The sequence below is a fragment of the Oryzias latipes genome, chromosome 3, assembly GCF_053564925.1.
Source record: "Oryzias latipes strain Hd-rR chromosome 3, Olatipes_Hd-rR_3.1".
Lineage (NCBI taxonomy): Eukaryota > Metazoa > Chordata > Actinopteri > Beloniformes > Adrianichthyidae > Oryzias > Oryzias latipes.
The window spans coordinates 11,507,635-11,579,723 of NC_136239.1; the positions used below are offsets into that span (position 1 = coordinate 11,507,635).

At 40.2% G+C, this 72,089-nt stretch overlaps 1 protein-coding gene and 1 non-coding gene across 3 annotated transcripts; one reads left to right on the forward strand and one right to left on the reverse strand.

The window, feature by feature from the left end:
• The first annotated feature begins 5,187 nt into the window (after nucleotides 1–5,187).
• On the forward strand, nucleotides 5,188–33,654 carry LOC101160301 (excitatory amino acid transporter 2-like). 2 transcript variants are annotated; one of them, XM_023952414.2, is made up of 11 exons: nucleotides 5,188–5,317; nucleotides 22,410–22,549; nucleotides 23,660–23,812; nucleotides 25,269–25,519; nucleotides 25,607–25,715; nucleotides 26,335–26,461; nucleotides 26,551–26,784; nucleotides 27,154–27,348; nucleotides 27,925–28,059; nucleotides 28,856–29,066; nucleotides 30,002–33,654. In XM_023952414.2, exons 2-11 carry the CDS (start codon nucleotides 22,420–22,422, stop codon nucleotides 30,071–30,073), a joined length of 1,617 nt encoding a protein of 538 aa, XP_023808182.1. In that variant the 5' UTR covers nucleotides 5,188–5,317; nucleotides 22,410–22,419; the 3' UTR covers nucleotides 30,074–33,654. The 2 variants fall into 2 exon arrangements, with proteins under 2 accessions (XP_023808182.1, XP_023808172.1); XM_023952404.2 differs by lacking the exon at nucleotides 5,188–5,317 and adding an exon at nucleotides 20,745–21,029.
• Nucleotides 33,642–35,334, reverse strand: LOC101160541 (uncharacterized). Its single transcript, XR_013655108.1, has 3 exons — nucleotides 34,757–35,334; nucleotides 34,591–34,669; nucleotides 33,642–34,472 (listed from the first exon to the last, which is right to left on the reverse strand). It is a non-coding gene; the product is annotated as an uncharacterized LOC101160541 (transcript).
• Nucleotides 35,335–72,089: the final 36,755 nt, after the last annotated feature.

The following is a 72,089-nucleotide window of genomic DNA, read 5'->3' on the forward strand; positions in this document are numbered from 1 at the left end:
GCATGATGGTTAGTTCAAATTAGTCTCACTTAAATAAATAAAAAAAACAACAACAACAAGCACACACATGCACACACGCACACACACATACACAGTAACCCTATCAAGACTGGATTATATCCAAAGATTATATCCACAGCATCTTTGTTTTCAAACCAAATCACTCATCTGTCTGGATGCTGCTGCCGCAGCTTCATTTGCAAGATTTTAAATCATGAAATTGTCGTGGTTTTGTCATCCTGCTCTGCAGCGCCTTTTGTTTGTTGGTCATTAAACCCTTTAGTCCTGAACCCGTTGGCCTCCCGTCTCTGCATCTGGGTCCTACCGGCTCTCTAGCCATCCCAGACCGTGACAGAATGTACCAGCCCTTTTTTCTGGACCCAGCAGAGCGGGACATGATCCTCCTAGAGGCCTACTGCCAGGAAGCCGAGCGTACGAGGTCTTACTGGGTTTTTGACCAGGCCCAGTTTGCCTCGTATGCCTGGAGTGGGAGCCACCTGGACTTCACAGGGAGCCGTCTTGCCCTGAGGGGGGGTCATCGTCGCCGTCGTCCCCGCCGTCCCCTACAGCCACGCCCAGTGGTGGTCCTGGACGCACCACAGCCACGTTCAGTGGTGGTCCGGGATGCTCCACAGCCACGCCCAGTGGTGGTCCCGGATGCTCCACAGCCACGCCCAGTGGTGGTCCTGGATGCTCCACAGCCACGCCCAGTGGTGGTCCCGGATGCACCACAGCCACGTCCAGTGGTGGTCCACCCCCGACCCGTCCCGGCTCCCAGGGGGGTGCCGCCTGCACTCCGACAGGTCCCCGTTTCCAACGGCTCCATGCCTGACCCGCCAGAGCTCGGCTCCACGCCTGACCCGCCAGAGCTCGGCTCCACGCCTGACCCGCCAGAGCTCGGCTCCACGCCTGACCCGACCCGCCGGCCGACTGCTGGCCCGACCCGCCGGCCGACTGCTGGCCCGACCCGCCGGCCGACTGCTGGCCCGACTCCTCCAAGTCTGACCCCACGCCTGATCTGCCTCGCCGGACCGCTCGGCCCCCCGGCCGTCCTCCGGACCTGCCTCGCCGGACCGCTCGGAACCCCGGCCGTCCTCCGGACCTGCCTCGCCGGACCGCTCAGAACCCCGGCCGTCCTCCGGACCTGCCTCGCCGGATGGCACGGCCCCCCGGCCGTCCTCCGGACTCTTTGGACAATTATGCCCGTCGAGGTTTGTCTTCCGGGGCCCCCCCCTCAGTTGACTTTTGGAACCTCAGAGCGGTTCCTTGAGGGGGGGGGTACTGTCATGGTTTGAGTTTCTTGTGTCTTGTTTTTCGTTTTAGTTCTTGTTCTGTCTTGTTTGGTTCTGTTTCCTGTTTTATTTTGAAAGGTTTCCTGTCTTGTTTTGTTTCTTGAGTTTTACTTCCTTTGGTCCCCATCTGCCCTGATTGTGTTCACCTGGGTCTTGTCTGCCCTGTCTGTATTTAAGTCTTGTCTCTGCCTTCCTCCTGTGCTGGTCCATTAGCCTTTGTCTCGGTGTTCACGTCTTCATGCCATGTTCCTTGTTTCGTGCCACGCCACAGTGAGTTTTTGGTTTTGGTTTTGTCATCCTGCTCTGCAGCGCCTTTTGTTTGTTGGTCATTAAACCCTTTAGTCCTGAACCTGTTGGCCTCCCGTCTCTGCATCTGGGTCCTACCAGCTCTCTAGCCACCCCAGACCGTGACAGAAATGAAAATAAGAAATAATGCAGCAAGTATTAACATATGAAGTAGGTGTTCTGTTTTCAAAACAAAAACAAATAGGAAAATTCTTTTTTTTCTTTCTTTATTTTTGTTTTACAGTTCGTCATGTTATTTACTGTATTTTCCGCACTGGACCATTCATTGATTTACCATCAATGAATTGTTTATTTTCAAAGTTATGTAAAGTAATCATGGGGTCATTAAATCAGAATGACCAGAGGTGGTCAGGTGTGCCGTGGGTGATTGTCTTCATTAACTGATCTACAAACTTTTCCCATCTCCAGGATATCAACTCTGTGTTCATCCAAATAGGCTTTAATAAAACACTGAGTAGTTAAGAATATGAAAGATCATAAAATACTTTTTTCTTTGTGTTTATTTGATTATATTAAAGACATTTTGATAAGAACGACGGCACCGCGATTTAGCCGTAGCGTCAGCTGTTTTCGGAAAAGTCCCGCCCCTTTAACTGTCTCCACCAATCATTCTTGGAGGCTTCATCACACGTCATCAGTCTGACCAATCAGAAGTGGTTAAAGTCTTCACTTCCTTGTTCTGATTTATCTCGTAAAGTCTCTCAGTTCCAACGTAAATACCAGCTAAAGCTCGTCTTTAGTGGTGTAGCTTTCCACAGAATCCGGAATCAGACAGTGGAACAAGTGAACAAAACAATGAAGCTCAGAGACGCGAGTCTGTCTGCGTTTGGTGGCTGTTTGCACTACATCTCCCATGATGAATTGGGTTAAAGTGACAGCGTCTCAGCGCACAATGAGTCTTCCTTTGACATCTTGAAACCAGAACGAACACACATCAAACAGTTTTTAAATCTTTTAACTTAACTTTTATTTCCTCTTTTAGAAAAAACAGCTGCAACTTCCAGCTTTTTCTGCCACAATCATCTCAAAAATGCATGTGAGATTGTGGAGGGACTGTAGATCAATACAGACTATGAGTTTCTCCGTTTTTTGTTTTTTTTTGGATGCTGGTGTGCCGTGGGTTTTTTGACAAGGTTACAGTGGGCCATGGTTAAAAAAGGTTGAAAAACACTGCTTTAAATTATTCTCGGGAGGTGATTTTTTTCAATTTGACTCTCAGGAAAGAATCCGCTCTTTCGACTCTCGACTCTTTAAAAAAGATTTTTTTGCAGACTTTTATTTTACCATAACTTTAACAAAAGTATTGGCTTGTATTTTAAGAGATACTTTAATGTTATATTCATAAGAAGTCTTAGAATTGCCTAATGTTTTGCATTTATTCCATTACAAACCATTCTTTTTTTTAATATTTCAATCAAATATTGGCATGTGAGTTCTTTTGTTATGATTACTTTTTAATACTTAAGCTTTTCATTTATTGTTTGAAAGAATTAAACAACAGGGACAGATAACGTACATTTTTCTTTTTTGTGCTCCTCTTTATTCATAAAAATGTCATATTTTTTGTATTGTTATGATGAAATGAAGGTCTAACAAATAAATAACAAAACTTTTTAATTAGAAAATGAACCAATTTGAAGATTTGCTGTCCTGCATTTACCCCAGAAGGAAAATAATAATAATAAATATACAATTAGAGGATCTTTTTTATTAGTGTCTCGATAAAAATAAGAAAAATATCATAAAGATCAGGAGGCCTGCGCAGGCTGCTTCCCCACGCTCCGCCTTCTCCCTACAGTGGCCAGGACGGGATTCAGCAACGGGTTAAACATTGGATGGAAGCTTAGAATGAGAACACTTGGTTGCTGCTGCAGGACTGACACACCGCTCCTGGCGCTGAAATTGCACCGCAGGACCTCAGATCGAATCTGTACCATTCACTTAACATTTAAGCTTGACACCCCTGACACGTGAATCGGGTCTGGTGTGGAAAAGCAGGCAGAGAGCATGCAGCAAAATAAAGTAAAGAATTGGCTACTCTCATTTGAGAGTCAATTCTTTTGACTCCCCAGACATTGTTACATGTTAGCCGCATTAGCGTATTTACAATAACACCCAGTTTTGTTTGCAACATGTAGAAAAATTTATTGGGACTATGCTAACTCCCCACATTGTTAGTAACACTTAAAAAAACAACACAGTCAGACCCCGCTGCATGCTAGCGCACACCAGAATTAGTCCGTATATAAAGTGATCTGAATTTTAAAACGCACTGTGGTTTTTGTTTTTTAAGCTTTGAAGTGTGTCCGGAAAATACGGTACAACAACATTATGCAAATTATCAAAGTTTTTTTTTAAATTCCCCATTTTTTATTCTATTAATACCAAAACAATAAATCAAACATCACTTTTTTTCCTTCTGGAACTTTGTACTATTTCAAGTTTTAGAGCACACATAAATAAAAATGATTATGCAGTAGCGCTAAACCATATTCCAAACATAAAGAATGTTTCCACATGTTATAAATAGATGTGCTTTTAATTCATTCGAGACGGAAATTACAATGCAATAATTTACATTGGAATATAATTACTGTGATAAATAGGCAGAAAAATAACTGTCCTATTTTGCAAGAGATCTAATTTTTGCACAATACTAGCTAGTTAATTAGTTGACTTCTAACTCCTACTTTCTTAGACATAAGCATTTTTTAAGAAGGATAAATTATTAGTTGCAAAGTCCACAGTGCATTATGCAAATTGTAGGAATCTATACTTAATTTAAATTTTTATGCTTTTTGTTTTCAAGTTTACTTCAAGGGATAAAACCTTGACTATGAGTTAAGAAACCATTTTTCTTCTGTGCTCAAAATTCCTTGCATGTGTGCACGGCAGAACACCTTGTCCCCCCTAAAGGCTCCCCTGTCGGGGTAAAAATGCACATGCAGAGCGCGTGAGTCTGTGCTCGCATGTGAGCCTGTGCATCCCTCTGCAGACACTCCAACATGTGCTGTCATTGAGAAACGCGCTGAGAGGATTTGCTAAACTTAGCTCTTACTCCTGCGATGCAGACACCCGCTGCGCTCACTGAGCCTTTGTGCAGGACACCTGTAAAGCCCAGCCAATTAAACAGCAGCTCAGCGCTCCGTCTCTGCCTCTCACAAAGTGATTTGCAAGGGTAAAAGCAGATAATGTTCAGCAATTTAAGATCATGCTATCCCTTATGTACACTTCCATTAAAAGGTTTTCCAAAGAGCAAATGGTCAAGATTTCAATAGCTTAAAATGCAAAGTTCTGTAATGAATGTCTAATAAATCATTAAAACATTGCATAAAATTTGATTTTTTGTCTTTTTACAACAGATATGTTCTAATAGTAACTTGCCAAGGCCTTCATTTCAATTTGATTCTATGATGTTAAGAAGTTTTCTGTCAAGGTTACTTCAGCTGCTTTAACTGGAAGAACATCCTACTCCAACTTGAGAGGAGTCACTGACCTCTCCGTTCAAATCCCTACCTCTGCGTGAGCGTCAGTGAGCCCGCTCGCAGTGTTTGTTTAGCTTGCTAAGATGTCCTTTCCTTAGATTAGGCTAGAACTGCTGCTACACCAACTTTTTGCCCCAAAATATTTTGCCAACCCGACTGCTTCTTTGACTTTGAACGCAACAAGGCTTACAAACTGATCAAGCAGGACCAGCTTTTTGAACAGGACATCTACAGGTGAGCAGAATCTATAGATCAGATGGTGAATATTGAGGATTGCTTCTTTTTTCAGGAACATTTGTTGAGGGAGTCAGACAGACTTATTTGTGCTAAAGTGTAGTAACTTTAAGTGCAAAAACGCCACTCCTTATTCTGTAAATAATTTGCTGGTTTCTGGATTAATGTAAAATAAGAAATAGAAACAGAAAAGTGAGGTGACCTCATTTTGTTGGAGTTTAAAGTTGGTTGCATTTCCACTCATACTCCTGGGTGGATGGCTCAATGTAGGTCACATCAGAATCTTGTGTTTCAACTGGAAATGATCACTCCACAAAGTCTTGCAAAAGCTAAAATATATAAACCTGTCAAGTGAACGGACTGACTTGAAATCTCCTAACAGGAGTTAATGTCAAGCGATGCATTGTATGGATGTGACAGTTTCTTAAAGTGATGCAGAACTGCTTGCCTTCGGCCACATGTGCATCGGTAAAGATATGACGCTGTGTGCTATCAACTCCCACCACAACTCGAGACAAAGCTGCGAGAGGAGGGAGTTCAAAAGAATAGCCCGAGGGGTTAGACTGTACATCTCCAGTAAATTAACGTGATGGATTTCACATCAGCGCGGTTTGTTTTTCTGTGTTTTGTCAGGGAATGTAGCGATGGGAGGGGGTGAGTGGCCAGCAGAGAGAAATGATATGCCTCCCTACCTGATCAACATCATTCTAAACAATTTGTTAAATAATTTACATATTTATTATATTAAAGACTGTGCTAGCTTTGGCTTTTTTCCTGTAAGTTGACACTTTTTTGGTGTTTTTTAGTAGCAATGCGAATTTAGACAAATTCCTTTTCATCTAACCACGAACATCACTCTGAACCCTGGAAATGAAAAACTAAACTTGCTTCAGTTCAAGTAAAAAATTGTCCACTTTTAACATTGAAGTCTGCATAAAAGAGGTGTTCAGTCAGACTATTGAGACTAAATCTCTGTGTCTGCTCAGAAGATGCAAACAAATCCCAAATCTCCCTCCCTTTACCTGTCATCACATCTTCACATCTGCACCTGACAGAAGATGGTGCAACTCCAAATCTGTGGCCCCAACAAAAGCTTGGAAACATCCATTTATAATGATTTTATTGTCCAGGGGGTTGAAGCAGCAAACGTGTTGCCTCCTTCCTTCCTTCCCTCATGTCCGATCAGTCATGAATATCAAATATTCTCTGAACCTCAAAGTGACAGGCAGCAAAGTGGATTCCGTGGGAAAGGATCATGAAGACCCAATATGGCCTTCTGTCTCCCATATTTACTTTTTTAAAATTACTCTGGTGGAGTGTCGGCAGTCTTTAGGAAAGTGTATGTTCAAATCAAATATGATATTTTATTTGCTCTGTTGCCTCAGTCTTTTGAGGAACACTTTTAATATTTCTTTAATCCCTTTTTTAAATACCCACTCTGATGAAAATTGTGTTTTTGGTGTTTTTAACATGTTCTTGTAGCATTTTGCTGATGATGGAGGGCATTTCAATACAAATTAAGCCTACAATTTCATTTCTGGGCATATTTTTATTCAAATTGTTTTGAATCAGGAGCAGATGAAAAAAGAACTCATTTGGGTGAGCCACAAGCTTCCTGCCTGTTCCAGTCTTAAGTCTAATGTTTTGAACCACGGCAAAAATTTGATTTATTAAGCTAAAAACATGTCATCATTCAATGTGTCAAGTTTTTAGAAATGAAATAAGAAAAAGCATTTCCAGTTACCATGAAGAAAAATTAACTTTAAAGTCTCACTCCAATCATGTTTTTATTTATTGTAAGACCAAGTGGTCTTTAAATTATGATGCCATTTTTTAGCTAATAAAAAAAAAACTGCATTGTTTTTTAGTTCATGGTTCTTCAGAACGGCAGGAGTTCATCAGAAATTTACCTTTGAGTTGTGGGTGGGACTGTGGGCACAAAGTAAGCCCACCCCTACTTCCCATCACCCAACAAGCTCTCCCGCTAGCTTACAGCACCTCACACCCCTAAGCTTTAACACATTTTAACATACAAAAATCGCAAGCAGTATTGGAGCTGTACATGGCAACCCTTATTTTAATCATCTATACATTCCAATATTGCACGTGGAAACTTTTAAAATGCGAAGAAGGGGTTAAAAAGAGGGCAATTGCTTTGATGAAAAAGAATCACATACAGTGGGCGGAGGGCAACGCGTTTAACCCCGTCCACATTGAGCCACGCCTCCCCCATTTTTCTTTATCAGCGGTTGGGATCTAGCGTGATGATGGTGCATATTGCGCTTTACTTACATCATTTTGGTAAAAAAATAAAACTTTAGACCAGAAAAATCATACAGAAATTTTTTAACGGCACTATATATATTTAAAACCAAGATATCAAAATTTACGACTTTTAAAATGCTTTGCAATGCCTTGTTTCCAAGTTTTCAAATTCAAGGCTTTTAAGATTTTTTAAAGACCCCGCAGGAACTCTGCTTTATACTACGGAGGTGTAAAACTTGGATTCTTCAGAGTTGAGTTATTATTTTTATGAAAAACAGTACATTGATTTTTCTCTGTACATGCACTTCTTGTAATTTAAATCATTTTGCACCCCACCTGTGTAAGGGGAAATTATGACAAAGCACAAACACTAACAAGTGTTTAAACATAAAACCTAACACAGGAGCAACAAATCTGTTTATATTTGCAACTGCAGCTCTATTTTATACACTGTCCTTCATGACTGCAGATGACTGTGTGTCATGGAATGGCTTGTATTGTATGTCTCTGAAAGAACACCAATGACAATCAGTGAAAACAGAATTAGACCTAAAATATTGGACGGAACTGGAGAATTTCTGTTTGCTTTCTGTTTAACCAGACCCATATCTTTTGGATTCTGGTTCTCTTTAGTCTGAACCATTGACTCTAAGAGGCTATAATACCTCATTTCCACTGAGTTGTACAGTATGGTATAGTCCAGTCCAGTTTGGCATTTTGAGCATTTCCATTATAAAATGGACCAATTAAGCTGGAATAACCCATAATTTTTGGGGCCCCCATTGGTTGTAGGTTAATAAAAAAAAGGAATGGATCGGTCAGGGCAGAGCTACTGTTGAAACTTTTGATTGGCTCAATGTCATTAAAACAGAAGAAAGCACCAAGTGGCTGTATTCCTCCGCAATCTTCTCTCAAACACTAAATGCTTTGTATACAAAGTACCAAAAGCCGAGTGGAAAAAAAAAAAGAGCTTCTTGATGACCTCCATTGTTGTTGTTGTTAGCTTCGCCCATGACGTTCCAACTTTTGGTGGAAATGCTCACCTGGACCATTCTAAACTGGACCACAACAGATCGGACCATGCAGTGGAAACTAGACTGACGAGAACTGGACTAAGTGACCACTCCCCCTCGAGTTTCAAGTAGGACGTAACCGCTGGCTCCAAGAAGCCAAATCCCATAGATTTCTATAGAGAAATAATCAACTGTTACTCTGTTTTCTATTGTTCAGAATAACCATTTTGGCCTTGCAAGTTTTTCAACTTATAAACTGACCAAACAGGTGCCTCAATAAAAGTATATTGTCTTGCATCAAAATGTTTGACCCGGCTTTCAAGTGGTAGGGGTGTGGACTTCCAATAAGCTTACTGCCGATTGTCGACAGAGAAATGTTGACTCAGACCAACGGTGACCAATGACTGCTTACTGAGGCTGTCTGGTTCCAAATTGGGGCGTCCATATCGCACAAAAATGAAAGATCTCTCCTTCGTGGAGGGATCCTCTCCCAGGAGGAAAGGCGATGTACCAGGTTTTAAAAAAAGAATACGCTTATCTAACTCCGCAACTACTCACAGGTCCAGATCTCATATACAGTCAATGGTGTGAGTGCAGAAAATCAGGAAAGCACATTACTTTTAGAGGAATTTTTCACAGAGAACCTGTTGTATTGTTACATATTTTCAATATTTTAGAGCAATGCAATTAATACAAAAACCTAAAATGTATATGCATATATTTTTCTATTTTTTATATTCTTTGGAACAGGACAAAAATTCTGCTCCCTTAAAAACAGGCCATCAAAAAATCTTTTTTTTTTTATTTATATTTGGTTACAGATTTCAAAGAGGACTCAAACATGAGCACTTGATGGCAGGAAAACAAGGCATTAATTAAACAACCAAATAGAATCTCGAGGTGCCACATTGTCCATAAATAAATAACACAAACATAAACAGAGGAATAAATAAATGATCTGAGATGAAGTGTAAAAATGTTGTGGCAAATAACTAGAAATGACCATGCTGGCAAAGGAACAGCTGAACACTGAAGACAAGAGAACGACTCCTTCAGAAGCAACATCTCTAAGTAGCAGGGATGTTACATAATATCTGCGCTCAAAAACAGTTACCCAGCATGCATCTTTACCACCTGCAGCTTTGTGAGCAGAAGACTTACAAAAACACATCAGGATTCTGCAATTTTGTGTTGATCTACTTTATGTAGACTTTATGGTGACACCAGAACACAGGAAAAAAAGTGCCTTTTTTTTCCTTTTTCCTTTCAAATAAAATAGGATGATGAGACAAAACAAAATAAGATAACGTCTTTATTGTCCTACAAAGAGGGGATTTTCAGGAAAGTGATGCGTCCAAATCGTGTCGGTTTGAGAAAAAATTATGATATTTACTGTTTGTTTGTTTTGCATTAATTTACATATTTTCCACACCACAGGGTGTTGCAGATGATATGGCACACCATTAAGGAATGATCTATTTTCAAATTTATGTCATATGTAGGGCGCGCCGAAGTATAAGGCTCATTAAGAGACACAAAAGAGTCAGAGAAAAATTTGGCAGTCAGATTTTACTACGTTCACAGTAACTTGTTTGTAACATGCAGCGTGTTAGCATATTCACAATACGTGCAACTCCCAACCTTGTTAACCACACGTGAAAAAAACAAACTAAAACCGCTAAAACAAACGTAACTGTGAGTATGCTAACTCCCAACCTTGTTAGTACCATGTAAAAAAAAACACAGTCTAAAACTGCTACATGTTAGCTGCATTAGCATATTTACAATAGCTGTAACTCTCAACCGTGTTTGCAACACATATGAAAATGGACTGATACAGCTTAAACCAATTTTACTGTGACTACGCTAACTTCCTACCCTGTGTTGTAACACCTGTAAACATGTCAATCAGAATGTTGCATGATTTAGAACCTGGCCTTATATGGAAAAAGAATGCACATAATGTGGATGTTTTGCCTTCAGCAGGAACAAATGTTTGGTGATGGAAACTGCTATTGATTTTTTAAACACATAACTCTGCAAAGCATGATGCAAGACTATCCTATAATTTTGTTGTATTTTGTCATCTCCTGCATGCTGGGAAAGAGAAGAAAAGAAAAGAGTCTGAGTAGAAAATAACATTACCTCCTCTGCTTTACTCTCAAGTGATGGCAGTGCAAGTTAAGAGCTGTTTGTTGAAGTTTTTTTTTTTTTACTTTCTCTTTTATTTCTTTCCACTCATATGTCCTGAATAAGTAAGAGCAGTTAAATCCCATAATCAGGAGCTGAAGCAGAGCTCTGGCTTTGTGATTGCGCTCTTAGCAGACAGATGTCATTAAAATCATCACTGTGTTCATCAGTGCTGCACTACGATTTCAGCCATGATTTCAGATTATGCAAAACTGAAGAAAACACTCAGTGAGCGTGGATTACACAGACTCTCAGCATGCGTTTTTGCATTTTCCTTTAATTACTTTTTCTAGAAAAAAGAACAACTTACTTCTACAATTAGTAAGGAATCATTTTTTGCTTCCCTTCTGTTTGATTATTAGTTATAGGTCACTTTAAATTAGCACTTTTTTTGATTTTGAGAATGAAACCATGTAGACCAGAAATGTCCTCAGTGTAGCTGTAAGTATGATTCACTACAAAGAGAATCTGTGTGCCCCACCATATTTTCCGCTCTATAGGGGGCATTGCATTATAAGGTGCACCATCAATGAATGGTCTATTTTTTAAATTATGTTTTATAGGGCATACCAAGCAATTAGGCATATTAACTGAGGTCAAAAGAGTCAAGGGTCAAATCCAAATTCTTCCCCTACCCCTCTGACTTCTCCCTATCCCTCCAATTGTAGGGCCATTGGGGGGGGGGGGGGGGGGGGGGGGGTAGGGTTGTGCGAAATCATTTTTTGAAGGGGAAACCCTGGGGTGGAGGGCTCTCTATGCCTCTGCTACGGTAATCCACACCACAGAGGAGAAATGCATTTTTTCATGTGGGTGCGTTCTAAAGCACAGAAGTTTACATGTAAATTTAAGTAAGGACTATTTGTTTTAGCATGACTTTTTAAAGTCATAAAACTGATGTTATGTATTTGCGAGCGCTGGCAACTAATATACAGTACAGACCAAAGTTTGGACACACCTTCCCATTCTGGGAAGGTGTGTCCAAACCTTTAGTCTGTACTGTATATGACTGTCAACTATTTATGACGTCATCGACTTTTCTATATGTTGTCTAGATGTTGTTTGTAACATGCTGAATGTTAGCCACGTTAGAAACGTTAGCCTTGTTGGTGTCCTAATCACCTGTAACTCCCAATCATTTTTGCAAAAACACCAAGAGGGCCTGGCTGCATACAAGATGGTGCCCAGACATAATTGGCCAGAAAAGGAGATCCGGAACCAGAAGTTCACAACCCCCGGGCCCCTTCCCATCGAAAAATACTCTTTCTTTGGTCAAAAAACGTCTACATTCCATGTTAAAGCATTCTCACTCCACGCATCAGCTCCTGGTCCGGCCCATCTATCAAATTTTAGAACCCAATCTGGCCCGCAAGTTAAAATAATTGCCCACCCCTGGTCTAGGGCCTATACGGGTTGAAAAGTTGCAATAGCTGAAGGAATGTTATCGCTGGACCTAAGGCTCCAGTGTAAAAGTGTTGACAGTTTTACAAATCTGAACACTTTAGTTAATATCCTTTTAAAAAGGAACAGTTTTTTTCTCCCCATTTTAACTTCATCTTGCTAATTAATCTGTTAATTTCATGTTAAAATATTGTAATAAACAAACAAACAATTCTGAAATTTCACCTGCCGGCTACTGATGTCTGGGGGCCACCCTGCCTGCAACCAGGTCCTCCTCAAAAACAAAAAAAACCAACAGACTGAAATCACTAAAACAAAGGTTTCTGTGACTACGCCAACTCTTAACATTTTTAGTTTATTGAAAAACACAATCAGACACAGCTACACGCATTCACAAGAAAACCCAAACTTGTTTGCAACACGTGAAAATAAAAAACATAGACTGAGACCGCTACAACAAATATCACTGTGAACAAATGTTAAAAACACTATTTTCATCAGAGTGGGTCTTTAAACTTATTCTCACAACCCCTTTGAAATAAAGAGAGGAATCACACTAGACCAGATTTAGCGGAAAAGCACTGGAGTGTGGAGTTTTTACCACAAAGGCTGACTCTCTGCTGGGCACTTTGATGAAAGCCATCTTGGCTCCTAAAAAGGGCAAGGTGACCAGCAGCAAAGACAGCAGGGAGCTTGTGCAATCAAAGTCCTCAGAGATGTCTTTTTTTTTTTCAGTTTAAATTGAGGATTATGCAGGGGCTACAACAGTATCTTGCTGTAGCTTTATTCTGAAGTACAGCAAATGTTAAAAAAACATGTAACATAAAGATAAATACAAATGTACTACTTCTTCCCCAATTTAGAAACTGAAGGTCCAATTTTATGCTTTTACCAGAGTGGAGTAGGAGGTAGGTGGGTGTATAAATGCATGCAGTGGGAGTGAGTGTTTTCTGTTTGTTCCCTTCTGATTTTTATTTTATTGTATTTTTTTTTGCACATGATGGATGGATGGATGGATGGATGGATGGATGGTCGGAAGGAAGGAAGGAAAATAGTTTTTAAATTACAAGGCTCTTTATGCTGCTTGTGCATGCAAGTGTGATATTATTAAAGTTGGAAATGTCTAAAGCAGGGGTGCCCAAATCCAGGTTTAGAGGGCTGATGTCCTGCATGTTTTCCAACTGTCCTGCCATTAAAGTTCCTTCCTTAATATGCTCCTGAACACCTGACCCAGGTAATAAACAGCAGAAAAGGCAGGATTTCTGGAGAACTAGCAGGAGGCTGGCCCTCGAGACCTGGATTTGGACACCCCAGCTCTAAAGCATTGAAACTCCCCCAAAAAAAAGAAAAAAATCTTTTACGTAAAGGTCCTCAAGAGGCTGCTATTTTGTTGATTTTTAATTGAAATGTTTCATAGTTACACAATGAGCCTTTAATTGGTTTTTAATCCGTTGGGAATGGTTTTCTAAATTCCTTCACACACACACGTATACACCAAAAATACATGTCGTACGTTTAATTACCAAAAACAAGACATTTCCCTTTGTCCTCGCAGCTCCTCCACATAGACGTTCTGTAGTTGCCACTTTTTAAGACACTTTCAGACACAAGTCATTTATCAGCAGAATTTGTGTGTTTCCTTTGAAAAGTGTAACAATCGTTTTTCTGAAACTAATGTCTAGGTCATTTGCAAGTGAACCCTTGTGCGTTTCATTTACAGCAGAGGTGTCAAACTCCAAGCCCCGTGGGCCAATGTCTTCCATTTCATTCCAACTAAGCCTTAGCTTCTCATTAATAAACCCAGTAAAGGTGATCAGCAGTAGGTTGAGCAGGGATATGTGAAAAACCAGCAGGATGCCAGCCCCCCCGATCTGGAGTCTGACACCCCTTGATCTACAGTGTTAATGCAAGAAGACTTCCCAGAAGGCAAAGAGCAGAGGTGAATCAAAAAGAATGATTGATGTTAGCAACACGCATTAAAAGTGTAAAAAAATACACTGTCTATATAGTGAATTCAAAAAGCATGAGCATTTATAAACATGTGATGTTCAGTAGACTAGCTGGGCAGCCCTTTATTTATTCATTTGTTTTTCTTTTCTGTTTCATTTTTTACTTCATAATGCCGAACTTACAGCCATTAGAGCTGCATTTCCAGAGGTTTGGTCTGCCAGTTAAACTAAACGAAGGTGTAAAATTGTTCTGCATTTACTATTATTTTGAACAAACTTTTAAGTTCAACGAATATCTTTGGTTGAAACAGCACAAATTAGGAGAAGCATTAATGAGAAAAGAAAAAAAATGGTCACAGGTTCATCATTTTCTTCAGAAATACTTTACTTTATTTTCTGTAGAGGTCTACAAAAGATGTATACTTTATTTTATGGTTACTTTTATTTTTTAGGCACTGTTTTAATTGTGCTTAGAATGCTATTCTTGTTTCCCGGCTTCTCGTTTCAACTTGATGAACTAAGAAATGTATGATTGCTGTGAAACTGCAAAATAAGCCCATATAATCATTTCTTTACCACTATGCAAGGGATACTGCTTATTTTTTAGCATTATAAGGCTCACCTAAAAGCCTCAACTTTGTTCTGAAAATAACATTGTGCCTTATAATCCGGAGTGCTTCATAGCCTGTATGACTTAATTCTGGTTGTTTTTATTGATGTTGAAGCAATTTTGGGAGGTACACAGCGCTCTGTCAAGCTATGCTGGCTGGCTGGCGGCCTGAGTAGGCCGCCTACCCTTCCTGTGGCTCACTTTCTCCCTTCCAGCCAGTCGCCATGGGGCTCCCCGACGTAGCTCCAGACTCATGGGCCCTGCGACAAGCTGGTGACCTGTCCAGGTTGTATACCGTTGACTTCCCAGCAGTCAACAGTAAAAAAATTAGATGCAAACTTGCTACCTGTAGAGAGTTGTTGGTCAAGTTATTAATTGAATTTAGAAAAAAAACGTTTCCATTTCAATTTAGCAAAATATGTCCATTTTTATATGCCTCAAAAACACCCCCTCCAAGCACGAAAACTTATTTTCCAATAAATGCGAGTTTTTTCAAAAAAGACGTGTTTCCAGCAAGTCAATTTGTTATTGCAAACCCAATTTGCTCAATTTCATAGTCAATGGAAACATGTTTTCTGTTTCTTTATGTCTCTAAGCTACGTTCAAATCAAACACGGTTCCCGTGTCAAATTTGCATCAGACGCTTTTCTTTCTTGGCGAATTCGCTGCTCAACGCATGTCCAGAATTGTGCTTATAAGATTGACGTCCCAGACGTCTGTGGGAGGAGCTACTGCCAGATGTTTTTAGCCTGATCACTACATGGAGTGGTGTCTGCGTTTATCTCAATTACAATGCATGGAAGACATGGATGATGTTGAGGGATCAGATTTATTTATTCTGAAAATGGTAATCATGTCTCCATATCTGCATTTGTGAAATCATTCAGACTCTCTCCCGGTAAAATGAGCTTGACTCCTGCTGCGGTAGCTGCTTCTAAATGACAGCCGCTGCTGTGTTTCTGTCTCTCCGTGACCCAGTGTGACGACTTGCTGTCTAACATTAGTCCAAAAGGGGGAAAAAATAAAAAATGCAAATATTTTTTTTATTTATTATTGTCTAATGCAAATAAGAAAATTAGCATGAAGTTCGCCCAACAGTAACCGAGACAGGCTCCAGCAACCCAGTAGCCCCAAGGGATATAGCAGGTTAGGAAAATGGATGGATGAAAAGAAGTTCAGGAAAAGGACGCTCGGATCGATCCTCCAAACTGAATTTGGACTCCACCCGCTGATAGAGTCACTGAACACGTCCCTGATTGGTTGATGCAACACAGCAACCTCACCAAAGTTCAGAATCTTTAACTCTGGACACAGCGTCACCCAAATCAGGCAGCTCAAATCGCGCTGCTGCCAGACTGCTGCGCCTCAACCGAGACTCCAATCGCGCCGTGTTCACAGTGACTTAACACTGAAACTCGACGCCCTGACATGCAAATCATATTTGGATGTTAACTTCGCTTTATAGTTCAGTGCAGTTTATTTATAGACCATTCATTGACGCAGCACCTTATAATCTATAACTCAGATGTCATAGATTGTCATAATGTATGACTTGATCAGAAGTCATACATTATGACTTAGAACAGTTTTTTGTGTCCTAACAGTGGCTTATTATTACCGCACCCAGCCAGCAAGGTCAAGTGGGCCCCATATGGTTTAAAAGTGGGCAGAAAATGTGGGCCCTGAATGGGTTTGTCCGTAGTTTCTGTGGGTGGCGCCACCTGTGTTTTCCCATATTGGCTTAAGTGGGCACTCAGTGGGCTGACTGACGTAGAAATTAATAATTGCAGGTTGTGCCTGGCAGGAATTCATACATGAAAGCAAAAGCCTGAAGCAAAATTCACAATTTTTGCACCACTTCAGCGTTTTGCACCAAGCCTCTTCCAACTGTAGATGGCAGATGTGCCAGTAAACAGTACAAAAAAAACAATAAATCCTTTCCTGCTTATCCATCGTGAACAGCATGGGCTAAACACATATTCAAGAACCCGCATTTAGCGGATTCTTGAATGATTTAAATGCCCAGTGTGTCTGTAACTTAAAAGTTTTTTTGATCATGTACATGTAGTAAACATACTGTAATATCCAAAGCCTAAAAGGTTGCTAACTTTCTACGTGAATATTCTATAGTTTTCAACCGTCTCTACTAACGCAATTTAAAATGCATATTCTCATTTAGAGAGTACCAGACTGGCTTGCAGCTAAAAATTTTCCATTAAGATCATTGTAGATATAATTTCTTCTTGGCATGGTGCTAACATTCTCCAGACAAGCAAACTGCCCAAAGAGAATCAAGAGGTTAAGCAGCAGCAAATAGCTTTTATTCACACTTCCTATTTATTTGCAGATGGTGAAGTTTTACTTAGGTTCGGTTTATAAAACTCATAGTTTGGGATTCTCCTCCTGAACCTACAAAAATGCCTTTTTGTTTCAACAAATTTATCATTTGCACATATGCATACATGGACAGACAATAGCTCCTCAACATAGTATTTAAAAAAAAAAATGTAATTTTAGGTATTATTATGAAAACCTGGAGTTTGAGAACGATGAGACCTTTGTTGGACGATTCCAAGAAAGCCTTTACAGCTGCAGACTTGTTCTCAGAGTTTGTCTGATCCATCTTGGTGAATGTGTGTTCTCGAATTAGGATGGCTCAGGGCAGATTAGGTAATTATAGACACCTGCTGTCTAAGCGTGGCCAAGTGTTGTCAGGTGTTGCAGCATGAGGTGCACTTGTTGAAGTGTGTGTGTGGGTGTGTGTGTGTGTGTGTGTGTGTATGTGTGGGGATGGGGGTGAGGTTGGGCAACCTGAGGATGGACAAATGTTTGGCCATGTGCTCTTAGCTTGGCTCTCCCTCACTTGCTCGTGCTTTTTGAGCTGGAATCTGAAACTACAGCTTTGTTTGGCAAGTCCTTTGGACTTACAGCATTTGAATCCAGTTTAATATTCATGCTTTTTTTTTTGCATTTCAATAAATAAGTGTTTTATCAGATAGGAGTTATGTTTTACATCAGATCAACATGAAAACCATCATATTTAATTGAAGACAAAACAGCAATTCACAATTACTCTCCTTGAAGACTTTATTGTACTTTTTTTCCTTAAACACAACCTAAAATATCTCAGACATTTGCTGCAAAAATAAAAAATGTGATCTGCACAAATATCCACATGTGATGATTAAATGACAGCCATATATTGGATTGGAATTGGTTTGTTTCAAGCAATCCAAACAAAAAATATTTTAAAAAAGACAAATAAAAAATTTATATCTAGATTTTCAAATTTAGAATTATTTATTTTGACTTGATTGAAATGTTTTTTAAAAAGAAACAAAAAAAATTGTCCCATTAGAATTAGTTACTCTTAATCATAAGTAGACATTTTTGTACTTAAAAGTACATTAAATGATACACTGAAGCCATGAAAGGGGATGTTTGACAAAAAAAGAGTTGAATTATTTGCTTGAAAAGGAGTGGGAGGAAGCAATTTAATGCCACCCTTAGGATTAATATGTAGCTTAATACTGTTTATTGGCTTGTAAGGCAACGTTTGTCAGGATTTGAAAATGTCTTTAATTTGTCATAAGCATTAATGCCGGGAGCTATCAAACTGATTTCACTCACTTCAAAATATTGATATTAGGTTCCCACATATCAAAGTGGGTATTGCACAAACAGGGATGACTATACTATTCCACATTAATATTTATATTCACCTCTAGTTCACAGGTGGACTCAACAGATATGTTGATGCCAAAACTCCACACATCAAAGGCCTGATTTCTGCCTCTCCTGCCACAAAATGCTATGCTGCTCTTCAATGATTTAGAGTGAGAGAGAACAAAAGGAGCAACAAGCATCGAGGCTTTTTTTAGTCAGAGTGAAGAAGCATGCAGTCATGTTTACATCCAGCCAAATTATCTCTACAATGTACTTAGTGGTTTCTTCACAGGATATATGAGTGCCGTGTCTCATATTAAGGGGCTGAAACCTCAGAATAAAGCTTTCATTACTCTCCAATTGATGGATAAAAACGGCAAAACTAAAAAAGTAATCATGCCTTTTTTTCAGCACATTCCAGAAAATGAGTTTCTATGAGGACTATTGCTATAAAAATCTAAACCTAGTGCGTACAGCAAACATTGTTCTAAACCAATGAACTGTGAAATTGACGTGTTTTATAATTTTAAACACTTCTGTCTAAAATTACATTAATAAGACATTTTACCTGAAGACCCTCATCAAGGGAAATGAATAATTGTGTTTTTTGTCCGGCTGGAATTCTATAAAAGCAAGTCTTTCATGTAGAAAAAAAAGTCTGGAGGAAGATTTACAGCATTTACACTTCTTTGATATTTCAAACCACGCCTCCTCATATATCAGGTACATGCGCTAGTATCAGGTAGTGACAGTCCAGTGTGAACACATATGTCCGTTTGGAGCGTTCGTTAACGCACATTACATGCCTGGTTGTGAACGTAGCATCACAGATTTTTCTTGATTTGTTAACATTTTGGATGCAAGAGTTACCAGAGGACTTTGAATAAAGAAATCCGTGCAATGTTTTGCATCCAATCCCCTTTCAACCCTTGTGCTATCCTAGGCACTTTAACGTTGGGAATGGGGTCATCTAGACCCACTAGACAGTGCTCTGAACCTTTTTTCTTCAATGATTTGTGATCTTCACTGGTGTCCATGGATTACATGAAATCTTTCCACCTTTATCCACCTTTTCATGGTAGGGAGAACACGTTAATGTAAGGGTGGGGTCATCTAAGATAGCAGAAGGGTTAAAGTAAGCAATAGGGGGTAGAATAACCAAGGTTCAAACAGACGACCTTCTGGTCGCATATCCTGTGCAGAAACCACTTAGTACAGATGGTGGGGTGGAAGAAACACAAGGTTCTTGATTTGGTTTTACTGGCATTCTCCTCATGCAGGACAACGTGGGTAAAACTGCTGAATTTAAATCTCCTGTTTAACTCTCATTCAAGAAGATACTACAAAAAAAATTAATTATATAACTTACTTTTGTTTGATTACCTTCAAACATATTATCTATTCATGAATATTATAAATAGCTGTGAGGATAATAACAGAATTAAAGGGTTAGCATGCTGTTGGGATTGCCCCGCTGCTTTTGTTTTATTTACAGTACATTGCTCTTAGGACATTGAATGAAAATCAAATGTAAATGTTGTTCCACTTTTGGCATACCCAACAGCGAACAGCTCCCACTGAATCACACAGGTGGTTTGGCAGAGATTTTTACGCCCAATGGCCTTCCTGACACAGCTCTATATTTTATTTGGGCTGAGACCAGCACAGGGGGACCCAGACTTGGACCCCCCCTTCGTGGATGCATTGTTAGGCAGTAGGATGAAGGGTCTTTCCCAAGGACCCACACTTGATGAAGCTCATGGCCCCCCTCCCCCGGAAAACGAACCCTAGTTTCCCTTGCTCCAGCCCAACAGGCAGCCAACTAAGTCATCCAGTCGACAATGAAATCTAAATGTCCACAATTTTTTCATGCTTAGCAACTTCTCTGAAATGAATTCTAGAACTGGCGGTTGCATATGCATTAGAGTGGTCTACAGTAATAACCCAGGGTATTTAGTTGCTGCAAGAAAAGAAAAAAAAGAAAGGGGAAAAGAAAACGCTCACCAGACTGATGTAAAATATTCTTGATGAAAATGCTAAAAAGACGACAACTTCTGCAAGAAATGTCCTTTTTTTATATCTAAGTTGTTGGTTCAAATTGTTTTTGGTGTTTTCTTTAAGTCACTGTTTTTATCACAAAATGTTGAGCTTGTTTCAGTAAAAATGTGAAGGGGTGTTGCTTGCATTTTGTTGCTGTTATTATTTATTATTAAAAGTAGTAGCTGTAGATTCAGCATTTTAAGACTTTATTGTCATCAAAGGGGAGAAAAAAGCACTGAAACAAAGAGGCAAAATGATGCCAACAAGGATTTTCACTTTGCTGCTAATCTCGGCAGATTGACTCCACCCTTCTTCGTTCTTGGCTGTGTGCTGTCAGACCTGCACGAAAGTCAGTTTACCTCAACACACCTTGGTGCAGCTGAATCGACGTTCATCCGTTCTTGTGGATATACATCTAATGGTCAGGAGTGAGTGATGCTCACATCTTTACTTTCTTAAAAAAAGAAGAGCATCTTACTGAATGGATTTATTGCTGCATGCACCATGATCTGGTTAATTTCCTTCGTTGCACCTTTGGCTGTGTAGGATCGTCCACAATTGTAGTCTTCAATACGCAGAAGGTAAGCATGTTTTGCAGTGTGGATGTGAGAAGGGAAGGAACTTTTGGAGCTTCTTGCATTGCTGATGCAAGATGAGCTGATGTTTGTCCTTCCATATGTCAGAGATGCACTTCTGTCAAGTGGTTGTATGTCTACGGAAGTCATGTTGTGATATACTTTAGCGAGCCATTTTTTCATCATCATCTTCCAAACATAGACCTGGAATTCAAGCTGTTCTGCTGACAGATGAGTCTGACATCCCAAAATCTCAGCAGAACAGATCCTGTGTAGTTTTTCACCATGCTAGTTGCTATGCTTGTTCCCAAACTTTTCTTTGTTGTGAACTTTTTGCTCTTTCATTTTTGCATTTATTGCTCTGCAGTCACCTGCAGCTTTGAAAGTCAAACACTCTCAGGCACCTTGACTTTGATAAATGCCCTTTCCTGTTATGCAACTCAGTCACTTATGCGCTGTAAAGACTAATTTTAGCCTCTTTAAATAGCCTAAGCCTCATTAATGCCAAAGCACAGTGCATCAGACAGGCTTGATTGACTTGGCAAGTCACCTCATGCTTCCTCTTTTCCTTTCTTGCACAAAAGTAACTGATATACTCAATCATCACAAACACCTGATGATTGAGTTTTGTCATACTCGCCTGTATCAAATGTAAGGGATGCATTTCCCTCTCTAATGACAGTTATCTTCAAAATGCATTTTTTGATCATCCTTGACTAAAAATAATAAAAGTGATAGGGATTTTCTTTTGCCACAAAGTGTTTTTGACCCATCAAACTCAAGGTTATCCCAAATGACTCCAATGACCGCAGGTGCTGGATGTTATATAACTGCGTGCGTCTGAGGTCCACAGATCTGTAGGGGATTTAAAGGCCACTCAGGGAAGAGTTAATCTTCAGTCAGAGAGGGTTTAAGTCAAACCACAACATACCAGAGACAATTGTTGCTTCCGAGGCCAAACACGAGGAACTGTGTGGTCAGATGTGATGGTTGAGGACATTTTGTAGTCCATTCACAGACTCTTTAACACCTGATTGAGGTTGTGAAAACTCCTTTGGTATATAATCGCTGTGGTATTGCATTTAGGAACACCCACAATCTACTGCTTAATAGAGTACAAAAGAAAACATCTACAAATCCCTCAACAGGCAACATGCATTAAGTACAACAAAACCAATGCTCTGCCGTAACCTCTCACCAAGTCATGGACATGTTTCTCCCATGGAAAAACAGCTCCAAATTACATTTTTGTGACCTCTACTCACTTATTATCATGTTAATTCATGAGATTTTATCATTTAGTGCATGTTTGTAGTAGTCTTTTTCTGCATTGAAAAGGGTCATCAAAGTCATTCAAATAGACAGGTGTTTTTTTTTTTCTTGCAGTGCCAATAAAATGCATAAACAAGTGGAGGTCAGGATGGGTGAGAACCACCTTGAGCCGTCCGTGGACAGTCCTGAGAATCCATGTGCCGGTTTCTGCGACAAGATAATGAAGAACATGGTTCTAACTCTCACCATCCTCGGTAGGTTTTGTTACATCCAGGTACTCAGGGCTGTTGGATACATGTTTCATGTCAACACCAGACTGACATATGAACATGATCTGAAGAAGGTACAAAGAATTAAGCTGGATCCAGAGTTTAAAGGCTTAAAGAAATCAAAAGTTTTTGATTTTGATGTAGGTAAAACCTTTCACAACAACAACAGATCAAATAAGAACCACTCGCTGATTACAATAGTCATTCAGTTATTTCAAAAAGTCTCCATTTGACAGAATGTAAGAACAAAAAACACGATTGGCAAAAGCTGTAGCTTATTTAAGCATACTCCTTTGTACCCATTTAACTCTGACAAAAAATGAAACAAAACAAAAAATCAAACATTGCTAAAAACACCATTACAAACTAGCCTCCATAAGGTTTTTTTGTCAGATTTTCTATGAAGTAAACCATGTCATCGTAAACTTGTTTGTGAAAGAAAAAAGCACACAGAAAAATCTTAAAGTTTTGCACCCAATTACACTAAAAGTGTCCTTTCTAGTAAATAAAATTTGGAGTATAACAATGCAACATGCTGTGCCAAAAAAAATTGACAATTTTTTTAGCATCTTAACCTGTCAGGAAAATGAGCTGTGAAGCAAATGTTTCCCATTGTTCTTTGGGTGCAGAATGAATGCTGAGCAACTCACTCAGCGGGTCAAAGGTCACACTGGAGGCTTCTTCTCACACCGTTAAAGTACGAGATTCAATAAAAATGTCTTCAGCCTGTTTTTGTTTTTTAAATTAAAAATGAAAACTTTACTTGGAATGGGATCAACTAAGCAGCAAGTTCAATATTCATTAAAATTGTTTTGTAAAAATTATTTTTTGTACAAGATGCATCAATAAATGTAGTCAAAAATTCTAATGAATGCCCTTTACAGCTAAAACCAGCAAACTTCTGGCTGTTTCATTATGAGTAAGGAACGTAGTATGGCAACGTCCTATATGCCAGGTTTAGAAGCTGCATCTTGAGAGAAATGCTGCATCCTGTTTTCAGACAGCTGTGCATTCTCAGAAGTATTCCTATGGTTTATCTCAGGGGGGGTGCTTCACGGGCCGTTGTGGTTAAGACCAGCTTTCTCTGTCTGACAGGCGTGTTCCTGGGCTCCATTGCGGGAATGCTTCTACGGCACATATCGCCTCTCCCTCCGGATGTTATAATGATCATTGCCTTCCCTGGGGAGATTCTAATGAGGATGCTGAAGATGCTTATTTTACCTCTTGTTGTTTCCAGTCTGGTCACAGGTGGGTGAGATACAGTACATGCTGCCTGTAATGTTCTAGTGAATTAGCAAACAACTGCCCTAAAGGAAGTATATGAAAATTGCATTTTTTAAGGACACCTCAACAGAAATTAGAGGTATTTGCGTTTTTTCTGATAAATAATTACGATTCTACAATTTTACCTCCTAAGCTAAGGCTGCACTTAGTTTTTTTGAGCAAAAAAGTAAATAAAAGTATTAGCTTTTGCAAATGAACAGCATTTCTCTTGTGTATTACATAAAGTCAGAATGCTTATACACTCTTAAAACACTTGGATTATTTCTTTAATCTCTTGGATTATTCATGTTAGGATATACTTTTTTGGGTTTGTTTTTATATCAATGCTAGTTTTTAGGTTATAGGGGTTTCATCTTAATTTATGCATTTATGCTTTGATTTATGAGGGTTTTTTTTTTTACAGAGTTAAAATAACGCAATATATTGTTGATCTCTTTTAAGATTGGAGTTGGGTAAAAAACAACCAAACTTGGGTTATTTTATGGAATTTTTAGTGTATAGTATGGCTAGTAATCCACTTGGTCACATAATTCGGTGACCAAAACCAGAAATGTACATCCATATCTATTTTCAAAGGACATATTTGGAAGTCATTACATAGGCTATGTTTCCATTGACTATGAAATTGCGCAAATTGAAATTGCAGAAAATAAAATGGCCCAATAGAAACACAACAATTATGAAAAACAATGCAAAAAAATGTTTTTGTGCTTGTAGGAGGTGGCTTTTGAGGCGTATCAAAGTTGTCATATTTTGCAAAACTGCAATAGAAACACTTTTAGAATGTAATGAGTCGTGTGACCAACGGCCAGATGGCAAAGCGCTTCTGGGTAGGAACTGGCTGCCTTTGGCACTCCACTGGGGTCCCACAGCATCCCACATCATCAGAAGCTGAGCGTCTCATGCAGCATTGTTGGATCCACTGCTCCTCTGTTAAATCATCACCGCTCCATGGCCTGAATAAGACGCGGTCGTCTCCTTAGATAGATGATAATGAGCGCTAGTGCTGTGGCAGAAATTTGAATTTATCTGCTGTAAATCAAAGTATTGCTCACATTCATGTTTTTGAATGACTTATCGCGTGAGCTGGTTTGTGTTTACTCGGATGATTGGGATTGAACGAAAATAGTGTAATTGCAAATGTTCTACACTAAATTTCTAGAATTTCAATAATGTTATGTGCATATGGGTAATGGAAACACAGCTATTGTCACCTTAATCTAAAAAAAAACTTAAGTGTAAAAAAGAAAACGTTTTTTCTGAGAATGTGTCTACCTCGGAGGATGTAAAAGCCTTAAAGATGTACCCAGACTTGCTGCTGGGTGTACAGCTTCAATTATTCTAATGTTATATTTATTTGTTTTATTACCAGCTTCTTTTGGTCTCTATTCACTGACTTTTCCACTTATTTGGCCAACAGGACTTGCAGGCTTGGATGCGAAATCCAGTGGCCGTTTGGGCACCAGGGCCATGGTGTACTACATGAGCACAACAGTGATTGCAGCTGTCCTAGGAGTGATATTAGTGCTGCTCATCCACCCAGGGAACCCAAAACTGAGGGCTAATCTTGGACTTGGAAAGAAGAATGACGAGGTGTCCAGTGTGGACGCCTTCTTTGATCTCATCCGAAATCTTTTTCCAGAGAATCTGGTGCAGGCTTGCTTCCAGCAGGTAAGATACTCATGAACTTTACAGGAACAGCGATGTGTTATGAGTACAGCGGCCCAAACTCTTGTTTTTTTGTGTTTTGTTTTTCAGATTCAGACAGTAATCACCAAAGTACAGGTCCCCACAAACAGGACCAGAGCTCCTCCACAGTTCACAATTAAGAGGTCACTTCAGTTCAAGAGCGGCATGAATGTCCTGGGTATGTCGCATGCATCAAAACACACCAACTAAAGGTCTCCAGAAAAAAAAAAAGATATTTTACATGATGCGAAAATGCCTGTACTCAAAGGTTAAGGGCCTTGTTTTTTCTGTCATCATCACATGTTGTAAAGTTGTGATAAAAACACCAAAATAATGTTTCAAATTGTATGCTGATTTCCTGGATCATGCATTTATTTATAATATTCATAATTCATATGTTTTTTGTGGTTTATATTTTTACCTTCAATCTTTATATTTACGGATTTACTAAACTGTTTTTAATATTTTTTATCATGTGAATCTTTTAATGTACAGTGCTTTGTTCACATTTTGATATCTCTTATCATACCAAGGTCCGGGTGAATACTCAATTCTGATTGGTTGCTGGGTGTGGATTAAAAAGTCATAATCCACAGTGATAAAGCACACTTAAAAAAGAAGTTCCTCCGCTTCGCGCCGGCTGGTTCAGGCTCCCACGGCGTCCGTTAATTTCTAATAATGCACACTTCATCGGCCATTATTCCTTATTTAAAAATGAATGATGCATAGAATAGTTTGGAAAGTAAGCGTTACTTTATTGATATTAATTAGCTTTATTGTGTTTATTTGTCATTTAGGTTTGATCGGATTCTTTGTTGCATTTGGAGTCATTATGGGCAAGATGGGAGAAAAAGCAAAGCTCATGCTGGAGTTTTTCAATGTGCTCAATGAGATTGTCATGAAGCTTGTAGGTGCAATTATGTGGTGAGTGCAGTTTTTTTTTTTTTACCATTTCTGTTTTGCAATCATCACAGCATGTTATGTCACAAGATCCTGATAAGATCTATCTTCAGGTATTCTCCTTTTGGTATCGCCTGCCTCATCTGTGGAAAAATCATCTCCATTGCTGACTTGGAGGTGGTTGCAAGGCAGCTGGGGATGTACATGGTCACTGTGATCGTGGGTCTCATCATCCATGGAGGCATTTTTCTTCCATTGATCTATTTTGTTATAGTGAAAAAAAATCCATTCACGTTCTTTATGGGGATATTCCAGGCCTGGGTCACAGCACTTGGAACAGCGTCCAGGTATGGGAAGGTTCTGCTTTTTTTTTTGTTGTGTTTCCTGAGATTATTAGCCTTCTTTCATAGTGATTTATTCTTTTATTTTAAATTAGTTTTTTTTTTTTAAATGGGATTTCTTGAGGCTACAAATATTCTAAAGCAATGTTAAAAAGGGAGATGATTCCCATCCAGTAGAGACTAAGAAAAAATTGATAACCAAATCCATGATAACTTCTATTCAAGTGTGACCCATTAAAACTATGAAAATAGGAACTAATTTAACGCTCTGAAATGACGTCAAGAATTGTTAGTGGAATCTTTACGTCGTTTTACTGACTGTCACCTTAAAGCCATTCATTCTGTTTTTATTTTGTTTTTGTTTTTTTACCACAGTGCTGGAACGTTACCAGTCACATTCAGATGCCTAGAGGAGAACTTGGGCATCGACAAGCGAGTCACTCGCTTTGTCCTACCAGTAGGTGCCACCATCAACATGGACGGCACGGCCCTCTACGAGGCTGTGGCTGCCATCTTTATCGCTCAGATGAACGGAATTGATCTAGACTGGGGCCAGATCATTACAGTCAGGTGAGAATGTGGAAAGGAGTCCGAGGACACTTGGAAAAGTTCAAAAACAGTTTATTTTACCTTATTTCCCTCACTATTAAGCGCACTTACAAGCCAAATTTTTTTTTGGGATAAATCACTTTGTGCCTTATCATCCAGACCACCTTATATATGGATTAATACTGGACTTTGGAAGCTACACTGTGCTCTGTAAAAATGTTCGGTTGGGGGCTATTGTGAATGCGGCTATTGTGTAGCGGTGCAGTGTCAGATTGTGTTTTTACGTGTTGCAAACAAGGTAGGGAGTTGCAGGTATCGTGATTGCGCTAAAGCAGTTACATTTTTAATGTAGATAGCTCGTAGCTTGTTACAAAAAAGTTCTAGATTTCCTGTTAACGCAGTTAATAAAGTCTGACTGACAAACTTGTCTCCCGCTTTATAGTTCAGAGCACATTCTAAATGACATTATTTTGAAAATAGACGATTCACTGACAATACGCCTTATTATGTGGAAGAAAGTTTAACGGTAGCTTTTAACGTGTCATTGTATCGTGACATAGCACAGTGTGAGATCCGTGTGTGCATGTTTCTTTTCAGTATGACAGCCACGTTGGCCAGTGTTGGAGCAGCCAGTATCCCCAGTGCTGGACTTGTGACGATGCTACTGATCCTCACAGCAGTGGGTCTGCCCACTCAGGACATCAGCCTTCTGGTGGCTGTCGACTGGCTTCTGTGAGTTACATGTTACACTGGCATGTCCTGCCATGACTAATTTATTTCAATATGGTCCAGTGGCCTTCCTGTCTGTCAGTTTATGGTTTAATGTGTCTGAGGGAAAGGAGTATAAAGACCTGTTGGCTTCAAAATGTCAACCAATCTTTTTCAAGCTTTTTTCTCTTGATGATTTTCAAACTCTTGGCAGCATAAATCAAAGGAAAGAGTTAAAAATGCAAGTAAAATCAGAGATTTTTTTAGTACTTCCTTAATAAATTTAGTCTGAGAGTCAACAATTTAGACATCTTGGTGTAAATCGAACAGACACTGTCATACTTGTTCAGTTAAGTTGCATTCATTTCCACACCAGAGTCTATAATCGAATGTGAAAGGTAAAAATAAAGTAACACAACACCAAGGTTTTTTTCTTTTTAGCAAGAAAAACAGCGATTACAGTAATCTGTTACAGTCAAATCACAATATAATGATATATAAACCTTGAATTCCTTTATGGTTGGATATCAATATCATCTGTTTGTGTAGTGGGGAAATAGATCAAATTAGGCTTGTATTAACATCGGCACATGCATCTACCGTACTTTGTAAATGTTGGTTCATTGTGATCAGCATCTGTTTAACCCCACAGCAAAAGTCTTGTTTTGAATTTTCCTTATACTGCCTTTCATTGTAAAAATCAAAAACTGTTTGGAGAGCTCTAAATTTGGAGCAGCTAAAACCATTATGAGAATCTTTTATTCCCTTTTGGACAAATATTATCTCATGTTTTTTTCTTCTTTTGTGTTTGAACATGCAGTGATCGCTTTCGTACCTCTGTCAATGTGGTTGGGGACTCCTATGGTGCAGGTATTGTGTACCACCTTTCCAAGGACGAGCTTGACATGTTTGACGCCCAGCAGGTCAGGATGGATGACTTTGAGATGGCAAAGACACAATCGTTCTTTGAAAACAACAGCAACCAGAACGTTTATGCTCACCACAACTCAATCTTGATAGACGACTGCAAGGTACATTTTACATTAACGGACATAGAGACTTGCATGTAGAGAACCCTCATCCTCGGTCTGTGTTTGTTTTTTTCCTTTTTGTCTTTGTGTGTCTTTTGTATGTGATTGGTGTATTTGTGTCATTCCCAAGTGAAAAAAATTGCATGTTTTCATTGATGAACGTATTTTCTAAAAAAAATGGTGGAAGAATTTAATAAAACTCCATACTTTATTCATTCACTTTTACATCAAATGAAGAAGCAGTTTTTGTGATACCTGCCTCAACAAAAAGTAAAGTGTGTTCTTTTGATTTGTTTCATACTTTGTAAACAAAGACATATTTTTGGTTAAAGTAGCTGTCAAAATTGTTTCATAAAAGTCAAATTGTTTTATTTGTGTTATTCTTGGCAATTTTTGACTTGTAAAACTTGTGGTCTATCCTGAGTTTTTCTTTTGTTGAACTATTTTGGACATGTATTTATGGCAGCCCTGACCAAATTACAATTTTCCAACATTGGTCATATTTCCAAAGACGTTTTGTTGCTAGTGGTATACATAAAGACTGCTGATTCACCATGTGTGATCTCAATATATCACATTTAAGGAATGCTTGTCTCAGATCCTTTCCTGTAGTTTTCTATTCAAACTTTTAGCTATCTGAATTGCCTGTTTAATGTTGATTATTGTAATTTGGTTGGGGAGAGAATCCATAAAATACATGGCCAACTTTGGAGATTTTTACTCATATTCTTGTGGGCTGTCAGTAACAGTTTAATGATGCGAATCAGTGTATGATTCTACATGTGTACCCATTTTCTTTCATGGTTCAAACTCAGTACCAAAGACAATGGCCTGATTGTATCATTTCAATGGCTTCTCTGCTCCCAACCAGCAATGGTTTATAAATCACAGTGCCTTGGCCCAAATAGTCAGTTCTTCTTAATAATTGCTTACAGGTCACCATGGGCAAAAATGGGAACACTCGAGAGTTCTCTCTTGTTGAAGAGGAACCATGGAAATTTGGGTAAAGCAGATTCAGTTGCTGCTCTACCTTATCCTGAATTTCATCAGCTCTCTCATTCTGAGGACACGACTTAAAGAAAAAAGTAATCATAGAAAGAAAAAAAAACAGGAACAGAATTAAACAAGAAACGTCGACATGGCTGATTGGCCATTCAGATTCAACGGTTGACCAGTGGGACTGAAGGCATTTACCCATCCGGGTGGCAGCTGGTCACAATCTCAAAGTAGCACCTTGTGTTAGCTCTTTCATCTGCTCTGACAACACACATCTGTCCTGAATTGAACTGATCTACAGACAGGGCCTTATTTGTGGCTTGTGTGTACTCTGTCTTATCCCAATCGGCAACACCTTTCTTCGTGTTCAAGCGCTTTCTCTGGAACTTTAGTGGCAGAGTCTGGATAACGTGGAAAAGATGGCCTTGCTTTTTAAAGAGAATCAAAGACTCAAAAGTAAAAAAATAGCAAAGGTCTGACAGGCTCCAATTGTGACTGGTTGTTGCGAAAATGTTCTTTTCTCTACAGAAATAAACAAAATGGTCCAAAGAGAGTCAATTGCAAATTGAATGTATACAAAGTAACTGGTGGTAATACAGACAAGTGCAGGACTGTTAAGCACTGTATGATCTTTTACTCTTTGACTTATGGGATTACACTGTCACACACATGCTTAAACCCAAGAAGCAAAGCCTAAGACTTAGGTAAGAGGGGGAGTGGCCTCTAAATAAGGCAAGAAACAGTACAGCATGTGTTGTACAGAGTAAATCTCCCCATGGGGTGCATTAAAGGTGCCCTTCCAGCTGCTGTATTTACTCAAATATTTATTTATCTACATTTTTCTATGCAAGATGTTTATGAGTAAAGAATGGAAAGTTGGCTTGCCTGTTTCCTGGATACTATCTGTCCTCCTGAGAGGAAAAGAAAACTGTCAATCAACGAGAGAAAACGAGAGGATTTCCTCTGAAACTTTGCAGGCTCGTGCTTTGTTCTGTTTTATTTCAAAGTGTTTATTTATTTGATATTCGACTACTTTGCCTTGAAGATGTCACCTGCAGAGTGCAGTCACTGTTTTGAGTGCAACAAACTTTTTTTGTCATTTCATTAGGATTCTTTAAGATAAAATTCTAGCTTGGGAAACGAAGATTTCCAGATTTCTTTAACATTGCTACACTTTGGTAGGAGGATGGCTGGGACGTCCTCTTTAGAGAAAGTGAAGAAGCTGGACAGATTTACTTTATACAGACACAGTTGTGTAAAATAAAGTTGAACCCTGAGTCAGTTTAGAAGTTTCAAAAAGAGCATACAACACTGAATTTTTTGGTAGAAATAACCTAGTTTAAAAAGCAACAAAAAAGCAGCTCTTTCATTAATGGTTTGTCAAAAAAAAGTTTAAAAACTGAAGTATTGGGTTACCTACCAACAGTTCTTTTAGAACAAAATTTTTTTTTTAAAGAGACATGTTTTGTTTTTCTTTTATTTGTGCATTTTTGGAAAGTCAATACAAATCAAAATATGTCAATAAGTCAAAAAAGAGTGCTCACTGCTCTATGACAGTTATAAAAAAACATTGGGAGGCAGCAGAAAATCTTTTGACAAACACCCCACAGCAAAAGTCTTGTTTTGAATTTTCTTCATAAAGCCCTTCCAACCATAATAATAAATAAATAAAACTTGTAGCTGAGGCCAGCAAGGTTTTAATTTTCTACAGTACAAATTTTTTTTAAAAACCCCTCCGTTATGCTGTTTTGTTATTCGCTAGCCATCTCCATATGCAGCTACGTTCGGTCACACCGCCCTTGGTACGTTCCAATGAAAATACTTTGTAAACATGCATAAAAACAGGTTTCAGGGTTCTGCATTCAAAATTCTTTTATTCCTGTATAGCTATGTACATTTTAAAACCATCTTCGGTCTTTGTGTACAAAAAGCGTGGCCATCAAAAGCATTTTGCAAGGTAAACCAGGTCAAACGTTGACTTATCAGGGACTCAGATTTGGTGTGACACCACATGTTGCATTTATCAGAATAGAGCTATGAAAGATTTGGGAGATTTGCACCGCTTCGACATTTCGCACAAAGCTTATCCCGACTGTAGGTGCACGGCATGCGCTTGTAGACAGTAGAAAAAGAAAAAGTAGCTTCTCCCTGCTTGTCCAGTGTGAACACCACGTTACACCCATTCAAAAGATGTTCAGCGTGTTTTTGAATGCGAGTTATATGCCTGGTGTAGTTGTATAGAATTGAAAGTCAGAATGGTCTGTTGACCTGTTCTGACTTTCTTTCATTGACGATTTTGGGTTCAAACAAACATCAATCTCCAAAATGTCTTCATGTCAAAAACAAAGGCAAATATTTATCAAACACTAATTACTTGAGAATTCACTGCAAGTGCTTGAACAAGCTTTTGATTAAAGACGTTTTCCATTTTCTATTCCAATGGTTCTGCGCACTAGCTCAATTTGTCACAAACGTCGTTTTTCCCCCTCGAACAAATGTCGTTCTTAATTATGAAACCAACTTAGAACCAAAATGTTTATTTGTATGCTCTTGTGAATACATATTTGAAACTGACAGGGAGTTTACTGTGTTTTACACAAGCAAAACGGCAAAACTTGTAACAGCGTAACTTTTAAACAATTGCATCTGTTTAGCATCTCTACAATCAATTTCTGCCTCCAGCACTCATGAATGTGACAAGGTCAGCAGATGTTGTTTATGCATTTTCTCAGAGTTTCACGGTGGAGCAACTACTTTTATCTAGATGAAGGCTGAACCGTATGTTTCTATTTCAAATAAGCAATAGCTTACATATTCATATTTAAAGTGCCTGTTTGCACTTTGTGTATATATTCTCAATAGATGAATTGTACAAATCAGATGTATAGACTTTACGTTTTTGTCATAATCATTATTTTTACTATGCTGAAAGTTTGTATAGTGATTGTTTGTATAGTTATTAATGTGTCATCACTTCAAAATGTTGACATCATCCTTGACGAAATGTCAATGGTTCCCCTTCTGATGAAGAGAACTAATTTTCAAAAAACAAACTGGGAAATGAAATGTTTTAAGGCTCTGTTTGTTGTTGGTGTGTGAGCATGATGGCTTTGGCAGCTACATATGGTGAGTGTCCATAGATTGTGAGAATACCGGCTAGATTTTGTCTCTGCCACATCACCGCATTCAAATGAAATGTTTTGTCCATCTTAAACTACTGCCCCTTCAGTTGCACTTGTTTCCAGTAATTATTCTAGCTTAGAAAATGTCGTCAACTGGTCTTATTAGGTGCACAAGTGAAGTTCTAGAATAAAAAAAAATGTTGTTTATTTTTTATCTGTTTGATTCTATGCACAAATCAGAAAAAAAAAAAAAACGTTTCGTTATGCGGAAACTTGTTGAGATAAAGAAATGTACTGACTTTGACTGACTGTATGAAAGTAGAACTGTATATATTTAGTACACTACAACAAGCATTAAGCTATTTGTCCAGAAAATGTTTACACAGATTGTGTACACTGGATGTTTTAATACTTGTATGTAAATTTTAAATTAAAAAAAACAACCAAAACAAATAAATGTCTATTGATGAGCTGCCCTTGTATTTATTTCAAGCAAAATGAGTGAATGGAGAGAAAAATGTGAAAATTTGATAGGTGCATTATACAACACATGAAATGTTGATTTGGTGTCAAGTGTTAAGTTAGATGCTAAGCAGTCAGAGCCATGATGAAGCCAAGTAATTGTCTGGGCCACCCAACATAGAGATCTTTCATAAAGTTAGATATCACAATAACATTAAGCTAAAACACTAATACACTTCTCCAGTACGAACAAACCATACTGTTTTGGATGTGAAAAAGACAAAAAAAAATCAGACAAAAATATTTACATAAAATAATTAGACAAAAAAAAAACTGAATTTAAATTAAAATCCTGTGCAGTATTGTTTGGCTGAATTTTCTCATCTGCAAGTCATTGAAAACGTGAAGTGGAAATAAATATAACTGCACAATTGGAGGGAGAGAATAAAACAGTATTGTTTTGGGCAAGAGGTTTTTTTTGTATCGCAGCAAGAAAGAGACCAAGTCAAAGTTTTCTTTTAGACAAGACACAGAAATCTGAGATTCCACCAAAACGGAGAGTAAAAGGGTCTCTTTCTGCATTATAGTTCAATAACTTCAATCACAGCCTTGTGTTTGTCTGATGAGTCCATTGTCCAGTTTTTCTGCATCTCAGTTTGAAAAGTATTTCTCTGGAATATCATTCAGCGGTATGACTGTGTATTCTCCGATCTGTCCGTTTTCTTTTGGCTTGTTTTTGTGCAGGAAAGTCTGCATCTCTTGCTCCCTCTCCTGGTTCAGGAGGTTTGACTTTTCCACTGAACCTGATGATGAATCTTTATTCCACCTGCATAACAAGAAACAAAACAAAAGCATATAAATCAGGGATTTACGTAAGCTTTTTTAGAAACAATATTTCAGCTATATTTCAATATTTCAACAATATTGGAACTATTAGGTCTTACTTGTCTCTTGTAGCCACAGCAACACATAGCCCTAGCAATGCAACAATACCAACAGCTATTCCAAGGATGATGAGCCAGTCTGAACACATTTAGAGATAAAAGTTACATAGAGTTTTTAAAAGTAGAATTCCATCATACAAATGTTCTTGTTTTTATTTTTGCTTACCAGCCCTAGAGTGTGTTGTTTTTGAAGTAGTTTTGCTTTCGGAACTATCTAAATGTCTGTCGTCTGTGATAGCTTTCTGAGGAGGAAGTTCTCCCTTTAAGATAACACTTTTGTCAAATTTTAGCTCTGGTTGATCAGTCAACCTAGAGTGAGTGGTTTGGATGGTGGATGAATCTGAGGGGGAATCTTCTGGAAGGACACTAGTGATGCTCACAGCTCTGGTTTCAGAGATGCCATCAAACGGTAAGGAGGGTGTGCTTTCACCACTCGCCTCAGTCATCGACTCCAGATGTGGCCGTTGTGTTGTTTGAGGGGTTCCAGGGGTTTCAGGCGCTTCGTCTGATTCATTTGTGTGTAACGTTTCCTGTGTGGTGACAGCCGAAGTTCCAATGGGATTTTGTTCACTACCTTCTAACTGCTCAGAAGGTGTGATTTCACCACTCGCCTCAGTCATCGACTCCAGATGTGGCCGTTGTGTTGTTTGAGGGGTTCCAGGGGTTTCAGGCGCTTCGTCTGATTCATTTGTGTGTAACGTTTCCTGTGTGGTGACAGCCGAAGTTCCAATGGGATTTTGTTCACTACCTTCTAACTGCTCAGAAGGTGTGATTTCACCACTCGCCTCAGTCATCGACTCCAGATGTGGCCGTTGTGTTGTTTGAGGGGTTCCAGGGGTTTCAGGCGCTTCGTCTGATTCATTTGTGTGTAACGTTTCCTGTGTGGTGACAGCCGAAGTTCCAATGGGATTTTGTTCACTACCTTCTAACCGCTCAGAAGGTGTGATTTCACCACTCGCCTCAGTCATCGACTCCAGATGTGGCCGTTGTGTTGTTTGAGGGGTTCCAGGGGTTTCAGGCACTTCATCTGATTCATTTGTGTGTAACGTTTCCTGTGTGGTGACAGCCGAAGTTCCAATGGGATTTTGTTCACTACCTTCTAACTGCTCAGAAGGTGTGATTTCACCACTCGCCTCAGTCATCGACTCCAGATGTGGCCGTTGTGTTGTTTGAGGGGTTCCAGGGGTTTCAGGCGCTTCGTCTGATTCATTTGTGTGTAACGTTTCCTGTGTGGTGACAGCCGAAGTTCCAATGGGATTTTGTTCACTACCTTCTAACCGCTCAGAAGGTGTGATTTCACCACTCGCCTCAGTCATCGACTCCAGATGTGGCCGTTGTGTTGTTTGAGGGGTTCCAGGGGTTTCAGGCACTTCATCTGATTCAGTTGTGTGTAACGTATCCTGTGTGGTGACTGCTGAAGTTCCAATGGGATTTTGTCCACTACCTTCTGACTGCTCAGAGGATTGGGTTTCACCACTGCCCTCTCGGATGGCATCCGACAATTGAGGCGCTTGAGAAGTTGTGTTGGTTTTTGAAGGGCCAGTCTGCTCATTGACAAGGAATCCTTCCGTCTTGGCTTCATTCAACATATTCTTCTCTGGTTTTGCAATATGACTGACAGCTAGAGAAGAAGAAAAAAAACATTACACCCCTTCAAGTATTTACACTATGACTCTGACATACACAGGAAGGAAAGTTACTAAGCTCCTTAAGTTTATAATAACAATACCACACAAAGCTTACTTGTTTGCCACATACTCATGTTTTGACTTGTTTTGTGGTCTGCTTTCATAAGGTGTGGTGAAAGGCAGTAAAGTTAACTTGGGAAACTAATTGGAGATTAACATGAAAGACAGGCCTCAAAGCATGAATTTCATTATGTGACACACCTAACATGTCAGAGGGAAAACGTTTCACAGAGCCTCCATTCATTTTGCCAGTCTGGTATTCGTACAATTTTAGACTTTCTTTTTCCCTTTTTAATCTCTGAAAAGTAAATATTTGAGCCTTGCAAAAGAAGCTGAATCAGATTATGTTACACCAACGTACTATAATAGCTTTTTAGTACATAGCATGCATCTCCAGTCTGGATTTCCACTCAATTATATTGGGATCTGGTGTTCCCCTGTGAAGTCATAAACTTGTGGAACAACTGTTTGGTGTTCTTTGGTTTCACAGTATTCAAGACAAACACTAATAATGGGGCTTTTGGAGCTGGTCACTAAATTTCACAAAGAGCTCTGTGTGTGTGTTGGACATGCATGCCAGCAAGGAAATATGAGCCTAAGAGAAGCATAAAAAGTATCTTAGGCTCTTGCAAGGGAATTGCTGACTCATATAACGCAAAGGTTGCAATAGAAACAGCTGAAAAAGTGTGATTTGTATGAAAATGTTGTTTTGTCAAGTAGAGTTTAGTGACATATAGGGATTATGTGGTGTTGTTTTCTTTTTTTTTAAGGTTTAACAAAGCAATTAATTTATTATAGAAAAATCTGGTTCATTCATCCATTGAACCTGTGATGCATTTCTACAATTTTTGACTGTGAAAAATATTTTAAATGTTACTTACCGCCTACAGGTGAGGAGTGGACAGCTGCAAGAAGTCCAATAAAAAAAAACAAAAGAAGCTGCCTCTTCATCATTTCCATTCTGGAGCCTTCAACTGATGTAAAATTCTCACCGGTGAGCTGAAATCTGAATCAGATGCATTACACCTCTCCCTTTTATACATCAGCAGGTACTGGTCATGAAAAGACAAAGGTAGGATAAACTCAGACACACCTGTTGTTGCACCCTCCTCCTCAGTATTTCTCATGGTTTTTTTCCTGTCCTACTTCCGCAGCCACAGGCTGTAAAAGCCCAACCATATATTTCCATTTCAAACGGCAACAGATTAAACTGTAATTTCAGCAAAAAAGAGAAAAACAGAAAACGTTTTTTCAAACCAATAAAGATATATTGACTTTAAAAGTAGATTGTTGGTTTAAGCAGGGCTGTCATTGTTAGAAACAATAAATCCACTTTGCATACCTGAATAAAAATTTCCCCGGAATATATATTATTCGTAGATAACAGAAGAATGGGTTGGAAAAAGTTCAGGTTTAAACACACAAAAAGTGCGGTTTTGGAGGGACATTAGAAACAGACACCGTGACTCATTTTGATTCCCTATCTGTGGAAGTGCATGCGTCACTGCAGAACTGTGGCTTCAGGTTATTTGGCAGATTGAAGACGTCTCAGTGTTACTCAGCAAATGTGTGGGTGTGTTCTTGTCCATGCTTGTTCCACACCCAACACCGACAGCACAGCGCTCTCAGTGCTGAGCGTGGAATTTTACACGGTTGTACTGAATAAATACAAGACTGCTGATGACCAGGACACACGCAAACATTGCTAAATTTAATTGTTAGTGTTTACCGGCTAGACAATGATGTGATTCTGTATAATAAAGATTCTCACAGCAACAATGTGGCAACAACTGTTCCCTCGTAGTGTGCTCATTTAGTCCAGCAGTTCTATAAATGCAATGTGAGAAACTATTCTTAATAGAAATCATAATGAGCACCTAAAAAATGTGTGACTTCTTAATTTTTCATAAGAAGATTAATAACTACTTAAGGGAGTGGTCTTAAAATTATGTCAATACAATTTGAAATTGTTTTGTTTATTTGCTTACACCTTGAAAATAGGGAAACTTCCACAACAACTACCGTCGCAAACAGTGTTGTTAAGCCTCAGACGCAATCCCGTCCGCCCCCATTTGCCTTTTTTTTTACCTCCCTTCACGGACTGAGCAGCTTTATACCCTTCACTCCCCCCTTCTGCTTCTGCAAGCCTGGTCAGATCACTTTTTTCAAAATAGCACCTTTTCTGTTGGTTTTATATCCATAGCAACCATTAGAAAAGTAAGATTTTGAATTTCCTTGGCAGTGGAGGTTTTTTTTTTTGACCAGGCCCACATTCCTAAAACATTTACATTGTATGTTGTGTTGTTTCATTCCGCTCGACCTGTCAGTCATGTGTTAAATTTTCACATTATTCCTGTAAAAAAAATGTACGAGCAGTAAGGGAATGCCAACACTAAAAATCTACAGCTTCTAATTCCAACAGTTTTTTGCCAAGTAGCTTCCCACTGATACTCGAGGAGTTAGGAGGCAACAAATCGAAACCTATGAAAGGAGTTTAAATTTGTGGCTGGGCCGAAAGGTGATTTTCTTTTTTTAATTCAAGATGGCGGCCTTTTCCTGAGGTCAAAGGTCAACAAAACTTTGGTAGTGGTTGTAGACGTAAGGCCCGTACACACCGGGACGAATATTCGCCAGGCGTTTTTCGCCAGCGTTTTTCAACACGTTTTGTGTGTTCACACCCAGGCGATTTTCGCTGACGATGAGCCGAGCGAACATGCAATTTCATTCCCTGACGTTAGATGCCGCTTAATGTAAAACAGAAATACTCCTGTACACAAGGTGGCGCTGCGCAACTTTACGCTTCTTAAAGTCGCTTTTCACTCAGAAGAAGAGAGTAAGTATTTACGCCCTTGTCAGAATCAAACAAAGAAAACATGAATATTTCAAGCACCAGTAGCTCCAGTTCCAGCGATGAAGAAATTATTATTCTGTAGAATGATGAAAGACGGCGGAAAAGACGTCGATTTTGGGTACATCCCATAGTTACGACAAGAGAAGAACATGGGGAGTTTTATCGACTGGTACAAGAGCTGACAATGTATCATGGGCGTTTTCCGGGATATTTTAGAATGTCCGTCATTGAGTGCATCTTCTTCGTCTTATTTCTTCGCGGCAGTGTAGACGCTACTTGGGGTATATCTTCTGTGCCGTGATGTATGTGTGCTCAGCAAGACAGTTTTGTGTTTGAGCGCCCCCAAGTTGTGTTTTACTGTAACTTCAGAAGCTCCAGACACGTGTGCATAAGTGCCATTGTCATTGGTTGTAAAGTTTTTGACGCGGCGCGTCGAACTAAAAAAACTAACCCGAGGCGTTTTTTAAAAAGTGACGCTTTGACGCGTGGCGTTTTTTCGCGTTGGTGTACACAGTCACGAGGCGTTAGATGTCGGCGAATATCGCGCGCAAAATTCGTCCCGGTGTGTACGGGCCTTTAAGCTGACGGTAGGTGTGAGAATTGTTTTATTCCTTCCAGGGTGAGAAGAGGCCTCTTAAGATCAGTGTCTTTAGTCGTTTTAGGTGTGTTTGGGTGAATTGTGTATTGAAGACCTCCCTTGGTGAAAATTTCAAGATGGCTAAAGAGGTGTATTTTGATTATAGTTGGCTTCTTTTCCAGCCCAAGGTTTTGGGCTCCCATATTATATGGGGTGAAAAGGGCCTTGGACTCTAAACAAACCACAAAGATTCAGTTAAGTGACGATCTGAGTGAGATTTTATTGCTGTAAGTACCTTCAAACTCCATGAAAATAAAAAAAAAGTATGGTTAAAACAGTGTTGGGTTATGGTTTTTCAAGAATTTTCCAACCCCTGAAAACTTAAAGTAACAAATCTCTATAGTTGCTGGATTGTGGGAGCTTGAAGGTGAACACCCTCAAGTGGTAGATGAATGAAGACAGAGTTTGAGGGTTTTCTTCTCATCCATCTGATCCATCTTGAGCCAAATAATATATGAAGCAGCTGTAATAATGAGTGAAAAAGTCCAGTGTTGAGAACAGACCTGAATGGAAAGAACAGCTGAAAACCAAAGCCGAAGACTCCTCTTCAAGGGCTTAGAAGTTGGTTATTATATTAAAGGTGATTAGGTTTACACTTTATAAACTAACACATTTTTTAAAACAATGTTTGTTTAATCAAGTAGATTTTAAAGACTGAAGGAATATCCTCAAATAGAAAGCTTAAAAAACAAACTAGAATCTGTATTTTCATGTAGAGATGGGCAATGTATCGGTGCAAGTATTGGTATTTGCAGATATTTGTGGTTCAGTGGTTAGCGTTCTTGCCTCACAGCAAGTGCATGTTCTTCCCGTGCATGCGTGGGTTCTCTCCGGGGTCTCCGGCTTCCTCCCACCGTCCAAAAACATGCTTAATAGGTTAATTGGTCAACCTAAATTGTCCCTAGGTGTGAATGTGAGAGTGCGTGGTTGTGTGATTGCGGACACTCTACCCTGCGACGGACTGGTGACCTGTCCAGGATGTTCCCTGCCTTTGTCCACAAGTGGCCGAGGTGGGCTCCAGCAGCCCCGTGACCCCGAAACGGAAAAACGGGTTAGAAGATGAATGAAAAAATAGAATAGAATGGAATGAGTTGAGTCGCCATGAGCGCAGCATGATAAATATTTTGTGTTACTGCACAGAGACCCAGTTATTGCAAAGAAGTCAGTTATTGCGCACATGCGTAGTAGTCAGTAATTTAGCGTTGCAAAAAGTCAGAGTGGGGTGTAGGTGGTGGAAGTGTGTGTATTCCGTATAGTGATTGCCTGTGAAAAAAAAGCTGTTCCTTAGTCTGTTTTTCCTGGTTCTGATGGACCTGTACCTCCTTCCAGAGGGCAGCAAATCAAACAGGGAGAAAGCAGGATGGGTGGAGTCAGTGGTGATGCTAGTCACCCTGCTGAGGCATCGTGACTGGTAGATGTCCTTCAGTGAGGGAAGAGGGCAGCCGATGATCCTCTGCTGTCTTTACCATTCTCTGGAGGCTCTGCCGTTCTGCTACAATGCAGTGGGAGAATCACACTGTGATGCAGTAGGACAGGATTCTCTCGACGGTTTAGCGGTAGAAGGTTACCAGCAGCTCCTGGAGCTGGAGCTGATGATGGCAGCAGAGGGTATCCAGAGTGATCCTCCCCTAGTGCTATCCAAGGCACGTTGAGTTGGCAGTGGGGTCATCTGGACCCCACAAGACAGTGGGCTGAACCTTTTTATTCAATGATTGTTGATCTTCACTGGTGTTTTATGTATTACATGAAAGCCTCTCCACCATTATCATGATAAGGGTTAACACGTCAATGTAAGGATGGGGTCATCTGGACCCCATAAGATAGCACAAGGGCCAAGTGAGGAACTCCTTCATTGAGAGAAGTTTCTTGTTTGATTGCTGTTGATGGAAATTTGCAGTGGCTTGTTCTGTCATTTGTTTTGCATATCTGGAATGTGCAAACAGTACTTTAGCCTTGTGGCCTAGCAATGTCAGTAATGCTTTATCTTTCAGTGGTCTCTTTTTGTTATTTTCTTTAGTAATTCAAAAAAATGTATTAGGATTCAGGGGATTACTCTCAAGTCAAGGTCATTATTGCTTTTTTCATGGTTTTAAAGGGATCTCCAGGACTAAACATTTCAAATTGAGAATATGCAGCCATGTTGCTTATAACTAATATGAATAGGGCAATTAACTTGGGGTTATATGATTTATTGAAACTTACTGTCTTAAATTTGTTGTAGTTATTGTTTTGAAAAACTATATTACTGTAAAAGTGCAATTATTATTGTAGTAATACATTTTTAGCTGTCAAAGATTAAATGCAATTAAGTAAAAAAAATATTGTTGTATTTAAAACTAAAACTTGTTCATGCAAAAGGAAAAAAAAAACAGAATTGGGATTTTAGTGCAATTGAGCAACATCAACATTTTACCATCCCCCAAAGATACAGTTGTTTGTTTTCCGATTTCTATTTGATCTTAGATTAAGGTGGACATCACGTAACATATAGTACACATATAGTACAGTACAGTAACATATAGTACATATATATAACATATAGTCCGCGTCACGCAGCACCACCGCTGCAGTCAAGATTCTGCGATATATACATGCTGATCGTCCCGATGGGTTGAATAAAGCATCAATTCAGAGGGAAAGTTAATCGCTTACCGCTTGTTTTTGCCCAGATGATGAAGCAAAAGGTTGTTTTACAGAAGCCCGGCGCAGTGATACAAATCATTTAAGCTAGCCGACCGGAACTTCTTTTTTCACCGTGCGGTTATCAGGTTTTAACGCATACCCAGCAGCCAATCAGAATCGAGTATTCACCCGAACCATGGTATAATAGTTAATAATGAATGACATTATTAGCATGAGCTGAGTCATCTAAAGGCTCACGATGATCCTGGTGTTGCGAAATCTGGGCAGCTCTCCGCGTGCGCTGTTCCTCCTCTCAGCATGAGCCCCCTCCTCCCCTTTCATTCTCTCACACAAACACGCGTGTGTGACTGGAGACAGGAGCACGCAGTTGCAGGGATGGCAATTCACAGATTTCAGGCTGTTATATACTCTGTCATATAACAGATAATAGTAAATCAATAGTGGCGCAGATTTTTTTCCAAACGCTGAGCTGCTGTCACTGCCGCCCCCCATTAAATTTGCTCACCTGTGCCTAAAACCGCTACTATTGCGCGCCCCCCCTGGCAACGCCCCACTATTTGAGAAGCACTGGTTTAGATCAAAGCAGCATTTTTGCTGTGGATGAACCATTTTTATTTCTCAAAAGCAAGCATTGATGCCCCACAGCAAGCACTTGAAGTTTGTTGTTCTGATGATTCTTTCTCAAGGAGTCAAGAGCACTTAAAGCTTAGAGGCTCACTTCTCAAAAGCACAGTCCGCACACTAATCTTTTATGAGCAAAACAAATAACAAAAGGAAAATGATAGTATTTGTACATTTTCTATAAGATGACAATCTCCCTTTTTTCAGAATGAATTTTCAAACTCAAAAACCTGACTCTTTTTTTTTTTTGAGGATGGTACATTGAACGTTGACACCTTTATTTGGCTGATTTGCTTTCCCATACAAAATCATCAAACTAAATCAAAGCTAGGAAAAATCATGCAGTTCCAATACTCAGCTGTAGCCTGACACAAGCCTAAAAAATAAATCAACTAAGAAAGAAAAACCAACCATTGCATTGCATTTCCTATAATATAACATATTTATTTATAGAAATTTGGAATGTGATTCATCTGTTGTATCTTGTCCAAAAACAGTATTACCACAGCCTGGGTCTTATTTCTGTGATGATCAATTTCTTTTTTTTCCTTTTAAAATCAGACCAAAGTTAAGCATTTTATGGTCATTTTACTATATCTGCTAATCCATGATTCATTGCCCCTGCCTCATGGCGTCGCTCTTTGTGTACATGGAACAATAGTAACAGGTTTGCGTAACGTCTCTAGCCTGTATAACTCATTGACCAGGTCTATTAACAGATACAGGAGTGTTAGAGGAAATAGACTTCCTGAGAAAAAAATCCTAATCCTATTGTTAATGTGCTCTCACTAACTGAAACCATGGACTGTAATACATACAAGGGACTAATATGAACAAAAGCAGCTGTGATAATAAAGCAAGCAAACCAGTTGTGAACATGCCAGGGCAGCAGAGAATGTGAGTGTTCCATTAATCCCCAATCACCAACGGAGTACTTGGTTCCACAGAATAATTTACCAATTCATCATACCTCACTTTATGAATGGGGGAAAGGGACTTGGTTTCTAGTCTCTATTTGAATATGGATTCATAGTTTCCTATAATAGTCACAGCTGATTCTGTTTTCAATAATTACTCGAAGGTGCAAAGAATGATCAGTCAGTGTTTGAAGAATCGCTTTTAGCAACCATAAATGCAGAGTAAAATCTATAAATACAAGATTACAGGACAGCCTGAGCAAAAAAACGTAACTAAAATGAAACAGAACTAAAATCCCACATCATTATAGTCAGATAAACTGTCAGTCTGGTTGATATTTCAATACCTAGATGCATATTGAGTAAAGTTGTCAAGTTTAGAAATACAGTCAATGTCAGTTGCTGTTATAGATACAATACAAATGACACATGGGCTCATTCATAAGATAAGCGTTCATGCTTTATGTGTAATATGTTTTGGACAAATGATTTAAAGACTCACTTTGATAAAAATAAAACAAAACAGTGTTTTTTTTTTTTTTTTTAACATGTTCTTGTGGTATTTTTCTGTTAACAGAGGACATACATGAAGAAAATTAGGCACCAAATTACATTTCTGAGTTTTACTGTATTCAAACTGTTGTGAATCAGGAGCAGATCATATAAAAGATCATATTTGTTATTCAGAAAATATGCTGGGCTCGCTCTATTCTGATGTATTTGCAGACAAATAGATCCATATACGTCTTTGTTTTCCTCGTCTGAAGTGGAATCTGGATTAATACTGTATCGCTGGACAGCTCCAATATTGCTCTCCATCTGGGGAGTGGAAGAAAGCGAATTTATATAATCCCACCCCGTAATACTATAACCATTTTATTACATGATTTATCAATATCCGGTTCCTAGCTTTTATCAGACAGAATTAAGAATCATAAGATATCGATAAAGCACATGACAAAGATGAATTACTTAAGTATTACGTCAAAAATAACTATTTTAGAAATCAACATGGCAAATGCAGATCAGTCATCTGAAATATATGCAGATTATGTTACTTATAAAAGCCATTCATATGAATAAAACATAATACTATATCAGTAAAGTAGACACAACACTGTTTCAGGAATTTTCATAGCAAAATTTCATCAAGTATCAAAGGTTAAAAACATGTGCAAAATTATGCTACATTAGGAAAGATTTTTGAATCAATTTATCAATTTTTGGAGAAAGTGAAATAATATCATTAAAAGTCAATCAATTTAACAATTTTCAATAAGTGATTAATCATTTGTTTTCCTTTTTTTAAAAAAAAATTTTTTGTATTTTTTTTTTTTTTTATAATAAAGTAATGCTGTAGGGGAAAAATAAAAAGGGTCCATAACTGTCGATTGTCCAAGGTTGGTATTTATTCTTTTACTGATAACAGCCTTTCTTCTGGGTTCAAAACAGTTAATAGTTCTCTTCGATGTTATGACTGCAGACATTAGATTCAGGTCCATATCCTTCTTCAGCTGATATCAGCGACGGTGAAAGTTGAGGTCAAGTTGTCTGCAGGTCAGAGCTCTGCTGTTATTCAGGTGACGTCAGACATACAGAGAAAGTGAGGAATCCAGGTGTCATATTTCTTGAAATTATTTGGCTCTTTGGTTTATTACTCCATGTTGTTTCAGACGACCGTAATCAAACACTTTTCAAAGTCTTTCATGGTGTTCACAACCAGAACCTTGGACCGGTCCTCTGGACCAAGCGGTTTGACGTAAATCCTGCAGCCTTTAACCCAAGTGTTCTCAATCTGCTTACGCTTCCTGAGAAGCCGTGCATGTTTTGAGATTTCAGCATTCCTTCTGGTCAGATGGTCGTTCAGATAAGCAGCCGAACCTTTCAGGTGTTTCCTTTGGGTCATCAAAGCTAGCTTGTGTTTGTGATTCACAAACCTGATGAGGATCGCTGGTTTATCCATCTCCTTTCTCCTGGGGAGCAGGTGGCAGGTCTCGATGGTATTGAGATCCAGGGAAATCCCTTTAGATGTGAGAAATGAATGTATTTGCTGCTGCAGAGACTCTGCACCGATCTCCGTATTAGCACTGCTAGCTACGCTAGCGCTAGCATTACCAGTGCTTGCTCCTGCTGTCAGTTTCGCTCGAGGCTTGATCGGTACTCCAGTGAGAATGACATTATTCATCCTTACTTGCTGTTCCACATCATCCAGTCTTTTCTCCAAAATCTCGACCCGGTTTTCTCGCTGCTCGTTTTGAGCCCGAAATCTTCGGAACTCTTCAATCATTTCCACAGTGGCGTTAGCTTAGCCGACACTTGTTCCATAAAACTTTTCAACGTTTCTTGAATAATGTCAAGAGTCTTTTTGAGGTTTTCGTATTCCTGGGGTTTCTTTGGGGGCATGATCAGCTCTCTTTTTTGGGGAAAATCAACTTTTTAAGTAATTTGAAGATAGTTGTATTCGCAGAGATGCACCCCACGCGTCCTGCTGTGTAACCCGGAACCGGAAATCCGGAAATCCCCCAATTCAATAGGAAAATACTAAATAGAACTAACAAACTGACTAAACTAAACTGGCATACCTGCCCTTAGACCCTCCTTCGCGGTAAGGTACTAAAACTCCTGAAAACTCCTAAAAAAAACGGATTCTGGAAAAAACAAAGACACCTCAGGGATCCTCCCCCAGGACGGACAGGGGATTTACCAGAACTCACAGAGAAGAATTAACTTATCAAATTCTACAACTACATATTTAAAGTCCAGCATAAGAGCTTCATCCAGATGGAGTTGGGGGGACAGTCGGGGGCGCGAGTCGAGCCGGAGACAGGATCCACAGCCAGGTGTAGGAGCAGTAGTAGAGGCGAGCCAGAGGCAGGATTCACAGCCAGGTGTAGGAGCAGAGAGGAGCCAGAGACGAGGTACACGGTCAGGTACAGGAGCACAGATGAGCCAACTGGAATCTGGGACTGTATATGACTCGCACTGCACCAAACAGAGGGAACTAAATGATGAATAATAATCAAGAACAGAGAAGAGAGGGAGAGTAGAAGTAGATGAGAATAGAGGACAGAACCCCAGTGCACCATAGTTACCCAGCTTCAAAATTACTAGCAGCCTACTAATAAGTAATTGTTATTGGTAATAAGTTTAATTTAAACACATTAACATTAAGTTAAATAATCTCTGAACTCTAGCCAGTCTGACAATAAGCCTGGTCAAAGAGGAATGTTTTCAGTCTAACTTTGAATGAAGAAACTGTGTCGCCATCTCTTACAGAGCTGGGAGTTTATTCCATAAAACAGGAGCTTGGTGGCTAAACGCTCTACCTCCAACTGTACTTTTACTAATTCTAGGAACCACAAGCAGTCCTGCATTTTGGGAGTGAAGTGTTCTATTTGGATGGTAAAGCACTATGAGGTCTTTGATATAGGATGGGGCCATACCATGTAAGGCCTTATAGATTAACAGGAGGATTTTTAACTTGATTCTAGAATCAACTGGGAGCCAGTTAAGTGAAACTAACACAGGAGTGATGTGATCTCTTCTGTTAGTTCCTGCTAAACAGAGAGCTCTCTGCAATGGGGAAGGGAAGGGGGGGTAGATTTATATAATTTTGGCTGACTGAACAGATTCTGGACAGTAGACAGACAGCACAGAGGAAGATTGATTAACAAGGTAAACAGCCAACCAGGACTCAGAACACACTGCCTTGTTAAACTAAAAAACAAACAAAAGAAATCCCAAGCAAAATTGCACTGAGAGACGTCAAAATGACCACAATATAGCGAGGGACTACCATGCAATGTAAGCGAAGCAAAAGGATTCTTGAGGTCCGTGGTGCTTAGTTTTTAACACTGACTGGATGGTGTTATTACATAAGCAAATATATTATATGGTTGGGGGGGTGGGAGCGTGTTGTAAAATGGGTTTTCATGGCCAGACTTGCAAACCATGCATGGTGAAGTTTGATGTCAAGTATCAGATATAGTGGTGCAAAGCACAACAGCTCTAGAATGCAAAGCAGTGGAAACATGTCCTTTGAGGTCAGATAATTTGGCTTCCTACCTTGGCTGCCAAATGACTGAGTCTTGACAGATAATGAGATAATGTAGGGGGCTGGGGGACTGTATCCTGCCTAATATTAGAATAATAATTCAAATGTCTCCCATAGCTCTTCATATGGATGATGTCCCTTTTAATTCATTGAAGTGCCAACCTTCTGAAAATTGATTATGGAGGGGAAATTAATAAAAATGGTTTGTACACCAGCTCTTTAATGTATCGGAATAAAGTTGTGAAAGAAAAAGTCTGGAGGAAGATTTACACTGCTTTGACTTTTCACACCAAGCCTTTTCTTACTGTAGCTGACAGGCATGGGCTGGTAAACAGTAGACAAGGAGCTTGATTATTGAGAGTTCTTTTTTTTTCAAGAGATTCATGATGTGTGATTTGTTAATGTTGGATGGGAAAGATTAGGGTGTGTAACAAGGCAGGTTTTATTTCATAACACAGATCCTTTCTTTTGGGTCAAGGTGTGACCACGCATCTCTACGTATCTCTCAGCTTTTGGGTGATCACCTGTAGTTACTAATCCTTGCTTTGAGTTGTTTATGCATGTCTCTCTAGCTGTAAAAGCACTGAAAATGTTTTTTTTATTTTTTTTAACTATGAGAACTATAGCAAAAACGTAAATCCTACAAACAGCTTGAACGATTTTTTAAAGTCTGGAAAAAAGTCCCAAAAATGTAGAATTAAAGTCATTGGGTGTGTCCAAATTCAAGACCTGCATCCTTCAATGGCCGCGGCCTTCCCAGGCTACCTTGGCCGGGTCCGTCGTCGAGCGGGTAAGCCGGATGTTAACGGCTGTGAATTTGGGCCAGTCTAACTTTTAGATAATTCCAGTCGTTACATCAGTGAATGCCCTGTCACCTAGCAACCGTGAGTACCAAACAGAGAGGAGTAGCGGACTAGGCCTTGAGCTCAAAATTTTCCTGGCTCATTTGATCCAACTTTTATTATTGGAGGTGTAATTATAAAAAGGTGTAATTATCTCCAATTCCGAGTTCCGCTTCACAGTCCGCCATTGTTCTCTCCAGGTTTGGCCGCAATGCATCTTAGGATATGAACAGCATAGAAGGATACAACAGACCAATCATTGAAATTGGAAAAAAGAAGGCCGTATTGACCATATTTGAAGGAGTCGGTGAATTTGCACAACACTTGTTGCAGCGCTGTGATGTAAACAGCCTACAAATGCAGCCCATGTCCTGGAATGTGGACACAGCCAATGTCCCTGAAAGAGATGATTTGTAACCTAAAACATGCTGAAAAACAACAGATAGTATCAAAAAATATATCAAATTAACTGAAATGTACTATATAGTACGTAAGTAAAAACCAAAAATAGAGTTGAGGGGATTTAAATGTTTAATAAAATGCAAAACTAAACTGAAATGCTTCTTGTAATCAATATAAGGGTTAATGGCCGATGAATTGTGCATTATCACTTTTTAACGCACACCGTGGAAGCCTGAACTGCTTCCGCGAAGTGCATTAAAAAGTGATAGTGCACACTACGAAGGCTATTAACCCGCTTATACCATGGTCACTTACAAAATAAATAAATATTAACCAGTTTTAGTCCTTAATTCTTGTTTTTTTATTCCGATTTGGATCGCTTTTTTCACAAAAAGCGGACTATTTGTCACGTGTCACGGCGCTGCACCACCGTTGCAGTAAAGATTCGGCAATATAAAGCGATATATATATGATGATCGTCCCGATGGGTTAAACAAAGCATCAGTTCAGAGAGAAAGTTCTCATCTTGCCAGTTGTTTTTGTCCAAATGATGACGCTAAAGGACCATTATATAAAGTTTATTCACCTGCAGAAAATTGTGTGTATTACATTTAAATTTGAAGGAACCTCGAGGAAGGTGTCAAGTTACTCATGAGAGGTGGCTCCTGCTGTGTTGGTAAACATTTTGTTTGTAAACAGTCTTTTGTTGGTACTGAACACAGGTGCAGCTCGTTAACTTGGCAGAGACTGTGAGCGACACATGAGGTTCGCCCACATCAGCTTGAACAGCTGGATGCTTTTTTCAAAACCACAAGTCTGATCATAATAAGTCTTTCACTTTTGTTAATTTCAAACGTGGATTTACAAAAAAGGTACAAAGTGTAAGGATTCAGTGATATGGTTTTGTTCTTGGTCATGTTTTTGGTTTTCTTTTTGTCAGTCACACCAGTTTCAGGTTCATGATCCACATCTGTCTTCAGTTCAGTTAATTGCCCTCAGACTATTTAAGTGTCTTGGTTTCTGTTCATCCTTGTCAGGTCATTTGCTCTATTCTGCTTTGCCACCTTTTTGTTGCTCCCATGTTTTTGTCATGTATTAGTTTATTAAATCTTTTAGTTTCTGTCACCAAGCCTGGTCTCCTGGATTTTGGGTCCTCCACCACCAGTTCCTGACATAAAGAATGAAAAGTAAGATTATAAGATTAAACATGTACTGTATGTGCCTCAAACAAAGAAATCTTTATGTAAAAGTGATCAGAAGACAACCAAGCTCCTATTCTATTGAGCATAGAAACAGATTTTCTCTATATTCACACCTACGAAACTGTTTCACCAAAATATCTCAACCCTACTAAGAATCCCAACTCTTTGGGCCACAATGTGATCTGGTCTGATGTCTCAAATACCTTCTCACAATCATGAGTCCAAACAAAGATTTGGAAAGAAAAAGGGTCATGTGTCATGTTTTCTGCTGTTATGGCCCTGGGCCGTATGGCTGTGTTCCTGGTGCCTGCCCTCTTTCTCCTCCTCCTGTACAGGTGCATGTATTTGGAAATCAGGTGATGGATATAAAAGATTCACCTTAGGAGCTCTGATTTTCCTGCCACAGCCAGATCCGCCGTCGCAGGTCTAAGGTCCTCACCGATTTCCCTGCAAACATTTTCCCCATTTTACAAACATGCACTACATTCCCTCACACACATGCACCACATTCTCATACCTTGCTATTTGGGTTGTTTAAATATTTTAAAAGTCCTTTGAGTACTAAAACTGGTTTGGTCCCCCCTCTATTTTGTTACGGTCTAGAGCCAATCGTAACACTTAAAAGTAGTGCTGTCATGTGATTAATATTTTGGTGCGGTTAATTAATCGTGACCTATAAATAAAAAATCTCTTCTAATCACATTTTGTTTTACCTAACATCTGTAAAAAAACTAATCTTAAAATACAGTTTGGCAAAAAAGTATTTAGTCAGCCACCAATTGTTCAAGTTCTCCCACTTAAAAACGAGAGAGGCCTGAAGTTTCCATCATAGGTATTACTCAACTATGAAAAACAAAATAATGGAAATATCCAGAAAATCACATTGTCATCAATATAGGTAACGAGTAGAGGACAGAAGATTCTCTCACAGAAAAAGTTACAGGTCTGTGAGAGTCACAAATCTTGCTTGTTTGTAGATGACCAAATACTTATTTTTCACTATCATTTACAAATACATTCTTTAAAAATCAGATAATGTGATTTTCATTTGTGTTCCAACATGGCTGTCAAAGTTTTGCTGAACAAGTTTGTTATGGTAAAACTTTCGTTGATTCCCATAAAACATACCAACCAATCTAACATCTTGATCAACAGATAAAAAAAATATTCAGCTCCTAGAAGCTTCATCCTTTCCTGTGCCTGCATTTTACTTTTTCAAAACAATGTTAAGTTGTTTTCTTTTACTGATTATGTTATATAATCTCCTTTAAAGCTTCCACATTTTTGTAAAAAAAAAAAAAGTAATACATAGCAAAAATGAAGTTGTGGTGAGACACTCACACATATACTGCCTATGAACAAAGGTTTTTGTTTTAGTCAGATCATGTTTTCCCTAATTACTTACCCTCACCTTAACCCTTGTGCTATCTTAGATTACCCCCACTCTTAGATTGACGTGTTCTCTCTTGTTTGTAAGCATTAATAAATCGTTTTTATTTTTTTACTCACGATTACCTCTGTTTTTTTGCCTCTTCTTCTGTGTATATACCCCTTGTACTTTCTTAGATGACCCTCCCTTACCTTTGACGTGTTATTCCTACCATGACAAAGGTGGATAAAGGTGGAAAGATTTCATGTAATCCATGGACACCAGTGAAGATCACAAATCATTGAAGAAAAAAGGTTCAGAGCACTGTCTAGTGGGTCTAGATGACCCAACTCCCAGCGTTAAAGTGCCTAGGATAGCACAAGGGTTACAGGTCTCATCATCATTTTCTTTAAACATGATGTAATTTTTCCATCGGGAAGTTGTCATGTCTGAATATCAACCTGGGTCAAAAACATTTTTTCATTAATAGAATTGTCAGATTTCCTTCGAAGAACATTTAACTTTTGTTTTATGTGTCATCTTAGCAAATCCCCAAAGATTGTTTGTTTTGATGATTATTATATTTTTTACACCTTTTTAACAATTACTAACATTTTTCAATTTAAAAGGAATATTTGCAAGACATTTTACTCTGGATAGAATCAAGACAATTACTGTAATTCTCAAAACAAAGCCGGCAGCTGTTCAATATCATGAAGGGAGTCCTTGCAATTACATAAAAGCAATGTCATCAACATGGTTTGGTAAAAAAGCCGGTTATTTGTTCCCATAAACAGCAAGAGTTTGAAAGTTTTCCATCGATGGGTTTCGTGCTGTGATTGCATGTTCACTCAGAAGTGGCCTGCTTGATTTCTCCACAGATTTTGGAAAATAAAGGAAATCGGATGCCTTGTCTTTCATGGCTCACTAAATGGAACAAAAGGGCTGCAAAACCTGTACGGGCAAAAACGCTGAAAACGCCAGAGACCGATCAGGCAAACGATAAGCCAGTGCCAAAAAGCAAAATGAATGCAGGAACAAAGATTAGACCATTAACATTTTAAAGTGAAATGGTTAAGAATTACTAACTTATATACACATTGGTCCACTTCTTTAGACCAAATGCTGTTTATCTACCTCACTAGTGACTTTGGCCATCTTCGCCCTTTTTGCTGTTTATTGGTTCTGCAACAGCCTCAAAAAAAATCATCATTTGATTTTTTGTGACACTGTAGGTCAGTGGAAGAGATGACGACACTTATAGGTCAATGACAAAAAAAATTGTGCTCTGATAATGATCAAATAATGACATTGTATATGGGTTTAACTGTTTGTGGTGCTGAACTAGAGGAAGCCTGACTTTTTGAATCAGAAGCTAGTACTGCTGTGCTTCTGGGATTGGACGATCAAGTGGCAAGTGTATTGTGCCACCTTGAAGCACCTGATTATAGGTGTAGGACAGGATCCCACCCTCATTTGTACAGTCGTATCACTCAACATCAATTACCCGGGCAGGAATGTGGGATGTCCACAACAGCAAGAAGAGTTAAAGATAAAGTTCCCTTACGGTTGTGGAGCTGGGATTGAGAGTTGGTTGGTAGCAAGTATTTTTTTATCGTTTTCTCTATCCATTTCTTCTCTAACTAAGAGGTGGCACAGTCAAACTGTTATTGCATGATCATCAGTTTGGTCCCACAATCTATCCATCCATGCATCGGAGTAAGACACTGAAATCACAAATTGAGGGTTTATGATGGGTAGTAACATTAGTTTATGCTGTGTGAATGAGACAATGATTTGCAATCCACTCTGGGTCCTGGAAAAAATGTAACAAGCTCCATATAACTAGGCACCCTTGTTTATGATGCCTTGTATATGGTACCCTTGTGTCAAACTATAGTGTCATAAATGTCCCGAGGGCTAGTGTACTACATGTTTTCCAACTAACCTGCCATTGAAGCTCCTTATTGGCAAACACACCTGATATAGGTAATTGGCAGCCTATGGAAGGAATTCTAAAAAAAAAACCAGCAGAATCCTGTTTTCCAGACATCCTTCCAGGAGTATGAGACCTCTGTGTTGATACTCACTTATAGGAAGTTCATTCACACTCAACATCCAACATGTCTAATATTTAGCCCAAGCTGGTAAAGCCAGTTTTAAACTTCCCCGGAGTTTGGATTTTCCCTTCTTCTTAGTCATTTCTGCTTGTTCTTTTGTCTTGGAAGTATTGTTCCCTTTCCATGACTGACTTGTCAAACTACTTTCCACTATACCTAATTGGAATTTCTGTTATTAATACAATCACTTTCCTGTGCATCAGTAGCTTGAATTTGTCAAACTACTCTTCCTGATCACATGCTCCAAAATTTTCTGGGTTCAAACTTCATTCTTGTCAAACCATGCCGAAAGGTACAGAAAAGTCCTTCATGTAATCTTATATAGGCTGATGATGACTCTCCCTGTTTTTGAATCCCTGGCTTCCTTTTCCCCACCATGTTAGATTCTAAAATGTATAGATCCCATAGAAATGACCAGTAAAAGCTCAAAATGTAATTTACATTGGGAAAAATATAAATGGTGGTGGGTGATTGTGGTTTCTCTGGCCAGTTGATTACCAAACCATTAGAGAGAAAAGTTAGGAATTACTACCAAAATACACAATTCTACTGGATAATATCTTTTTCTTTTTTCAAATTCCTTTGAAAACCAATTTTATTTGACAAAGAAAAACAAATTATGTAGAACTAGTGATGTATATAAAATAAAGGTGGAACTGCAATTATAATACCATAAGTCCTCACATCAAAACCCACCTAAAGGCAGGTTTTGCTTTTATTTAATACATGCTCAGTGAATAAAGTTTAAACCATTAGTGTAATAAAAGTTAAAGGCAGTTTCTAACTATTCTTCACAACAGAGTAGACAGACGTCTCAGACCTAAAAGCCTACTACATTTTAGCTTACAAAGGCAGCAAATTAAAAAAAAATTGGATTAAAAATAAATACATGCGAAGAAAAAAAAATCATTTTGGTGTGTATTTAATTGTTTATTTTTGTTAATAAAATAGGCCTATGAAAGTATGATTCTCCATAGCTCTGGGGGAAGTTAGAACTGGCGAAATTTCTGTGGAGATAGAAATGTTTCTGAGAAGAAGGAAGAAATTCTAGACTGCTGTCCCTGTGACCCAGCTCAAGATAAACAGATGGGTGGATGGATCCTGAACACCTACCCAGCGTTCTAACACTTCACCTTGATTTCTCATGAATAAGACAAATGCAAAGAATGATTTAATGTTTTGATATGATGATGATATATTTTACCAAATGTATGTATGTATGTATGTATGTATGAACTATGAAACACTCACCAATGTTCTACATTTAACGAGAATAAAATGTGATAATTGTGATTAAATTTAAGTAAAATATGGGGGAAAAAAGTGTACAGTTAATACAAAAACGTAGAATAAGTATTTACTTTTAAACGTGAACACATGTGTATTCATATGTGGTATAAATATTTCTAACATACTTTTAACTGGATAAATACAGCCTTTTATATAAAGGAGTGTGGGCCAGTGATCAGTTGATGAACAGCAAGCAGTACTTGTCTTAATCACACAGAATATAAAATCGGCATCTAAATTATTTCTTCTACCTATCAGGAGAAAAACTCTGTCTAAGTCAAATCCATTTCAAAACAATTAACAATATTTATCCATGCAAAGAATTTCTCAATTTAGGGCTCAGTATTCAAGATAATATATATAATTGAAACACAAAACCATCTGTTTTATGATTGTAATTTGGTAAACAATTTTTGGTGAGACTCAAAAAATAATGGGTCATTCCGGAAAAATGTGCCCAATTGGACATGAAAAAATTGTTAATTTTTACCAAAATGTTTCCTTTTTTAGTATGTTCTAAGTTATTGGGAATGTGTTTAACTTTCACAAAATAACATTTTCCCATCTCATGCATTATTTTTATTTTATAAATTTTCTTTATTGCTAGTTGTGGTTTAAGTAAATTTTCAACCCTATATATATATACATATATATACATATATATATACATATATATATATATATATGTATATATATATAAATAATTTTTATTATAATATATATATATATATATATATAAATTATAATAAAAATTATTTATTAAAATAAACAATTGTTTATTAAAATGTCAATATTTTTAAATTGTTCACATGTCCCCTGTTCTAATTAAATCATTTCAAACTATAGTTGCAATAATTTTTGACAATAGTCAACAAGCAATTATGTACTATTATTATTTTTATTAATAAATATTATCTGACAATTGTTGTGTTCCATCCATCCATCCATCCTTCTCCACTTATCTGGGACCGGGTCGCAGGGACAGCAGTCTCTGGGGGGACACCAAGGCTTTCCCAGACCAGCCGACAGACATCATCTCTCCAACGTGTCCTGTGTCTTCCCCAGGGCCTCCGCCCACTGGGACATGCCCGGAACACCTCTCCAGGGAGGCGTCAAAGAGGCATCCGGACTAAATCCCCTAGCCACATCAACTGGCTCCTTTCAATGTGGAGGAAAAGCAGTTCTACTCTGAGCTCTCGGCGGGTGACCGAGCTTCTCGCCCTATCTCTAAGGGAACGCCCAGCCACCCTATGGAGGTATAAATATTGGGCATGCAAAATTATTCAGCCCCTTTACTGTCAGTGCAGCAAACACTCTCCAGATGTTCAGTGAGGATATCTGAATGATTCAATGTTGACCTAAATGATCAATGATGATAAATAGAATCCACCTGTATGTAATCAAGCCCTGAGAAATTAAAAAGCCATTTCCTAAAGATATCCATAAAAAGTGTAATTTAAAGTTTGCCACAAGCCATCTGGGCGACACAACAAACATGTGCTCTGGTCAGATGAAACCAAAATCAAACTTTTTGGCAACTATGCAAAATGTTATGTTTGGCGTAAAAGCAACACAGCTCATCACCCTGAACACACCATCCCCACTGTCAAACATGGTGGTGGCAGCATCATGGTTTGGACCTGCTTTTCTTCAGCAGGGACAGGGAGGATAGATAGAATTGATGGGAAGATAGATGGAGCCAAATATAGGACCATTCTAGAAGAAAACCTGATGGAGTCTGCAAAAAACACTGAGACTGGGATGGAGATTTGTCTTCCATTAAGACAATGATCCAAAACATAAAGCAAAATCTACAATGGAATGGTTCACAAATAAACATATCCAGGTGTTAGAATGGTCAAGTCAAAGTCCAGACCTGTATCCAATCGAGAATCTGTGGAAAGAACTGAAAACTGCTTTTCACAAACACTCTCCATCCAACCTCACTAAGCTCCAGCTATTTTGCAAGGAGGAATGGGCAAAATGTCAGTCTCTCGATGCGCCAAACTGCAAAAGGTGCTACAAAGTATTAACTTAAGGGGACTGAATGATTTCATATGCCCAATTTTTCAGTTTTTTATTTGTTAAAAAAGTTTGAAATATCCAATAAATTTCGTTCAACTTCATGATTGTGTTCAACTTGTTGATTCATCACATAAAAATACAGTTTTATATATTTATGTTTGCAGCCTGAAAGGTGGCAAAAGGTCGAAAATTTAAAGGGGGCCGAATACTTCCAATTAATACAATACAATTAATACAATTACATTATTTCTTACTTTCATTTTCAATTTGGTTGTATTGACAAAGAAAACAAAATTCAGTTTTTGTTCAACAGCTTAGTCTTTATTGGTAATTTTATTTTATTCACAAATTACGGTTTTTGAAAGAGAGTCCCAACTTTGCTTTTTTAGAAATGAGTTCAACCTTTTTTTGTAAATCGCCCTCCTGTTATGTTGCGGGTCAAATTGACCCGTTTTAAAGTTTGAACATCTAGGAAAGATAGTTAAAAGTACTTTTTCAGCATGAAAATTCTTCTGCTTGCCTCAATTAGTGTAATCAACATATATTATGAAAATGGTTCATCTCACATATTTGCAACCCCCCGCCATTTTTATATCAGATAGATACTGTTCGGGTTAATTTGATCCAGCAGTCAAACTGGAGGTAAAAGGATGTCTTATTATTAGTAGTATTCCTTTATTTGCAGCTGTGATACATATTTCACCGCAATCACACACATAGACACACACGCACGCACACACATACTTGTTTCCTTCATCTGTGGGCACCAATTTTGTGGTCATAATGTAAGTCTGCTCCAATAACAACTCTCTCTCCTCTGGGGATACTCTCGATGACCTCATCCAACTCACTCCAGAATCTCTCCTTCACTTCTAACTCACAGCCAACCTGTGGTGCATACCCACTGACTACATTCACCATCAATGGCGGTAGTCAACACTTACTTCCAGAAGAGAGAGGACCATAGAGTGACATACAGAAGTGGAGGTAGGAGTACTCAGGTGGACTACATCCTATGTAGACGAGGTCATTTGAGAGAGGTTAATGACTGCAAAGTGGTGGTAGGAGAGAGTGTAGCCAGACAGCACCGCATGGTGGTGTGTAAGATGACTCTGGAGGTCAGGAAGAAAAAGAGAGGGAAAACAGAAAAGAAGACCAAGTGGTGGAAGCTACAGAATGAAGAAACTTGTGAGGAATTTAGGCAGAAGTTGATACAGGTCCTGGGTGGTCAGGATGAGCTTCCAGATGACTGGGAAACTACAGCAGAGATTATAAGGGAAACAGGTAGGAAGGTGCTAGGTGTGTCATCTGGAAAGAGGAAAGATGGTAAAGAGACTTGGTGGTGGAATGAGGAAGTACAGGAATGCGTCCAGAGGAAGAGGTTGGCTAAAAGGAAGTGGGATGTAGAAAGGACTGAGGAAGGTAGACAGGAGTACAAGGAAGCGCAGCGTAGAGTGAAGAGAGAGGTGGCAAAGGCCAAACAGAAAGCTTACGATGAGCTATATGACAGGTTAGACACAAAGGAAGGATGCTGTAGTATCGCGAGACTCAACGAGACCGGTGTGGCAACTCAGCTTGGCGGTGCGTAAGTAGCAGAACAAACATTTCATTATTATATCATTTTACTGCCATATCAATTAAGCTGGTAAACTAACATCTGTAAAAGTTGAATAAGCCTTTTGACAGCCTGGAGGACCTGGAGGACCTGGAGAATTATTTAGACGGCTGCTACAATACCGTCGTTATGGGGAAGACCAACACCACTACTCCTTCCTCCAAACGCGTCCGACCAGAAAGTTCTCCCGGAGCTGCCTCCTCTCCAGGCAGTGGAATCAGTGACGCTTTAGATTCCATTGATAAAAAGCTCTCCAGCCTTGACGGCCGCTTGAATCTGTTGGAGATCCTCCATAGAGAGTTCCAAGGCCTGCGAGAGTCTCTGGAGTTCAGCCAGCAGCAGGTGCAGGAGCTCGCAGCGGAGAATCAGGCCCTCAGAGAAAGTGTCAAAACCCTGAGCAGTGACACCGCTCGCCTTTCTGAGGAGAACCGTTCGATCAAGGAAACCCTCCTGGATCTTCAGTCGAGGAGCATGAGGGACAATCTGGTGATCGCGGGGGTTCCAGAGGAGGCAGGAGAAGACCCGGAGGCGACGGTGAAACGCTTCATGGAAGCCCACCTGAAACTCCCCAAGGAGGAGGTGCAGAAGATCGCGTTCCAGAGGGTGCACCGGCTCGGAGGAAGAAGGTCCGACAACCAGCGTCCGCGACCGATTGTAGCCAAGTTTGACAACTACAAGCAAAAGGAGATGGTGAAGGGTCGCGGCCGGGAACTGAGGGGGACACATTATAGTGTCAATGACCAGTTTCCGGTTGAGATCCTGCGGCGCCGAAAGATCCTTTTTCCTCTGAGGAAAAAACACCTTGCCAACGGGTCCAGAGCCGTGGTTTCTGTGGATAAACTCTTTGTAGATGGAAGGCTCTTCCGAGACCCGGAGATCACCCCCTGGCTTTGCTGAAGATCTGACATCCGAAAAAACAGCGGCTAAACGTGTTGAATGAATGAAACCGGCTCATCAATCATCCACACCTCCATCTCGCTGAAGCAGTTTAAGTTTTCTCCCCTCTCATGTTTCTGTTGTTTTTCCTGTTATGTTTGTTTCTTTCTGTTTTTCTTTACCTCTTTCTTCTTTTTAGTTTCCCCTCTCTCCCCCCCTCCTCATATGTAAATTATCCAAAGGTAACACGTCCCCCGGTAAGTTGGTTTCTATTTATGCACGGAAGGGCACGCGCGCGCAGACAAGCGCGCACACGGGCAAGCACACGCGAACCAGCACACACTCGCGGACATCCCGCAAACACCTCACATAAGCCCACATAGGACACATGCAACATGCAGCTCACACAGTCAGGAAACGCGCACGCACACAAACGCACAGTGTTTCTTCATCGATCAGCGGGCACGCGCACATGGACCGGCACACACTCTATTTAGCCTTACATTCTCTTGGTCAGAGCAGTTATGAACAGTCTTAACATTGTTAGCTGGAATGTGCGTGGGCTTGGCTCTGGGCCAAAGAGATTGAAAGTCTTATCTCACCTGGATGATCTTAAAGCAGATATAGCTCTACTGCAGGAGACCCATTTATGTACACAATCTCAGGACCTCCTGTGCAGCTCAAAATTTCCAGTCATATATTCTTCTAGTTATAACTCCAAGCAAAGAGGAGTTGCTGTTTTGATTAATAAAAATGTTACATTTACTCATAAGGATACAGTTACTGACCCAGAAGGTAGATTTGTAATTATTAATATATCCATTCAGAATAAGGACTATTGCATAGCCAGCATCTATGGTCCAAATGTTGACGACTCTTCCTTCTTTCACAGATTCTTCACCTCACTCTCAGTTCACTCTGACTCCACAATCATTATAGGAGGAGACGTCAATCTGGTTCTGGACCCTGAACTTGACAGACTCAGCACAGCAGCAAATCAGCGTACATGGCAGTCTGCAAGTATTCTAAAGCAGTACATGAATGATCTGGGTCTCTGCGACGCGTGGCGCTCATGTCATCCAAGCACTAAAGGGTTCACCTTTTTTTCTCCAGTTCACCGCTCACACTCCCGTTTAGACTATTTATTGATCAGTAACTCTCTTTTAAAAGAAATTAAAAGTTCCAACATTCATTTGATTATTATCAGTGATCATGCACCAGTCTCTGTAAATATTTCCAGGGAAAAATCCACACCCTCATGTACGACCTGGAGGTTTAATACGTCTCTGTTAAAAGACCAGGAATTTCTTGAATTCTTTAAAAAAGAATGGGCAACCTTCCTAGAATTCAACAATACACCAGACATCTCACCGTGCATTCTGTGGGAAGCGGCAAAGGCAGTCATGAGAGGGAAAATCATTTCTTATTCAACGCACAAAAAACGCAAAGAGAAAGCAGATTTATTAGAATTAGAAAATAAAATCAAAACCCTGGAGACTGCTTATGCTGCTTCTGCACAGGAACACATTCTGGGAGATCTGAAAAATTTAAAGCTGCAGTTAAATGACATCATTAATAAACAAACACAATTTCAAATACAAAGGCTACGACTTGAAAGATTTGAAAACTCTAATAAATCTGGCAAATTTCTGGCTAATCAGCTTAAAATTAATAGAGAAAAATCATCAATCACCTCTATTACGGACCAAACAGGAAATATCACTCATGACCCGGTCAAAATTAATAACGCATTTGAAAACTTTTATAAAAACTTGTACACACCACAGATCAATCCGTCAGAGCAAAGTATTGACTCATTTCTTAATAATGTAAACCTACCCAGGTTAAATGAGGATCAAATAACAAACTTAGACTCTCCGTTCTCGTTGTCTGAACTTCATGAAGCTCTGTTACTTATGCCTAATGGTAAAGCACCAGGGCCTGACGGCTTTCCTGCTGAGTTTTATAAAGAATTCTGGGAACAGCTGGCACCAACGTTTTATGAAACGGTCACATCTATCAATGAAAACCAATCAATGCCACCTAACATGAACTCAGCCAACATAATTCTTCTTCTAAAACCAGACAAAGATCCCAATAGTCCTTCAAGCTACCGCCCTATTTCTCTAATCAATGCAGACGTAAAAATTATCTGCAAAGCACTAGCACAGAGAATAGAAAAAATCACTCCTCACATAATTGACTTCGACCAAACTGGATTTATCAAAGGCAGACACTCGGATGACAATCTCCGAAGACTTGTTAATATAATAGATTTTGCCACCATTAACAACCAGGAAATGTCCATACTATCACTGGATGCTGAAAAAGCTTTTGACAGAGTAAACTGGAAGTTCCTTATTGCCGCCCTCCATAAGTTTGGTTTTGGAGAAGCATTCATCAAATGGATCAAAATATTATATCACAACCCCAATGCATCAGTTAGAACTAATAAACAGACTTCAAACAGGTTTTTTCTCGGAAGAGGAACCAGACAGGGCTGCCCACTCTCTCCTTCTCTTTTTGCTATATTCATTGAGCCTTTAGCTGCAGCAATAAGACAGAATGAAAGCATTAAAGGAATCAAAACTAAACACAGCCATCATAAAATTAGTCTCTATGCAGATGACATATTACTGTTTTTAAGTAATTTACATTCTGTAAATGAAACGGCAACAATCATTAATGAATTCTCCTCTATATCAGACTATTCCATTAATTGGAATAAGTCTGTTTTATTACCACTGAACAATAATGCGGAGCAAAGACTCACAATACCAGTTAAATCAGGAAATATCAAATATCTAGGTATCAATTTTTCCCCCAAACTATCAGAACTGGTGCAGCTAAACTACACCCCATTACTGAAAAACATACAGGACGATCTAACACGCTGGACCAACCTGCCTCTGTCCCTTATGGGCAAGGTAGCCACGGTAAAAATGAAAATCTTACCCAAAGTTAATTATCTCTTTTCAATGATTCCCACACAACCGCCACTAAAATGGTTCAAAACATTAGACTCATCCATATCAAGCTTTTTATGGAACAATAAACCTGCAAGAATTAGTCTAAAAACTTTAAAATCTGCAAAAAGCTGTGGAGGATTAGAATTACCTAATTTCCACAAATACTTTCTTGCAAATAGATTACAATACATCTTAAAATGGTTAAAAAATAATCCAGAAACCAACTCATGGTTAGACTTGGAACAGGCGTTATGTGGAAAGATCAACCTGTCAGATCTTCCATTTATTAGCCAAACAGTTAAAAAACAGGATTGTTTCAAAACTATTAATATAAACGCCACTTTAACAGCCTGGTGGGAATTTCTCAAAATATCAAAATCATCAATTCAACCGTGCAAAATGACACCCATCTGGAACAACCCAGACATCCTCATAAACAAAAAAATTATCCACTTCCCAGCTTGGCAAGCAGGGGGCATAAAACAACTAGAGCACGTAATTATTGATAGAAGATTCATAACTCCCCAGGAACTTCAAGACAAACATGGAATAAATAACTTCTTGGAATATCAGCAACTTAAATCAAGTATTACTAAAAAATTTAAATACAGAGACAACGATTTAAAGCTACCAGATGTAGTTACCACTCTGATCAATTTCTCAATGAATAAAACTCTCTCCAAAATATACAAACTTTTATGTAATTTAGATAATAACATTTCACTTCCGACAACAAAATGGGATGCGGATTTGAGCATCAGCACAGATGAAAGCTTTTGGTCAGAACTTTGTCTAAACACCTTTAAACTGACAAAAAGTCCAAATCTGCAGCTAATCCATTTTAAAACCCTTCACAGAATTTACTACACTGGACAGAGGATGTTCAAGATGGGTCTCAGCAACTCAGACATTTGTCAGCACTGTGACAGTAATCTACCCGACAATTACATGCATGCACTGTGGTTCTGCACGCCTGTCCAGGCTCTCTGGCAGCAGGTATGTGCCGATTTATCAGTCTGGCTTAAGGTTTCAATCACAGCTTCACCGTCACTTTGTGTGCTTGGTGACATGAGTGCCATCGATGTAGAAGGAGGATTAGGCTCTATCATTTTCATAACTCTTTGCATTGCTAAAAAAACTATTTTAACAAATTGGAAAAGCAAGAAAAATATAAATATAAGTCAACACAGAAATCTGCTGCTTGATCAGATCAGCTTGGAAAAAATGTCAGCCCAAGGTTCAAGTAACTTTGAAAGAATTCGGTCTCTCTGGTCTCCCATAGCTGACTCCATGACTTAGGGGATGGGGGGGCCTGGTCGTCGCTGCTCCTTGCCCTTCTGCCGTGGGCTGGGGTGGGGGCCGGGGCCTCCGGTGCCTGGCGGGGGGTGGTGGGGGCTCCGTTGGTCGGGGGGTCGGGTCCGGCGCCGGGGTGGGGCGGGCTGGGGCGCTGCGTGGTCCTCTGGGCTTGGGTGTGGGGGTGCGTGGTGGGGGGGGGGGTGTTCTGGCTTGGCTTGGGGGGGTGGTCCCTTTGCCTGTGCTGGGGGGGGTTGGCGGGGGGCGCTGCTCGGGGGGGGGGGCCCAGCGGCACTGGATGGGCTTCCCATCTACGCCTGGGGCTGGGATCAGCCCTTCCCTGGCTCTGGGGCGGGACGGGACAACCCTCTTGGGGCCCCCGGGCGCTCTGGGTGTCATCCGCTTCGGCTGCGGGGTCTGGGGAGGGGTGGGGTGGGGGGTCTTGTCGGCCCTGTCCTGTGGGGGGGCATTCTGGGGGAGGGGGGGGGGCCACTATTGGTACGGGGCAGGGGGGGTTGACGGGTCGGGGTCTCCGCCGAGGCCATCGGCGGTTTCCCCGGCCGGTTGGCTGCCTCGGTCCCGTCGAGGCCTGACCAGAGCTCTTCTAGGGCCGGCGTTTGGGGGTGGGGGCCTGGGCTTGCTCCGGGGGGGGCCGGCGCTTTCTGGCTCCTCTCCCTCTGTGTGGGGTGGGTGGTGCTGGGCCTGGGGTGTCGGCGCCTCCGGGGGTGGGGCCCCTGGGCTGGGTGGGCCTGGCCCCCTTGCTGGGGGGGGGGGCGGGGGACAGCTGTTTGACCACCGGGGGACAGTCTACCAGCTGTCCCCAACTTACCCCCTTCCTCATATAACCTCATAATAGGGTGAGGGGGTGGGGGGATTAGCCTGCGATGGGCCTTGGGGGGGGGGGGTTTACTAGGCAGTGGCCCCCCCTCCTATGGCTGCCGTATGGAGTGGGCCCCCCCTCTTTCGGTTTTATTTGCACCTTAGACATGTAGGGCCCTTGGTAGGGGGGGTGCTTGGACATCACTGCCAGCAAGCAGCAGATGTCCTCCTAGCACCCTACCCGCCAATTTTAACCGCACCTTAGACATTTAGGGCCCCTTGGTGGGGAGGGTGAGGGGACATCACTGTGAGTAATCAGGAGATGTCCCCTTAGTGCCCTACCCGCCAATTTTAACTGCACCCCCCTTAGTACACACACCCCTCCCCCCTCAATATATACATCCCAACATAAACACACACACATGCACACACACACCCTCTTAAACACACATATACGCACACACATTTTGCAAGGAAGGTGGGACCTAGGACCATCTGTCCCCTGCCTCTTCCCTGGTGGGGGGTACGGGCCCCCTTGGAGCGGCGGCCGTGTCCCCGGGGTGCCGGCTTCCTGGGCCCGGCGGTGCTCTCTCCGCGCGGTGGGGGGGTTCACATTACATCTGAGCCGGGGGTGTTGGTGTCCCTGGGGGGTGGGTTCTGGTCCTTGCTCCTGAGCGCTGGGCCCCGCCTAACTTCCAACTGTGGCCGAGCCTGGTCGGGCCATATTTACAACACCCCTTGTGGGCCCTCTTTTTTCCCCGGGGTTCCCCCCTCCTGGGCGGGGGCGGCGGGCCCCTGCCTTGCTCCTCCCTGGACCAACCGTGGGCCGGGCGGATGGCTGCCTGGAGTGCGGGGCGGGTCTCCCTTGGGGGGTCCTGGCTCGTACCTGGGGTTGGGGCGGGGGGATGCCCGGAACTCCTGGGTGGTGGTGGGGTGCTCATCTGGGGCTGTGGGCGTCCCTCTCCGGTGGGGCCCTGCGTTGGGCTCTCCCGGCGCGGCGGGGGGGCTGTTCTCCTGGTTGGGCTGGGGCGGCCCTCTCTTTCCCTCTGTGCCTCCCTGCTCTCTGGCTCTGGGGGGCCTTGCGGCGGTCCTGCTGGCCCTGGCCTGGGTGGCGGGCTTGGTCGCCCGGGCGGCGGTTGTTCCCTGCCGGTTTCCGTGTGGCGTGGGGGGATTCCGGCTGCCGCTGCTGCTGCGGTGGGGGTCTTGGGGTGGGGATGGCTGGGCGCTCTCCTTCCTTCTTTACACATTCCACCATCCATATTAGAAGAACATGAGCACTCACCTGAGCACGGGTGTTGGCTCACCTTTGCACTGGCGGTTTGCGTGACTGAATGACTGAAATGTTTCACACTAGTTGGTTTTAAGGCATAAGTATGCGTGTGAGCACTATCTGTTTTGTGTACATGTCGACAGATGGACATTTTTGCAACTAGCAGGTGTGTTTGACACTTGGGTATGTGTGTGGACAGGCTCCGCCCTTTTTGTACTGCATTTGAGCCTTACCATGGTGATTAACAACCAGTAAACTTGTTGCTCTATGCTGCTTCATGGTCTTATCCCCCTTCCCCTCCTACTATCACCCTCCTTCCCCCCCTCTTTCTAACGTCCCTCTCTCTTCTTCCCCTCTTTCCTTTTCCGTCCGGTCCAACACCAAAGATCTTCAAACATGTTTGAAATTAATAAAGTTTGGCCTCAATTACAAAAGGGGTTTATTCAGACATACCTTTGGTTTGTCTGAAGATTAATAACCCCTCTTGTTAAAGTAAAATATGTCCAACACAAGAGGCCCTCAGCTCTCATCTGTTTGCCCAGCTGTTGGACAGGACAAGGTAAAAAAAAAAAAAAAAAAAAAAAAAGACACAAAGGAAGGAGAGAAGGACTTGTACAGGCTAGCCAGACAGAGAGACAGAGATGGGAAGGACGTGCAACAGATAAGGGTGATTAAGGACAGAGATGGAAAGGTGCTAACAACCCAGGAGAGTGTACAGAAAAGATGGAAGGAGTATTTTGAGGAGCTGATGAACGAGGAAAATGACAGGGAAAGAAGGGAGGAAGATGTGGTTGTTGTGGAGCAGGAAGTAGCAGAGATTGGAAAGGATGAGGTTAGGAAGGCTCTGAAAAGGATGAAGAGCGGAAAGGCCGTTGGTCCTGATGACCTACCTGTGGAGGTATGGAAGTGCTTAGGAGAGACAGCAGTGGAATTTCTAACGAGTTTGTTCAATAGGATTCTAGAGAGTGAGAAGATGCCTGAGGAATGGAGGAGAAGCGTTCTGGTCCCGATCTTTAAGAACAAGGGTGACACGCAGAACTGCAGCAACTATAGAGGAATAAAGTTGATGAGCCACACAATGAAGCTGTGGGAAAGAGTAGTGGAAGCCAGGCTTAGGAAGAAGGTGGAGATTTGTGAGCAGCAGTATGGTTTCATGGCCCGTAAGAGCACCACTGATGCCATTTTTGCTTTGAGAATGTTGATGGAAAAGTACAGAGATGGTCAGAAGGAGCTGCATTGTGTGTTCGTAGATTTAGAGAAGGCGTATGACAGGGTGCCGAGGGAGGAGCTGTGGTACTGTATGAGGTCGTCTGGAGTGGCAGAGAAGTATGTCAGAGTAGTTCAGGACATGTATGAGAGAAGTATGACGGTGGTGAGATGTGCTGTAGGTCAGACAGAGGAGTTCAAGGTGGAGGTGGGACTACACCAAGGATCAGCTTTGAGTCCTTTTTTGTTTGCTATGCTGATGGACAGGCTGACAGACGAGGTAAGACAGGAATCTCCCTGGACAATGATGTTTGCGGATGACATCGTAATTTGCAGTGAGAGTAGAGAGCAGGTGGAGGAACACCTAGAGAGGTGGAGGTTTGCTCTGGAAAGAAGAGGCATGAAGGTCAGTCGTAGTAAGACAGAATACATGTGTCTGAACGAGAGGGATCAAGGTAGAAGCGTTAGGTTACAGGGGGCTGAGGTGAAGAAGGTGCAGGAGTTTAAGTACTTGGGGTCAACAGTTCAGTGTGATGGAGAGTGTGGAAAAGAGGTGAAGAGGCGAGTGCAGGCAGGTTGGAGCGGTTGGAAGAAAGTGTCAGGAGTGTTGTGTGACAGAAGAGTGTCAGCAAGACTCAAAGGAAAGGTGTACAAGACAGTGGTGAGACCAGCTCTGCTCTATGGGTTAGAGACGGTAGCAGTGAGACAGAGACAAGAGGCTGAGATGGAGGTAGCGGAGATGAAGATGTTGAGGTTCTCCTTAGGAGTGACCAGGTTAGACAGGATAAGGAACGAGTACATCAGAGGGACGGCTCATGTTGCCTGTGTTAGCGACAAAGTCAGAGAAGCCAGACTGAGATGGTTTGGACATGTTCAGAGGAGGGATAGTGGATATATTGGTAGAAGGATGTTGGAGATGGAGCTGCCTGGCAGGAGGGCAAGAGGACGGCCAAAAAGGAGATATATGGATGTCTTAACAGAGGACATGAAGTTGGCTAATGTTAGGGTAGAAGATGTCCATGACAGAGTGAGGTGGAAAACGATGATTCGCTGTGGCGACCCCTGATGGGAAAAGCCGAAAGAGAAAGAAGAAGAATTTACGGGGACCACCCTTTCCTGAGGTCCTAAAACACTGAAAAAGTCAGGTGGCCTCAGAAAAAAAATCATCATTAGATGCATCACTTTAAGAAGCCAAGAAGTCTTAGGTTTTTGGATTGACCTGTTACTACAAGGTTATGTGGGGACACAAAAAAAGAACGCATGAACATTTTACATGGGGACCTGATTTAAATAATTTTTGCGTAATTTACACAAGTTGCCATTCATTTGTGGGGACTTTGTGCAAGGTCCCCACAAATTAATGAAAAACTAATGTCTAATAGTTTGATGGGCCCCAATGTCTCCTGCTTGACACTTAAAGGGGCTGGATTGGGGTGTTCAACCACGAAATGGTTCTCAAGTTCAGCTGTGTCGACTGCTCACCTATCTCCCAAGGGATGGGGTCAAATTCAGAGAACATTTTTCACAGACTTAGGTGAGTGACAGCTATTAATCACAATCAACTGAATGCCTTTTACAATAAAAAAAAAATACTCAGAACAAATAAACTAGAGTCTTATTTTGTTTTTTACTTCACAAGTACTTATGTTGGCATACAAGTCAATTTAGTGGACAACAAAAGACGCGAAAAACTGCAGACTTAAATGTTTAATGGCAACTTAGCCGATCAAAACATGGGAATTGTGTACACTTTTTCCCCATCTTCAGTGTGTGTAACAAGCTGCAATAAACAAACCAGTTGCAATGCAGTTATGAACTTGATTTTAAACAATCTAACATTTTCTTCCCCAACAGAAAGAAATTTATAACATATCACTGACACTTGAGTTTCTTTTTGTATGCAGTTATACGATTGTAAATATAGAACTTGAGGTGTTGCCAGTCCCGATTCTTCAAGGCTTCCGCTTCAGCTGCCAAACACTTCTCGCAGTCAGCCTTTGCTGGTACACAACATGATTTGATGAATATACTCATCTGCCTTTCCACAGCCTGAACTTCGGTTTTCGTCCAAGGTTGCTTCCTCTTCTGGTCAGATTTACCTTTGGCATAGCACACAAATATGAGAAATTTACATTTTTGTTAATCAAAGAACTGTCAGATTGTCTTACCTTAAATGCAATTAGAATTTAGAGGTTCTCAGAATGAAATTACAGAGAAATATCAGAAACGTTTGAATAAAATAATATTCGTATTTATTTACCAACTTTTACATTAGTTAACCATTTTACTCTATATTTTATGCCTTTTGATCTCCCTTCATATTCCTTATTTTCATCATCTACACAAACCTGGAAATCTCTGGTCCTGAAGAGCAACTACATTTGATTTTTTTTCTTTTGGCTTTTCTGCCTTAACAACCAAGTTTCCAGGTTCAGGTGTGTTTGACAAGTCATATCCTGGAGGATACCAATTAAAGAAAGGATGTAATCATGAAATTAAAACTTAAGTGAAATGTTGCATTGCCTTTGACTGAACACACCTAATCCTGGTATGGACAGCAGCATTATAAACCAAGGCAAAGTTCAGTATCAAACTCTACTTCTCTTAATGCTGCAGCCATTAAAATGTAAATAATTTGCACTTTGCCTCTGTATACACCAGGTATTATACAAATGTGCTAGACATTAGCAAAAAAGCACATTGACCACAAATTTTTAATTATACAAAAAATCAAAATTAATTAAATCTTTGCAAAAATTCAATAGGATATTTCTATATAAATTCACCTTTCAGATTAGAATTTGGAGCAGTGACACTTGAAGGAGTCTCATCCATGGAGGGTCCTCTCGATCTCTTTGGTGATTGAGATGGTAGCTCATTTCGGTCATTTGATGCAAGTGAGCCTTCTGTAGTGGGTTCTGTGGAAAAAATAAACTTTTAGAAACATTTTTTGTTTATGTTCCATTGTCTATTTTTTTAAAATATTGTGCAAGTGTGCATTAATTTCCTTGCTCTCGTCACTTGCTAATTAGTTTTACAATCCTAAGCATTTGGACTTCATTATAAGCTACTTTAACAGCAGCAAATGATTACAGGAGAATGCATACCATCAACATCAAACAAGTCGTTTTCCTCATTTATGCGTCCATCTTCAGTGATGGGAACTTCATCTGTAGAGTTATACAAAAGACAAGGTTAGTCAAGCGTCCAAAACTAGTGGTTAAGCGTTTTAGTAAAATTTAACAACCAACCATCTGGGTCAATTCCAATGTCATCCAAGTTTTTTCCATGAAACTCACCCAGTCTTCCTTGCTCCAGAGCCATCAACACTTTGCTGACTTTGGCCAGTTGCAGGGTCTTTTCAGGCAGTCTGTAGAACTCCCGGTGAATTCTTATATCATGTCCCAGAAAGTTAGCCAACTGGTCCATCTCTGTATCCGTCATGTTTAGCACAGTTGAAAGGGTTGCAACATGCTTCTGCAGTCTGGTAGATGTCAGTGACTCTGGGCATTTTGCACCACATATCTTAGAAAAATTCCGAAGGCAATCAGAAACCTCGGAAATGTGTCAAGGCATTTGGCCTAGCAAACAAATAATTGTTCTCTTTCAGAACCCCAGAAGCATCTCTTTGCTTAACTAAAAGTTCCAGTGCACACAACATCTTTGGAGTAAGGAGGACCGGAACAGGACAGCTTCGTTTTCCTCTAATGATAATTCTTGTAAAATGTCTGCAGAGCTTTTATCTACTTCAGAAAGTGCCTAGTCCACATCTTCATGTGAGTCAGAAAGGTCTCTCTTCTCAAATGCTGATAAAGGCATGCTTCACACCTCTCCTTCTCTGCACCGATTAAAGAGAATTAACTGTGTCAAGCAAGTCTTTGACAGTTCTGACCAAGCCTTTGTGGAAGGTTTTGCAGAGAGTAAGCTGAACCACTCTTCTTGGACTTGATTAAGATGTGTGTGCAACATTTGCACATCTTCAGTAAAGGGCATGAGATTGGGAACATTCCACTTTGCTTCCCTGATGTTTCTTAATGCCGTTGCTGATATCATCTCAATCCACTTCTCTCGATGGACTTCCTGGAACTCACTAGCCTTCTTAACAAGCTCTTTGTCATCGTTAATTAAACCCTGAGCTTTCAAGAGCTTGCTGACTTTAACTAGTGTATTTCCAAGCTTGTTTGCTAGTGATGGGACAGAGAACTTGTTTTCTTCATCATCATGTAGCCTTGACAGCTTTCACTGTCTCAGGGTACTTCTTGGGGTTGATGAGATCTTCCATTTTTTTTAAAGCTGTGACTTTTCTGGCTTGATGTACAAGTCTTCCCATTTCTCGCATCTTCTCTCGAACATATTGCTGACTCTTTGCAGAAGTTCCACCTTTATCTAACAGATGTTGGCCTAAATCTATAAGGACAGTGTCACTTTTTATTATGTTTGTGATTGGGTCAGGATTCATTGCACTGATTACCTTCCAAAGATGTTTGCTAATGTGCGAAGGGACTGGTCCAGTGAATGCACACAAGGCCTGAACACGATTTTTGCCAGGCTTTTTGGTGACAGTTCCTGGTTTAAGTGAACAAGTGCCCATGTGTCTCCACAACACATTTCGTTTGTAAAGTCCTTGACAGTATGCGCAGTGCAGAAAGTCTTTACCTTGAATTTCTGCAGATGGTCGTTTAGATGCCACCAGTTTACCGCTTCCAGCCTCCATAACAGCAGCATTGTGTGCAAAGTTTCCTTTGTTGCGAATGTAATCCAAATGTTTTTTCCTATCTCTAGAGCCTTTT

Excerpts from the sequence above, each read along its gene's own strand:
- LOC101160301 (XM_023952414.2), top strand. The coding sequence starts at position 22,420 with ATGCATAAACAAGTGGAGGTCAGGATGGGTGAGAACCACCTTGAGCCG. Across the intron at positions 22,550-23,659 it reads TCTAACTCTCACCATCCTCG|GCGTGTTCCTGGGCTCCATT; the intron begins GTAGGTTTTGTT and ends TCTGTCTGACAG. Across the intron at positions 26,462-26,550 it reads CTTGTAGGTGCAATTATGTG|GTATTCTCCTTTTGGTATCG; the intron begins GTGAGTGCAGTT and ends ATCTATCTTCAG.